General features: G+C 41.4%; 1 protein-coding gene across 2 annotated transcripts; it reads right to left on the reverse strand.

Moving 5' to 3' along the window:
* Window positions 1-21327: 21327 nt before the first annotated feature.
* Window positions 21328-50601, reverse strand: LOC128666750 (zinc finger protein OZF). Of its 2 annotated transcripts, none has more exons than XM_053721516.1 (5): window positions 50480-50601; window positions 49512-49642; window positions 43198-43320; window positions 40688-40786; window positions 21328-26259 (listed from the first exon to the last, which is right to left on the reverse strand). In XM_053721516.1, exons 2-5 carry the CDS (start codon window positions 49561-49563, stop codon window positions 25265-25267), a joined length of 1269 nt encoding a protein of 422 aa, XP_053577491.1. In that variant the 5' UTR covers window positions 49564-49642; window positions 50480-50601; the 3' UTR covers window positions 21328-25264. The 2 variants fall into 2 exon arrangements, with proteins under 2 accessions (XP_053577491.1, XP_053577489.1); XM_053721514.1 differs by lacking the exon at window positions 50480-50601 and adding an exon at window positions 50326-50383.
* Window positions 50602-72089: the final 21488 nt, after the last annotated feature.

Raw genomic sequence — 72089 nt, forward strand, 5'->3', positions numbered from 1 at the left:
ACGACGAGTCCACGGATTCATCCTTTACTTGTGGGATATATTCCTCCTGTTAACAGGAAGTGGCAAAGAGCACCACAGCAGAGCTGTCTATATAGCTCCTCCCTTAGCTCCACCCCCCAGTAATTCGACCGAAGGTACAGGAAGAAAAAGGAGAAACTAAAAGGTGCAGAGGTGACTAAAGTTTAAAATCAAAAAAATATAATCTGTCTTAAAATGACAGGGCAGGCCGTGGACTCGTCGTATCTTAGAAGAAATTAATTTATCAGGTAAACATAAATGTACTTTTCTTCTATAAGGTACGACGAGTCCACGGATTCATCCTTTACTTGTGGGTTACAATACCAAAGCTACAGGACACGGATGAACGGGAGGGACAAGACAGATGGTTAAACAGAAGGCACCACTGCTTGAAGAACTTTTCTCCCAAAAATAGCCTCCGAAGAAGCAAAAGTATCAAATTTGTAAAATTTGGAAAAGGTATGGAGTGAAGACCAAGTTGCAGCCTTACAAATCTGTTCAACAGAAGCATCATTTTTAAAAGCCCATGTGGAAGCCACCGCTCTAGTAGAGTGAGCTGTAATCCTTTCAGGAGGCTGCTGTCCAGCAGTCTCGTATGCCAAACTGATGATGCTTTTCAGCCAAAAAGAAAGAGGTAGCCGTAGCTTTTTGACCTCTACGTTTTCCAGAATAGACAACGAACAAAGAAGATGTTTGAAGTTTTACTTGCAAGCAACCAAAGATTTCCGTCAAAGCACGAACCACGTCCAAGTTGTGCAACAGACGTTCCTTCTTAGAGGAAGGATTAGGACACAGAGAAGGAACAACAATTTCCTGATTGATATCCCTATTAGTAACAACCTTAGGAAGGAATCCAGGTTTGGTACGCAAAACCACCTTATCAGCATGGAAAGCAAGATAAGGCGAGTCGCATTGCAATACAGATAGTTCAGAAACTCTTCGAGCCGAAGAGATAGCAACTAAAAACAGAACTTTCCAAGATAGAAGCTTAATATCTATGGAATGCATAGGTTCAAACGGAACCCCTTGAAGAACTTTAAGAACTAAATTCAAACTCCATGGCGGAGCAACAGGTTTAAACACAGGCTTGATTCTAACTAAAGCCTGACAGAGCGACTGAACATCTGGAACATCTGCCAGACGCTTGTGCAGTAGAATTGACAAAGCAGATATCTGTCCCTTTAAGGAACTAGCTGATAGGACAAAATCCTAGGAATCCTGATCTTACTCCATGAGTAGTCTTTGGATTCGCACCAATAAAGATATTTACGCCATATCTTATGATAAATTTTCCTAGTGACAGGCTTTCGAGCCTGAATCAATGTATCTATGACCGACTCAGAGAAACCCCGCTTGGATAAAATAAAGCGTTCAATCTCCAAGCAGTCAGCCGCAGAGAAACTAGATTTGGATGCTGGAATGGATCTTGAATCATAAGGTCCCGTCTCAGTGGCAGAGTCCATGGTGGAAGAGATGACATGTCCACCAGGTCTGCATACCAAGTCCTGCATGGCCACGCAGGTGCTATCAAAATCACTGAGGCTCTCTCCTGTTTGATTCTGGCAACCAAACGAGGAAGGAGAGGGAATGGTGGAAATACATAAGCCAGGTTGAACGATCAGGGTACTGCTAGAGATCCCTTGACCTGGACCCGTAACAAGGAAGTTTGGCGTTCTGATGAGACGCCATCAGATCCAATTCTGGTGTGCCCCATTGCTTAATCAATTGTGCAAACACCTCCGGATGGAGTTCCCACTCCCCCGGATGAAAAGTTAGACGATCCTGGGATATAAATTGCTGATAAATAGCAAGAGTGAGTCTCTGCCCATCAAATTATTTTGGTAACCTCTATCATCGCTAGAGAACTCTTTGTTCCCCCCTGATGATTGATATATGCTACAGTTGTGATATTGTCCGACTGGAATCTTATGAATCTGGCCGAAGCCAGCTGAGGCCACGCTTGAAGCGTGTTGAATATCGCTCTCAGTTCTAGAATATTTATCGGAAGGAGAGCCTCCTCCTGAGTCCACAAACCCTGTGCTTTCAGAGAATTCCAGACTGCACCCCAGCCCAATAGGCTGGCGTTCATCGTCACTATGACCCACGCTGGCCTGCGGAAACACATTCCCTGGGACAGATGATCCTGTGACAACCACCAAAGAAGAGAGTCTCTGGTCTCTTGATCCAGATTTATCTGAGGAGATAAATCTGCATAATCCCCATTCCACTGTTTGAGCATGCATAGTTGCAGTGGTCTGAGATGCAAGTGAGCAAACAGAACTTTGTCCATTGCCGCTACCATTAGTCCGATAACCTCCATACACTGAGCCACTGACGGCCGAGGAATGGAATGAAGAGATCGGCAGGTGGTTAAAATCTTTGATTTCCTGACCTCCGTCAGAAAAATTTTCATGTCCACCGAATCTATGAGAGTTCCCAGGAATGAAACTCTTGTGAGAGGGATAAGTGAACTCTTTTTTACGTTCACCTTCCACCCATGAGATCTTAGAAAAGCCAACACGATGTCCGTGTGAGACTTGGCTAGTTGGTAAGTCGACGCCTGAATTAAGATATCGTCCAGATAAGGCTCCACTGCTATGCCCTGCGGTCTTAGAACCGCCAGAAGGGACCCTAGCACCTTTGTGAAAATTCTGGGAGCTGTGGCCAACCCGAAGGGAAGAGCCACAAACTGGTAATGCTTGTCCAGAAAGGCGAACCTGAGGAACTGGTGATGATCTTTGTGGATAGGGATGTGTAGATATGCATCCTTTAAGTCCACGGTGGTCATATATTGACCCTCCTGGATCATTGGTAAAATAGTCCGAATGGTCTCCATCTTGAAAGATGGGACCCTTAGGAATTTGTTTAGGATCTTGAGATCTAAAATTGGTCTGAAGGTTCCCTCTTTTTTGGGAACCTCAAACAGATTGGAGTAAAACCCCTGCCCCTGTTCTGCTTTCGGAACTGGGCGGATCACTCCCATGGTATATAGGTCTTCTACACAGCGTAAGAAAGCCTCTCTTTTTGTCTGGTTTGCAGACAATTGAGAAAGATGGAATCTCTCCCTTGGAGGAGAATCTTTGAAAACTAGAAGACACCCCTGGGTTACGATTTCTAAAGCCCAGGAGTCCTGAACGTCTCTTGCCCAAACCTGAGCAAAGAGAGAAAGTCTGCCCCCTACTAGATCCGGTTCCGGATCGGGGGGCTACCCCTTCATGCTGTCTTGGTGGCAGCAGCGGGCTTCTTGGCCTGTTTACCTTTGTTCCAAGTCTAGTTAGGTCTCCAGACTGACTTGGATTGAGCAAAATTCCCCTCTTGTTTTGCAGCAGGGGAAGAGGTAGAGGGACCACCTTTGAAGTTTTGAAAGAAACGAAAATTATTTTGTTTGGTTATTATCGTATTTGTCTTATCCTGAGGAAGGGCATGGCCTTTCCCTCCAGTGATGTCTGAAATGATCTCTTTTAGTTCAGGCCCGAATAGGGTCTTAACTTTGAAAGGGATGGCTAAAAGCTTAGATTTTGATGACACATCAGCAGACCAGGACTTAAGCCATAACGCTCTATGCACTAAAATGGCAAAACCTGAATTCTTAGCCGCAAATTTAGCCAGTTGAAAAGCGGCATCTGTAATGAAAGAATTAGCTAGCTTGAGATTCTTAATTCTATCCAGAATATCATCTAATGGGGTCTCAACCTGAAGAGCCTCCTCCAGAGCTTTGAACCAAAAAGCAGCTGCAGTAGTTACAGGAACAATGCACGCTATAGGTTGGAGAAGAAAACCCTGATGAACAAATATTTTCTTTAGGAGACCCTCTAATTTTCTATCCATAGGATCTTTGAAAGCACAACTCTCCTCAATAGGTATAGTTGTACCCTTAGCCAGGGTAGAAATAGCTCCCTCCACCTTAGGGACCGTCTGCCACAAGTCCCGCATGGCGTCTGATATGGGAAACATTTTCTTAAAAGTAGGAGGGGGAGTGAACGGAATACCTGGTCTATCCCACTCCTTAGTAACAATGTCCAAAATCCTCTTAGAGACCGGAAAAAACAAAAGTGTAGGCAGGAACCTCTAGAAATCTGTCCATTTTACACAATTTCTCTGGAACTACAATAGGGTCACAATCATCCAGAGTCGCTAAAACCTCCCTAAGCAACAAGTGGAGGTGTTCTAGTTTAAATTTAAAAGCCGTCATATCTGTGCCTGTCTGAAGGAACATCTTTCCTGAATCAGAAATCTCTCCCTCAGACAGCAAATCCCTCACCCCTAACTCAGAACATTGTGAGGATACATCGGATATGGCAAATAAAGCGTCAGAGGGCTCAGCATTTGTTCTCACACCAGACCTACTGCACTTCCCCTGCAACCCAGGCAGCTTAGATAGAACCTCTGTGAGGGTAGTATTCATAACTGCGGCCATATCTTGCAGGGTGAAAGAATTAGACGCACTAGAAGTACTTGGCGTCGCTTGTGCGGGCGTAACTGGTTGTGACACTTGGGGAGAATTAGATGGCATAACCTGATTCTCTTCTGACTGAGAATCATCCTGCAACATACTTTTAGTAGCTAAAATATGTTCTTTGCAATTTATTGACCTTTCAGTGCATGAGGGACACATTCTAAGTGGGGGTTCCACAATGGCTTCTAAACATATTGAACATTTGCTTTCCTCAATGTCAGACATGTTGAACAGGCTAGTAATTACTACAAACAAGCTTGAAAACACTTTATTTAGTGAAAAAATAACAATCTTAAAAAACGGTACTGTGCCTTTAAGAGACAAAAAGCATACACGTTCTGCAAAACTGCTTTAAAATACACCAAACTTTCCAAATTTTTGATAGCAGACTCAATTTGTGTAGTTAAGTTTGCCCCACAAGAAAGAAAAACATTTAACCCTTTATTGTGCAATCCGGATTGATAAGGCGGCCTAAACCGGAAAAAAACACCCCCAGCCCTGCTGTGGCATCTACCTGCTCTCAGGGATTGTAAAAATGGGGTTGAAGCTTCGATTTGGCCCAAAACTTCCACAAGGGCCCTCGGGAGTTGGAGCTTGCTAAGTGAAAACAACTGCGCATCTGAGGCACGAAAATAGGCCCCGCCTATCTAACTCAATGTCTTTACAGCCTCAAAGAACCGCACCAGAGCAGTTTTAAACTAAGGTAAATTTCTAACATAATTATAATAGTGAGAGAAAATAAACATTTAAGATCTAAAATCATTTTTTGGATCTAATAAATTTATTATTATGTTAGTAATTCCTTCAAAAACTAGGAAATAAAAAACTTTGAGATAAGTTAGAAATTCTATGTAAATATTTGTAGAATATTTATAACTTTGTTGCCTATTATATATGTTTTTAAAGTATACATGTGTATCATACAATATTATCAATGCAGTTTGTAAAGGTCATTGAAATTTCTAACAGCATTGTTAAGGGTTAAATGAGAGAGGTTTAAATATTCACAGGGAGAGCAGCTGTGTATCCCTGATGAAGTGCTTGTTGTAAAGCAGGAAACGCGTCGGATGCAGCACCTGTGTGCTGAGGTTGTATGAATAACAATAGTGTGCCTTCCATAACTGGAATTTTAACTAAATTTTCAATAAATGCTTAATTTTATTACTACTAATATTGGTACAGCCTGCAATTTCTTTCCAAACCCCTTTACATGGACAGTTTTAAACTAGCCATGTGGGTTCTGAGACCGAAAAAAATAAGCCAAGTGTACCCTCAATAAAGTTGCCAAAAAACGTTATTGCCCAAAAAACTTTAACAGCACTCCCAGTTCACAAAACGTTTGCCCACAAACATTCAAAAACTCAGTGTCAACCATTTTTAAATTAGCCCCTTATGCAAGCTTAGTAATGCCCTTCTATAGCTCTTAGGATTACTGCTTACCCTTACCCTCATGGGGATACTGTCAGCCTTTCTGAAATACACAGTCTCTCCAGAAAAAATGACTGAACATACCTCACTGCTATATAGCATGAAAACGTTCCTCACATTGAAGTTTCCTGTACCCCTCAGCCTCTGTGGGAACTGCACTGGATCTTAGTTACAAATGCTAAGATCATCATCCTCCAGGCAGAAGTCTTCATCCATCTGCTGCCTGAGAGTAAATAGTACACACCTTTACTATTTAAAACAAAAATCTCTTGCTTGAAGAAATTACAAACTAATATTTTATCACCTCTTTCACTTTACCCTTCCTAGTACTTAGAGTAGGCAAAGAGAATGACTGGGGGGTGGAGCTAAGGGAGGAGCTATATAGATAGCTCTGCTGTGGTGCTCTTTGCCACTTCCTGTTAGCAGGAGGACAATATCCCACAAGTAAAGGACGAATCCATGGACTCGTCGTACCTTATAGAAGAAAGATATCACACTTGCAGAGCATTGGTTTTATTGCTGCTGATACAAATATAAAGACGCATATTATAAAATAATAGTCTATATTCTATCAAATGGCCTCCAAGAGAAACGCCAGAACTGACAGATTATCTAAACCTCCAATAAGCAAGAATTCTACAGTGGCTTCATACTTTAAACCGTCCGAAAGCACTGGTATCTTAACATCTCACAAATCTTCGCCAGCAATGACTTCCCCACAATCTCAGTCGGCACCTACAGTTTCGCAACCACCAAATGTGCTACAAATACCCTTGACTATATTGTACACTTTACCATCCAAACAGGATATTGCGGACATTGTGCGAGCCTGTGTTTTCAAAGAGTTAGCTGATCTAAAACAAGACATAAATGCAATAGGATTTAGATTAGAAGCCCTAGAGGACAACAATGATACTATCAGAGAAGATATTGATGGCTTACAAACCCAAGCAGAAACTTTTACTTCCACTATTGAGACCCTACACTCCAAAATTGAGGATTTAGAGAATCGGAGTAGAAGGAAAAATTTAAGGATCAGGGGGGTACCTGAATCAGTCTTGCCTAAAGACCTACCCACGTATCTACCTGCCCTGTTTAATCCCCTCAGAGGGAATGCTTCTAAGGAGGAGATCCCTTGGGATAGGGCACACAGAGCACTAAGAGCTAGACCCCCAGATTCTGCCCCTCCCAGGGATATCATCAATAAATTTAAAAATTACAGGGATAAAGAAGAACTCCTTAATCTTTCGCAAAAAAACAGCCAATCAGATTTAGAGGAACAGTGATACAATTTTATGCAGACCTCTCACAAAGAACTTTGCAAAAGCGCAAAGAATTTGCTCCACTGACACAACTACTGCGTAATAAATGCATACCATACAGATGGGGATTCCCCACTTATTTACTAGTTATTCACGAAGAGAGAAGAGTAATATGCGATGACATATCAGAAGCACCAATATTCTGCGAAATCCTGAACTTGGACCTACCGGATCTGAGCAACATAGCCCCCTCAGGGCCTCCAAGTAATCCACATCAGCGAAGTCGAAATACATGGTCCCTCACTCCAGCTAAACCAGAAAGACGCCCTTCGGCAGCACGTAATCTAGAAGCTGGCCTATAATCAACTGTGGAAATCAGCCTACCCTTCTTCTCACCTTACTCTCATATATACAGCAACCAAGGATGTTGCTTGACATCTGAGAAAATCCTACAATTTTCAGCAGGCGACAGACCACTTGCCTAATGTCACTAAAATCCACCATGTACTTCTCACACGTGAGTACGTTTATGGTAAAAGTGAACTAGTATATCAGAAAGTGATATTCGTACAGACATACTGTGAACTCTGTGGACAGACTAGCTCCAATTGCTGGATCACAAGAATACTATGCACACTCAAGAAATGTTAAATGTTCATTACACTTTCTATATTACCACTTGTTCTCTGACATAGATCTACATGCTATATATTAACAAAGCTAATAGGATATATAAGATAGGCTTACACCTATCTCCCCCTGTTATTATTTACGTTGTATTTACTTTGGTGTAAAGGTTTCTAATTTCACCTGCACTAATGGTTCAAATATTGTATTCTAATATGGATTCCTGGCTAAATAACTCAGGATTTGAAAGTTTTAGTTATTTTAACAGTTATTTTTGTTATGTTACTAAACACAGGTTCCTACAATTGTTTTTTGCTGAATTATGGTACTTTTGCTCATTATATGTTTATGTTACATACGTGAAATCCATGACAAATGTGTTCGTATCTGATACTCTTTGTGTAATAATGTAATGGCTACTAAAAAGCAAATATATCCTCTTACAATTTTAACTCAAAATGTTAAGGGATTTCTCTCTCCATGTAAAAGATCAAAAGCATTGTCAGATATATACAAGAAAAAAGCAGACATTCTTTTCCTACAGGAAACGCATTTCAAGAAAACATAAATCCCTAGTTATTTTGGTAAACACTATACCCAGCACTTCCACAACACAGCGCCAACTAAACATTGCAGAGTTAGTATCTTACTTCGTAAACACATCCCATTTACGGCTTTGCAAACTGTCAAGGATAGTGAGGGTTAATTCCTAGGCATAGCAGGTCTACTGTATGGTAAACCAATCACATTGATTAATATTTACGCCCCTAATATACATCTGCCCTTTTTTAAGACAATGTTCTGGAAGCTACTTGATATTTCTAAGGGCCCAATTTTTCTTGAGGGAGATTTTAATTTCCCTTTCCAACCATCCATAGACTCCTCCAATCCTCACCCTAGAACTTCAAAATGTACTTTGTCATATTTATGGAAAGCAATGAGAGATTATAATATGTATGACATATGGCGATTCATACACCCTTCCACAAAAGACTATACTTTTTATGCACATCTCTCGCAATCCTATAGCAGAATAGATTATATATTAACCAGACAGGACTTTCCTTAATAACTAATTCCACTATCACCCCTACATCCTGGTCCGATCACTCAGCAGTTACGGTGCAAATCGCATGGCCAAACACTCCTACTAACCCTTTCCACTGGAGACTTGATAACTCATTGTTAACACATCAACCCTTCTTAGACCACTTAACTAAAGTAATGGAAGAATACTTCCAGATTAATAATAACTTAGTAGATGATCCATTTGTGGTCTGGGAAGCTCACAAATGTACCCTTCGAGGAGAGTTTATAAAATATAAAGCTCATCTTCAAAAAACTTCAAGGCAGCACTACTCAAAGTTAACCTCTGATCTGGCAAATCTAGACTATCTACACAAAAAAGACCCCAAAAATGCTGTCATTCTAAACGAAATAGGTAGCATTAGAGATCAGTTAGAAATATTCCTTACCTTAGAACATCATAAAATATCCATGAAGCTAAAACAAAAATTTTATTGTGAAAGTAATAAAGCAGGGAAAATGCTGGCTAGAACTCTTAAAAGAGTAAGATTAAAATAGTTTATTCATAAACTCAAAACCCCTCAGAACACCTCGGTCTGCACAACCCCAGATATTCGACCAGTTTCATAAATATTACTCCAATCTATACAACTTACAAGACAAGGCCTTACCAACAGACCTATATTCTGCAGATGCAATTCAAGCTTATCTTGACTCATGTAATCTCCCTTCAATATCCCCTGAACAAAAAGAAGCACTAGAATCCCCAATGACCACAAATGAAATTTTGGCAGCTATAAAAGAAATGTCACCTGATAAAAGCCTGGGCCCAAACGGTTTTTCCGCCAAATACTATCAAATATTTGCTCCAGTCCTTATCCCTACCCTACATAACCTATACAATAGTATATCCTCTACTACACACCTCCCTTCTTCGATGTTAGCAGCACACATTATAATACTACCGAAGCCGGGTAAAACACCAGATACACCATCAAATTTTCGCCCTATCTAATTATTGAACACAGATACAAAAATTTACGCAAAGATAATAGCAGGTCGTTTAAATAAGTTACTCCCTCAGTTGGTACATTATAACCAGGTTGGCTTTACTCCATGCAGGAAGGTTAGAGATAATACCATCAAAATACAAACCCTGATAGATTACGCCGTGAAAGCAAAAATCCCCACAATCTTCACGTGCATGGACGCGGAGAAAGCTTTTGATCGCTTAAATTGGAACTTTCTTAAACAGATCCTAATTAAATTTGGTTTCCCAGATACATTTATATTAAAAATAATGTCTCTGTATAGCACCCCAAATGCAAAAATTAGGTTAAATGACTCATTATCCCTGGCTTTCACCATTCACAACGGCACAAGGCAAGGTTGCCCTTTATCCCCGCTATTATTTGCCTTAGCCATGGAAGCTTTAGCAGCTAGAATAAGAAACGATCAGAAAATAACAAGCTTATCAATACATGAGCGGATTATAAAGTTTCTCTATAAGCAGATGATGTCTTTTTGACCATAACCAATCCGCTCACCTCATTGCCCGAATTACATTCTGAATTCCAAACTTATGGCAAATGATCAAACTTTAAGATCAATGCCTCAAAATCGGAATTTATGGAAGTACAGATCCCTGACTCTACGATCACTCAAATACAATCCACATATTACTACAAATTCCAAAAATAATCTTTAAAATACTTGGGCATTCAAGTTACAAAAGACCCTCAACAAATGTACAATGCCAACTACGCTCCCCTACTGAAAAATATACAACAGGAACTACAATTTTGGAGCAATAAAACCTTATCTTGGTTGGGCAGATTGCATGCTATAAAAATGACTATCTTACCAAAAATGTTATATATATTTCAAACTATCCCAATAATTGCCTAAGCTCTTCTTTAATAAAATTCAAAACATATTAAACAACTATTTATGGAATAATAAACGCCCTAGACTTGCTAAAGCAATCATATATAGACCTAAATTAAAACGAGGGTTGGGAATGCCGAATCTTTACTACTACTTCATAGCAAGCACTCTTACACGGATCATAGATTGGTGCAAACATGGTACCCACAAAGAATGGGTAAGACTTGATCATGACCTGGCACAAAACTCACAACTGGGAGCAAGTTGCTGGATACCACACATTCATAGGACCCTACACTCATCCACCTCAGAAATAGCTAAACTAACATTTAATACTTGGGACAAACGTCTTAGTAGCTTTCCGGTGATTTCTGACATACCGTCCCCTTTAACACCCTAGAAACACAACCCAGAAACACGGATACCATTTTCTACTCATTATGTAAAGAATTTATCCTTACGAGAAGTCATACCATGTTGTATGGCCATAGATAATAAATCCCTTAAACCTAAAGCTGATCTGCAAGAAATATTTGGTAGCTACTTCACTCCTTGGTTTAAATATTTTCAAATAAATCATTATCTCACCACACATACCAAACGTACCCAATTTCATAGACCTTTAACTCCCTTTGAGTCTATATTCAAATCCGACTCGTACTCAAAAGGCTCACTATCCCTGATATATAAATTACTAGTGGAATACCATTCCAGAAATCTACCATCTTACACAACTAAATGGACTGACTAATTTCAAATCCACTTACCCCCTGACCACTGGGCAAGAATTTTTAACAACATGAACGCACACACTTCATCCATAGCACAGCTAGAATCGAACTTGAAGCTACTGTACAGATGGTACTATACCCCTGCCAAATTAGCGGCTATGTATAATCTCAGAGACAATAAGTGTTGGAGGGCGTGCGGGGGAGAGGGAGATTATCAACATATATGGTGGACTTGCCCTTACATTAGCCACTATTGGAGAGAAATACAATTGGCGGTTAACCAAGTAATTAACATTGAACTTCCTTTAGACCCTACCATATTCTTATTCAATAATTTACCCAAAATTAAATGTAAAATAAGAAGGCTACTGATTCTACTACTCAATTGTGCTAGGAGACTAATACCTAGGAAATGGAAATCAGCAGAGGTTTCATTAGTCACTGAATGGCGATCCTTAGTTAACTATACTTTGTCAATGGAAAGGTACCATTATGCTATTACAAAAAGATGATTTCTTAGATATAAACTTCATATGGGAAGAATATTGTAACTCCATAACACATAACAGGCAAATTATAACCTAGGTGTAAAGAGAAGTTGAGCACTCATATTCGATAAGATTTTATGTTCTTAGTTGTAGGATCTAATGTTACAATCTAAAGAGATACAATATAATGAATCATAAGTTAAATAGTCGTGGTTGTCATTACTGTACACTCACCATAATAATTGGGATGACTTTTTAAGGTTGTCATTACTTTTTTTGCTTTATTTGTACCATCATCCTGTGACACATTGAGCATACTGTAACTTGTGTTGTTTCTTTGTTTATTTCTGTATCATTCTTCTTAATAAAGAAAAATAAAAAAAAATATTTCAACAAAAAAATTACATTCCCTATCTGAATCATGAAAATTTAATTTTTAACTGTCCCTTTAATAGAAATCAGTGCAATATGTATTGCTTCCTGTCACAGCCCTACAAGGAGGCTGGGGACTCTCTACAGGAAGTTACAGCTTTTCCTTTGTAAGTGGTTGCTAGGAGAGACATTTGTTCTAGCTGCAGTCAGTTTATTGCCCATGCTCAGTAGAGAACTTTTAAAATCATGTGACAGTAGAACTTAAGTTCTGTAATGTTTGATTAGCTACAGGCAGTGGCTACACTGAAAATTTCTAAGTGCTCATTTAGCAAGAAAACAAGTACATTGTTTGCTTTTTTAGCACAATCTGTTGTTTGTATGTTTCCATTAAGTAACATGAAACAAATTGTAAACTACAGGATTATGAACCGTCATATATAAGAATCATTTTGCTTTATTTTGTCAGATGAGTATATTGTTTTAGGTTTATTCTTTTCACTGATTTCCTTGACCCCCAGATCAAAAGAACCCCTGCTAACCAATCACAAACTAATATTCAGATACATGCGCAGACTGGGGTATACTGTCCTCTTGTATTCCCTTAAGGTAGTTTAGCACTAATACAACTTAGTTACTGTTGCAAAGAATGGTTTTCTTATCATGATTGCTGATGCAAAACTGATAATCCACGTTTTAAAAGCATGTGACACCACAGAAGCTTAGGGAGGAATGGAAAATAAACAAAAGCTCACATAAATAGCCTAAAAGTATTAACCCAAACCTCCCTGGGAGAAAGTGAAACAATGTATATTACAATAACGTTTCACTTGCAATAATGATACATTTAGGCTAGATTACAAGTGGAGCACTAACAAGGGTTTCTCTCGGGGTTTTGCACTTTTCCAGGCTTACCGCTGGTATTATGAGTTGAAAATAAACATGATCGCTTGACCACAATCATGATTTAAGCTAAAATGATTACTGCATCCTCAGAGCTCGGGTTAACGGTTTTGCAAAACTAAAAAGTGTCACAAAACACATCAAAAATACATTAAACAATATAGTTACACTCATAATATAAATATATATATATATATATATATATATATATACACATACATACACACACAAAGAAGTAAAACAAACCCCACGTTGTATTTCTTTGTGGGTGACAGCTCTACTCGTGGGGTGGGCGGATCATTCTGACATCATATCTAGGCTCGGGTGGGAGTGGCCCTCTCTGTTTTGTTTTGGGTGAAATATTTTCTCTTTTTCTTGTGTTTGTAATTCAGGCCGGACCACTTTTTTCCCTCTGATTGTTCTAACAGAGGACTCCTATGTTAGCAATAATACGATTGCTTTGATTGTCTTCTTTGTATAGGTACAGGGTAATTCATGCTTTAGTACATTAGATGATTATCCTATGAGAGAGCTTGCATGAAGGGGTGTGTTTAATGGATGGCCTTGATTGGCTGCTTGTTTTGGGGAGGGTGTTTGGTAGCCGTTAAAAGGCTGCTTTTGTTCACTTTTTGTTTGTCAGAGGAAGGGACAGTGTTTGTCCCGAAACGTTACTACACTAAATAAAGTTTTTGTTTGACACAGATGTCTGAAGACCAGCGAGTGCGTATTGCTACAAATTCTACCATTTTCTTCAGAGCACCCTGGCAGTCGTTTATTGATAGTGGGAGTGCATACCTCTTGTTATATATATATATTGTTATATATATATATATATATATATATATCTCGTATGTGTGTGTGTGTATTACAATGTTCTATCTCTCTCGCTATATATATATATATATAAAATGTGTCAACATGTTTGTGAAAGCAGCACAGCAAATCACAATAATAAATCCTATAACATTAAAGGGGCAAATTCATGTATATCTCTGCAAAATGTGGTATACATGATACATTGCACTGCATGTGAAGTGGGATGCTATGTTGGTCACCATTTCACCCAACCTGACCACTCCATCCAAAACCTCAAAATCAAAATTCTCAGAGGCAACTTCAAAAACACCATGAAGAAAAAAAAACCTTTGAAATGAAAATGATAATGCACTTCAACCTGTTTAATTCTGGACTAAATGCGGACTCTGGATTCTTAACACATTATCAAAATTTTTTGTAATGTACTTTCATTTAGTCAATTACATTGTATATTCCACATTCTTTATACATAGGTACACAGGTAAGCCTATGTCCACACTTTTATCTTTTTTAACTTTTGTATTCCCCCTGTATATACAATTTCACATCTTTATCGATATTGATTCAATGTTGATATATAACTTTATGTCAGTATATGCTCTATGTATAGCTATATATTTCCCCTGTCTGTTCTCCTACACTGGACACTGTCTGCCTGTTACCTAAGCCCCCCTCATGATTTTACGACACCTCCTCCTCTCCCTGCACTTTCTGTCTTCTTAGCTATTCTGTGTTTTAAGATATAATCTGTAAATTCCATTGAATTGATCAGTATTGCTTCAGACTTGATAAAGGAAGGAACTCTTCTGAAAGCTTGTCAACTTATAAATGTATAGTTAGTTCAATAAAAAAAGTATCATTGCTCAATGCAATACTCTTGTTATTTTGATATCTAAATCTCTTGACTAACACGGCTACTCCGATCAACGTATATATATATATATATATATATATATAACAATGTTCTGTGTGTGTGTGTATGTATGTGTAAGATTAGAACTGGGATCTAGACCTCAGCTGCAGAATTGTTGTTTCACTTTCTTTAGGAGAGTAGCTATTGCTCAGGTGCGCTCAAGTAATAAAGTTAATTTAATTAGTAGGTGGTAAATACTCAGGTCTGATATTTGTCAGATGATATAGAGATCTGAGGTTGTGCTAAAAGTATTGGTGACTTCACCTTTGGTCTGAGCAGATTGGATGTCAGATAAATACAGAGGAGTAATTGGTAGAAGTGTAAATGCTAAGTTAATACCAGTCCAGCACACTAGGGGTTACTGGAGAAAGTGTAGATACACAGTGCAGCTCCTACCTCTGAATACCCAGTATGTATCTGCCTGTCAGCACTTGGTAGCGTGATGGCTGTGTGCGCAGCTCCTACCTCTGAATAGACTGTGTGAATCTGCCTGTCAGCACTCGCAAGCGTGAAGGCTGTTATGTTGCAGCACTGGATATGCTGACAGCGGAATTGTAGCAGAGTTCAGTTTATGCAAGGAAGAGGTGGAACAGCTGAATCCGTAGTTGGAAGCTGATCAGAGGGTAATTATGAAAGTTCTCTTTGCAAAGGGAAATATAGATGAGGATTCCTTCGAATCTGAGGCTCAGAGTAATTTGAGAAATAGGACGAACTATACTTAAGTTAGGAGAGACGGCAAACAAAGTTAAACAATATGCACAGCGTGCAGTTCAGGAACAAAACAAATTACCAAGCACTTGTCTGCAGGTGTGCTGGTACTGATATAGGTAAAAAGGGTGGAGCTACTAGGTGAGCAGAAGTTTAACCCTTACAGTATGTATATATAGTTATATTACAATGTTCTCTCTCTCTATATGTGTGTGTGTATATATATATTAGAATGTTCTTTCTTTTTCTCTCTCTCTCTATATAGATATAGATAGATCTATATATACACATACACACACTAAAATGAAAAACAAGTCTTTGATTTACTATATATAGTAACAAGCACATCATCATCCTGTTCTCACACATCTCTTTCCTATACGTAGAATATAAAGTGTCACAAAACAAAAATCAAATCTAACAACTTCCATAGCTTTATAAACACAAATATTTATGTGCAAGTAAAACGGGATGCATTTATATTTACCATATATTTATTTTATTATTAAGTTAATATAAAAGATATCAGAAATGTTCAAGCAGATGTGGTAGCCTAAAAATGCAATGAGAGACAGTAGAAAAAAATAACTGCACTTCAAATCAAATATATTTACAAAAATGCCATTTCATGTTAAATTAGCTATTACTTTATGTGCTATGTTACTGGGGGGAAAACCCCCATCAAAATCTACAAAAATAATAAAATATTAAAGTAGTAATGTATTTCAGAGTACATTATTTTATTTCCATGGGGCAGGGAGAGTCCACGACTCAATTCCTTACTGTTGGGAAATACAACACCCAGCCACCAGGAGGAGGCAAAGAAACCCCAGCCAAAGGCTTAAATATCCCTCCCACTTCCACTAACCCCCAATTATTCTTTGCCTTTTGTCACTAGAGGAGGATGGCAGAGAAGTGTCAGAAGATTTGGATAGTCCTGTAATGGGGTTGTTCCCTTCAAGAGAGTACTGGAGTTTTAAGTAATCATATGAACCTGTCAGTGAGAGTATTGATACAAGTTAGAGTCTGGTGATGCAGGCAGTTAGCTAACAACTCCTAAGCAATCAGTGTTGACAAGTTTCACTGCTTGTTTTTAATCACTCAGGTCCTTGTCAGAGCGTCACTACAAGGCTGTCACACTCAAGAGGCTGTATCTGTTCCACAGCATGGATCCTAGAGGGTAACTCCACTTTATTGTTATAGCAGGGACTCCTGTAAAGGGTCACAGTGTGACTCCTCTATACCTCAATAGGATCAAGGGTTAATATCTCCTTTAGGGAGATTATTGGGAACAGTTATGGGGATTTTTATGTTCTGCATCAGGTTTGGGCTCATAAGACTGTGTGCTTTTGGCTTGGGAACAGACAGCTTTCACTTATGTTTTTGAGTGTTGCGTAGCTTATATTAACTTAACACTCTTTTGCATAGCAGGGGAAGTCATGTCTTGCGCACCACGTGTCTGGGTGTGGCCTCTTTCCCTTCCTTGCGATCCTGCTGCAGACAGCACTCCTGAGGAGAGAGTTTCACTGATCATTTGTCTGGGTCTAGGAGGTGGTGAGTGCCCCAGCCATTGGGATTGTAAAGGTGCCTGTTTATATTAAAAACACTTGAATTTTTGTAATGTTTTTTTTATTCCATCTGTGGAATTACATACCAAAGCTATGGAGGACTCTGATAGTGAATAATAATACCTGTTTATATTGTGAGGAGGCTGTGGTTTGCCCGCTTGCTCAATTTTGTTCCAATTGCCTAAGCACTGTTTTAAAGTCTTAGAAGGGAGCCAAGTCTGCCAATACCCATAGCGCAATTAGTCCATCTAAGCCATCAACCTCTCAGGACTATGACCAGAGAGATTTCTGCCCTGTCTACTCAATTCGCTTCACATGCAGTTCCCCACGGCACAGCTAATTCTCCATCTGTAGGGGGACTTTTTCCTGTGGACTTTACTGCGCAGCTACAATCGGCAGTGTCTGCGGCCCTGAGTGCCTTACCTATCTCTGGAAAAACGTAAGAGAAAGGTTAAACATAGTTCTCTCAACTTGGAGTCTTCTAAATTCCTATCGGATCTAGCTTGTATGGCTCAGCTATCCGAGGATGAGTTAACCTCTGTAGCATCAGAGGGTGAACGTTCTGAGTCTGAGACATCTGTTACTAAGTTTCCCCCGGCAGAGAAACCCTCCTTTGGATTCAAAATTGAACATTTGCGTGTTTTACTAAAGGAGGTCCTGTATACGCTAGAGATTCCAGAGGCTAAGCTACCTGAGGAACATAAGATCCCTAAGTTAGACAGGGTCTACGAAGACAGGAAGGTCCCACAGACTTTTCCTGTACCAGTTCGTATGCAAACATTAGTAATGAATAGGAAGGAATTGGGAATTCCTTTCTCCCTCAGCAACTTTTAAGAAATTGTTCCCGGTCTCTGACTCTCAAATAAAATTGTGGGGTTCCATCCCTAAGGTGGATGGTGTCATTTTGACGCTAGCTAAGCGTACTACTATCCCCTGAATCGGAAGGAAGCAGCACTCCAAAACAGTAGGATAAAAATTCCAATCTTTATTCAAACATTTAAAAAATGAAAAACATGTCCAGTGCAAGACAACAGAGCACAGCACAAAAGCAAAAATTCACAGGAGGGGGGAGCGGAGTCCTAACATGTTTCGTGCTGTTCAGCACTTAATCATAGGATAACTCCCCACCTGTGTGATACACAATTTAACTATCTCTTGGCCAATCAGAGTTTTCAAGGCCAAGTCACACCTTCACAACCAAATACTTAGGTGTGAATAGTGCATCACAAACAGTGGAAGAATAATGTAATAATGTGCAATAACAAATAATAAAACAAATAAATAGACAATTGAATAAAAACATGAAAAAATGAAAGAATGATAAAAACATAATTGCAAATTCCCATTATTGAACTTATAATGTATACATAGAAACGCTATATAAGCGTGCATATTCCAAAAAAGATATTTTGCAAAGGCAATTATTGCATTAAAATATCAATAATGGAAAATTTAGATTACATAATTCTATACATAGCCTCAAACTGCATATAAGTTTTTTATTATTGATGTCCAGACCGACTCTTAATATTCTGGTCTGACATGACAATATAATAAACTTTAATAAATATGATGTATAAGGGATGTTATAAAGAAAATTACATTAAAAGAGTCTTACAGAAAGGCCATTTCAAACATTATCATTATCTAGAGAGAAAAAAAGCTTGGAAAACACATTTGATCATGTGCAATTTGCTATATACCAAAATTTCATTGGCAAAATATGTTAGTTAGAGCATAAATGATGATGCTAAAATTAATGTAGGTCAATGTAGAGTGACATCTGATTATTGAGGCAGGGCATATTGGTCACAGATAAGGGACACAAAAAACTAATATTATTATAACCCATACATAAATATTATGTTAATGTGAAAACATATACATAAATCATTAAAGGTATTAGATGTTGCACTTCCATAAAAATTACAATTATAACAGGTATTCCATTTCATGGCTACTATGAAATGTTATACATTTTTTAATAGTTAACCCAAGATCATCCAAACAATAGATATGTTTATTCCACAAAGTAACTGATGTCCCATTCCTTGTTAAGACCATGGGGTGTTCTGGTATTAAGTTTCCATATCCAATAAAGCTCTTTTTTGGATAGTATGGTGTAGATATTGCCACCTCGAATAGGCCTTTTGGCTACATCAATTACTTTTACTGTGAACTTAGGTTGATCCGTGAAATGTAAACCATTAAAGTGTCTTGCTACACTGGAATCCTTGTTATAATTTTTTATGTCTCTTCTGTGTTCTCCTATCCTAGACCTAAGGGCACGTGAGGTTTGACCCACGTACTGATCCAAACATAGAACACATTCTATGAGGTAGACCACAAAAGTAGTACCGCAATTGGCGTAATGATCAATCTTGAATTTATCTTTAGTTGAGTGACTAATGAAATCTACTCCCATAGAAATATGTTGACAAGAATGGCAGTTCCTTGATAAACATGTGAAAGTTCCTTTCTTACTAAGCCACTGCGTCCCTCTTTCTCCAATATTACTATTGATCATACTGGGGGCAAGTTTCTTGGCAAGTGTTGATGCCTTTTTTGATACACATTTGATTTTGTCAACAAGATTTACTAAAGTGTCATCACCCCTGAGTATTGCCATTCTTGTCAACATATTTCTATGGGAGTAGATTTCATTATTCACTCAACTAAAGATAAATTCAAGATTGATCATTACACCAATTGCGGTACTACTTTTGTGGTCTACCTCATAGAATGTGTTCTATGTTTGGATCAGTACGTGGGTCAAACCTCACGTGCCCTTAGGTCTAGGATAGGAGAAAACAGAAGAGACATAAAAAATTATAACAAGGATTCCAGTGTAGCAAGACACTTTAATGGTTTACATTTCACGGATCAACCTAAGATCACAGTAAAAGTAATTGATGTAGTCAAAAGGCCTATTCGAGGTGGCAATATCTACACCATACTATCCAAAAAAGAGCTTTATTGGATATGGAAACTTAATACCAGAGCACCCCATGGTCTTAACAAGGAATGGGACATCAGTTACTTTGTGGAATAAACATATCTATTGTTTGGATGATCTTAGGTTAACTATTAGAAAATGTATAACATTTCATAGTAGCCATGAAATGGAATACCTGTTATAATTGTAATTTTTATGGAAGTGCAACATCTAATACCTTTAATGATTTATGTATATGTTTTCACATTAACATAATATTTATGTATGGGTTATAATAATATTAGTTTTTTGTGTCCCTTATCTGTGACCAATATGCCCTGCCTCAATAATCAGATGTCACTCTACATTGACCTACATTAATTTTAGCATCATCATTTATGCTCTAACATATTTTGCCAATTAAATTTTGGTATATAGCAAATTGCACATGATCAAATGTTTTTTCCAAGCTTTTTTTTCTCTCTCTAGATAATGATAATGTTTGAAATGGCCTTTCTGTAAGACTCTTTAATGTAATTTTCTTTATAACATCCCTTATACATCATATTTATTAAAGTTTATTATATTGTCATGTCAGACCAGAATATTAAGAGTCGGTCTGGACATCAATAATAAAAAAACTTATATGCAGTTTGAGGCTATGTATAGAATTATGTAATCTAAATTTTCCATTATTGATATTTTAATGCAATAATTGCCTTTTCAAAATATCTTTTTTGGAATATGCACGCTTATATAGCGTTTCTATGTATACATTATAAGTTCAATAATGGGAATTTGCAATTATGTTTTTTTATTCTTTCATTTTTTCATGTTGTTTTTATTCAATTGTCTATTTATTTGTTTTATTATTTGTTATTGCACATTATTACATTATTCTTCCACTGTTTGTGATGCACTATTCACACCTAAGTATTTGATTGTGAAGGTGTGACTTGGCCTTGAAAACTCTGATTGGCCAAGAGATAGTTAAATTGTGTATCACACAGGTGGGGAGTTATCCTATGATTAAGTGCTGAACAGCACGAAACATGTTAGGACTCCACTCCCCCCTCCTGTGAATTTTTGCTTTTGTGCTGTGCTCTGTTGTCTTGCACTGGACATGTTTTTCATTTTTTAAATGTTTGAATAAAGATTGGAATTTTTATCCTACTGTTTTGGAGTGCTGCTTCCTTCCGATTCATGCTTTATGAAGTTTGCTCGACTTCCTCTCAAGCTGGCACCCCGCCAACAGTGTATTTGCATTGACCGACTCCAGAGGACTGTAATTGGCCAGCCCCTCACACACCTCCTGGGCTGTAGCGACGTCACCTTCTGTGTACTGGTACTACTATCCCCCTTGAGGATAGTTTGTCCTTTAGAGAGCCTATGGACACGATGTTGGAAACTTGCCTGAGGAGAAAATGTTCCAACACATAGGATTTGTATTCCAACTTGCGGCAGCAGTAGCCGTGGTGTCGGGAGCAGCTACCTACTGGTGCTAACTCCTTCATCTGTGATGTGAATATGCAAATTATACGCCTGAACGCAAAGGCGTCAGGTTTTGCGGTTCTAGCCTGCCGGGCTCTATGGTTCAAGTCTTGGTCTGCAGATATGACTTCCAAGTCCAGGTTACTTTCTCTCCCCTTCAAGGGGAAGATCTTATTCGGACCAGGTCTGGACTCCATAAGGAGCCTTCCTATAACAGGATAAGAAGAACAGAGCTAAGGGAGGACAGTTCTCGTTCCTTTCGTTCAGACAAGTCCCAACAATCTCAATCCTCATCCAAACCCGAGCAGCCCAAGAGTACTTGGAAGCCGGCTCAGTCCTGGAACAAGTCCAAACAGACAAAGAAGCTTGACAATAACAAATCGTCATGAAGGGATTGGATTGAGTAGGGGGCAGATTTTCAGACACTTGGTTTCAGGATGTTCAGGAGCCTTGGGTTCTGGAGGTAGTATCTCAGGGATACCGGATAGGATTCAAGTGCCATCTGCCCAGGGGCAGATTCCTTCTCTCCAGACTGTCTACAAGACCAGAGGAGAGGACTGCCTTTTTAGGTTGCATACGGGACCTAGTCTTTTTAGGAGTAATTTTCCCGGTACCTGCATCAGAAAGAGGTCTGGGGTTCTATTCAAACCTCTTCGTGGTTCCCAAGAAGGAGGGAATTTTGCGTCCAGTTCTGGATTTGCAATGCCCAAACAAATTTCAAGCGTCCCATCCTTCAAGATGGAGACAATAAGATCAATCTTTCCTCTGGTTCAGGAAGGACAGTTTATGACTCCCATAGACCTGAAGGATGCATACCTGAGGTTTGCATTTCTGGATCAACACTTCCAGTTCATAGCACTTCCGTTTGGCTTAGCTACTGCTCCAAGAATATTTATGAAGGTTCTGAGAGCTTTTCTAGCGGTTGCCAGAATACAAGGTATCGCAGTAGCACCTTACCTGGATGATATCTTGGTACAGGCACCATCTTTTCGTCCAGCAAGGGAGCACTTGGAAAATGGATGGAAGATAAACTTGGAAAAGAGTTTTCTTACTCCAAATACCAGGATGAATTTCCTGGATACAGTTAGACTCGGTATCCATGAACATCTTCCTAACGGATCAGAGACGTTGCAAGCGAACATCACCTTGCCTTGCCCTCCAGGCTTCCCTAAGTCCTTCCTTGGCCCAGTGTATGGAGGTGATTGGCTTCATGGTGTCTTGTATGGACAACGTTCCCTTTCCCAGATTCCATCTCAGACCCTTACAACTATGCATGCTGAGACAATGGTATGGCAACCATCCAGACCTGTCTCAACAGATAATACTGGACAGCCTTCGAGAGATTCGCTCTCTTGGTGGCTCTGTCAAGATCACCTGTCCCAAGGCACGTGCTTCTTGAGACCGTCCTGGGAGATTGTGACTATGGACGCAAGTCTATCCAGCTGGGGAACCGTTTGGGGTGCCAGGAAGGCACAGGGTCTGTGGACTCAGGAGGAGTCCACGTTGCCGATCAATATCTTGGAACTTCGGGCAATATTCAATGCCCTGAAGGCTAGGCCCCTTCTGGGTTCATCCCAGTTTATCAGATTCCAATTGAAGAATATAACTTCGGTAGCCTACATCAACCATCAGGGAGGAACGAGGAGTTCTTGAGTGATGAGAGAGGTTTCTCAGATCCTCGAATGGGCGGAGACCCACAACTGTATGCTGTCAGCAATCCACATTCCGGGTGTGAACAACTGGGAAGCCGACTTCCTCAGCAGGCAATCTTTTCACCAGGGGGAATGGTCTCTCCACCCCGAGGTATTTGCAGAGATATGCTCCAGATGGGGGATGCTGGAGATAGACCTCATGGCCTCCCGTCTAAATGCCAAACTACCCAGGTATGGATCAAGATTGAGGGATCCTCAAGCAGAACTAATAGATGCTCTAGCGGTTCCCTGAAGGTTCAGACTCATATCTATTTCCTCTTCTCCATAGTGTGGTAGCTCGGATCAAGCAAGCACCAGTGATTTTAATTGTTCCATCCTGGCCGTGAAGGACATGGTTTGCGGATCTGGTGGGGATGTCCCTTCCTACATCAAAATCTAGATTCTCTGAGGCCGACACATGGAAATTGAACGCTTAGTCTTAGCCAAGAGGTTTCTCTGATTGACACTTTGATTCAAGCTTGTAAGCCAGTTACTCGACGCATCTACCATAAGGTGTGGCGGACTTATCTGCACTGGTTTGAAGGGCGTGGTTTTTCATGGCATAAGGTTAAGGTTGCCGGAAATGTATCTTTTCTCCAGGATTAGAGAAGGGCCTGCTAGTTCCCTGAAGGGGCAGATATCAGCCCTGTTGGTGCACAAGAGATTAGCTGCACTTCCTGATGTGCAGTCCTTTGTTAAGGCCCTGACTAGGCTTAGGCCTGTGTTTAGAAGGGTGGCTCCACCTTGGAGCCTCAACCTTGTTCTCCATGTGTTGCAGAAGGCTCCGTTTGAGCCAATGCATACTGTTGACATTAAACTGTTATCCTGGAAGGTTCTGTTTCTGTTGGCTATTGCATCTGCTCACAGGGTCTCGGAGATTTCGGCCTTGCAGTGTGATCCCCCTTACCTTGTTTTTCACACCGATAAGGTGGTTTTACGTACTAAGTTAGGTTTCCTTTCTAAGGTGGTGTCAGATCAGAACATTAATCAAGAGATTGTTGTTCCTTCCTTGTGTCCCAATCCTTCTTCGGTGAAGGAACGTTTGCTTCACAATCTTGATGTGATTTGTGCCTTGAAATGTTACTTTCAGGCTACTAAGGAGTTCAGACAATCTTCATCTTTGTCTGTCATCTATGCAGGCAAACATAGGGGTCAGAAGGTAACTACGTTTTCCTTGTCTTTCTGGATGAGGAGTGTCATCTGCCTAGCTTATGAGACAGCGGGACAACAGCCTCCTGAGAGGATTACGGCTCATTCCACTAGAGCAGTAGCTTCTTCCTGGGCTTTTAAGAATGAGGCCTCTATGGAGCAGGATTGTTAGGCGGCTAACTGGTCCTGCTTACTTTTTCTAAATTTTACAAGTTTGATGTGTTTGCTTCGGCTGAAGCAGCTTTTGGGAGAAAGGTTTTGTAGGCTGTGGTGCCCTCAGATTAGGGTCTGCCTCCTTTTTGTTCCCTCCCGTTATTCCTTCAGTGGCCTCAGGAGCTTGGGTATGGTTTTCCCAACAGTAAGGAATGAAGTTGTGTACTCTCCATGCCTTATGGAAAGAAAACAACATTTATGCTTACTAGATGATTCCTTTCTTTCCTGGCAGGGAGAGTCCACGATCCCACCCGTAAGATATTTTTGTTTGGGTGTCTCCCTTTTTATAATTTCTTCTGGCACCTTTATACCCTGATGTTTCTCCCCTTGGCTGAATGACTGGGAAGATAGGGGAAGTGGGAGGGATATTTAAGTCTTTGCCTCCACCTGGTAACCAGGTGTTGTATTTCCCAACAGAAATGAATGAGTTGTGGACTCTCCCTGCCAGGAAAGAAAGACATTTATCTGGTAAGCATAAATTTTGTTTTTTTTATACAGAGTTATGTGCTGTATATGGATAAAATAATATTTAATCATTTTTTACATTATTATTATTATCTGTTGTCTGGCAAACCATTTTCTTCTTTAGGTACAGGAAACTTTAATCACCTCATTATGAATTTTCTGATGGGAAACAAGTGAATGTTGCCAGGTAAAATGCTTTCCGCAATCAGAACATGAATACGGTTTTTCATCGGCATGAATTTTCTGATGCCGATAAAGATGTGACTGATAGATGAAACATTTCCCACAATCCTTACAAGAAAACGGTTTCTCTCCCGCATGGTTTTTCTGATGTCTAATAAGAGAGTGTTGCCAAGTAAAAGACTTGCCACATTCAGAACATGAAAACGGTTTCTTTCCCGTATGAATGATCTGATGTCTAATAAGGGAGTGTTGCAGATTAAAACATTTTCCACATTCATTGCATGAAAATGGTTTGCCTCCCGTATGAATTTTCTTATGAATAGTAAGATATGATTGCTGAGTAAAACTTTTCCCACACACAGAGCACGGAAATATTCTCTCTACTGCTTCATGAATGTTCTTGTGCCTAAGAAGGTGAGATTCAGAAATAAAACATTTTCCACATTCTGAACACGCAAATGGTTTATCTCCTGTGTGTATTTTCTGATGCCTAAGAACGTCAGATTTATGAACAAAACGTTTCCCACATACAGAGCAGGAAAAAGGTTTGTCTCCTGTATGAACTTTCTGATGCGTAATAAAAGTGTGTTCCCAGGTAAAAAATTTACCGCAAAGGGTACACGAATACGGTTTTTCTCCAGTGTGTATCCTCATATGTTTATCTAGCGTACATTGTTGTGTAAAGCATTTTCCACACTCAGAACAAGAAAATGGTTTCTCTCCTTTATGGCTCATCTGATGGCGGACAAGATTATATTGTTGGGTAAAATATTTTCCACACACAGAACAGGAAAATGGTTTCTCTCCTTTATGACTCATTTGATGTCGGACTAGGTTATACTGCTGGGGAAAACATTTCCCACAATCAGAACATGGATATGTTTTTTTTCCTTTTTTTTGTTGCCCAGGAACACTCCAGTTTGTCAATATATCTGTTGAAAGAAAAAAACACAATATAAATATGTTACTCTATGGAAAATTAGAATGAAAAAAAAAAATACAATATAAAATAAAAATATATCAGAATAATCTCCAAAATAAATATAAATTCTACAATAACTTATCTGAAATATTTGCAAGACATGTCAGACTAGTACACAACATCTGTAAACAACCATCAACATCAGCGCACGTGTAGGTGAAATCAAAATATTCCAAATTATTAAAAAGCATATGGATTTTATATAGAAAATATCTGGCTCATGGATTTTAAACACATTTGTTCTAATGTAAAATAAAGCTGCTATAATATCATGATAGCACCAGATGCTGTTTGTAATGTCACAAAATTCTATAAGGCTCTAAAAATGTATTGTTTTTCTAGGTAAACTATTGCAAAAATGTCATTTAGTCTATGTGTTTAACTGCTACAAAGGCTTAAACACATAATTAAAGTCCTACTTAGAAGCTACAAGCATTGCAGCGTTCAAGCACAACACAGCTGGTGATTGGTGAGATTGTGAGGTGGCCACTACTGATGTGCCCGGGGTGGGCCTACTATGTGCCCGGGGTGGGCCTAGTATACGCCTACTATGTGTCCAGTGTGTGCCTAGTATGTACCCATTGTATCACCAGTGTGTGCCTAGTGTGAGCCCAGTGAATGCCCAGGGTGTGCTTGTATGTACCCAGTGTGCTACTAGTGTGTGCCCAGTGTGTGTGCGGCAGCTGATTAGCTCCCATCCCCTAAGCTATTTAGCTAGTGACTTTGTAAGTTTTAATTTCATAATGAGAACATGTACAAGGAAATTATTTTTACACGTCAAACATGTCACACATACCTTTAACCTGCTTCCCACAGGCACGTCACACACACTCGCTCGCCTGTAACCTGCGTCCCACACACTCGCTCGCCTGTAACCTGCGTCCCACAGACACGTCATACACACTCGCCTGTAACCTGCGTCCCACAGACACGTCACACACACTCGCCTGTAACCTACGTCCCACAGACACGTCACACACACTCGCTCGCCTGTAACCTGCGTCCCACAGACACGTCTCACACACTTGCTCGCCTGTAACCTTTGTCCCACAGACATGTCACACACACTTGCTCGCCTGTAACCTTTGTCCCACAAACATGTCACACACACTTGCTCGCCTGTAACCTTCGTCCCACAAACATGTCACACATGTTCAACAAAAGTACAATAATCACTTGGTAAATAAATATGTGAAAATAAAAAGTGATAAACTAAATAATACACAAATATAAAAGTAACAATGATATATAGAGTGTAAGGATATGGGTGATCTGTGGGAGTCCTACTCAATTCCAGTGATTGAAGTGATTCAAGTGGTTTCTTGCCTCAAAAACAAAGAAGAAAAATATAGTGCAATACAATTTGGTTAAAAAGAAATATTATCTTCACATTCGTAGTCCCACCAAGGGGTTACTCACACTTTGCTGAGCCTACCAGGCTCTAGGTACAGGCGCACACCCGGTTTTATACTGCCAGGTAACCAGTATATACCAACCGCAAACAGCTGCTTTAGGTAAAAACATTTTTTTTATTTAAAATACATAAAATCATTAAAAGCCACAAATATATACGTCAAAGTATACAGTCAATTGGGTATCGAACCACTAGCAGACTTTTAAGTGGGAGAGATAACTTGGTAGGGTGGAGAGAAATAGCGTGCCACACCGGCTTAGCTGGTTCCCCCGGGTAAGTAGTAATCTCTCAATACCTGTCCTGGAGACCTTACTTGTAAACAACGTATAGTGGTGTTCAGTTAATGTTCCTGATGTACGTTTCACCGTAAGCGTATGGCTTTTTCAAAGGAAAGTTGGATGGTGTGCATCTGAAATAGGGTGAAAAGTCCTCCCATTGGTCCTAAATGCTGATGTCATTCTTTTGTGATTGGTTATCACTTCACTGATCCAGAGTTGCATCCTCCATCTTTAAAAAGGGCAAAGTCGCAATCTGTGCAGTCCTCATGTATAGATAGATTATTTGTGTAAACAGACTTGTTATTGCTTTGTTTACATGCTGTAATATCTGCGCTTGTACATAGTTAGGAAAAACCTGAAAACACTTTACAATACTTATATATACATTTATAATAACTTGTACATAGAATCTATATGAAAACACTGTAAAATACATTTATAATAACTTGTACATAGAATCTATATGAAAACACTGTAAAATACTTATATAGATACATTTATAATAACTTATACATAGAATCTATATGAAAACCTTTGCAATGAATTATATTCAAAGAATGTTACTTTGTTTTGATTAAAACCGAGTACAGAAACAGTGTAGCGTATTTTCTACATATATACTATGTAATGTTGCAAGTTCTAATACAATCTACATATGTATGTATCTTTACCAGGTGAAGATAACAAGTTTATATTGTGTATTTGTTTTTGTGTATTTGTTTAATTAGTATCCAGCATTTTCATCATCACTTCAGATCAAGATACTTTCTGTTCTATTTATATAATGGTTACAATTGTTTAATTTAAGGTGGAATTATTTTTAAGATGGGATTTTTTTTTAATTCCCCAAGTTTACAATCCATATATGGTTTCTTGCCTCAAAAGTAGATTAACTTTATAGCATAACAGAGATTAAATGGATTTATATTTTGGATACTAGGGTACCGCAGGGTTTGAACAAAGACTTTGTGCTACACCACTTTCTATATTAATGTTATGCTATAAAGTTAATCTACTTTGTCACTTTATTTCCCTCCACCCTACCAAAGGATAAGTTATCTCTCCCACTTAAAGCTCTGCCAGTGGTCCGATACCCGAGTGACTGTATACATTGACGTATATATTTGTGGCTTTTAATGATTTAATGTATAATAAATAATCTTTTTACCTGAAGCAGCTGTTTACGGTTGGTATATACTGGTTACCTGGCAGTATAAAACCAGGTGTGCGCCTGTACCTAGAGCCTGAGTAACCCCTTGGTGGGACTACGAATGTGAAGATAATATTTCTTTTTCACCAAATAGTATTGCACTATATTTTTCTTATTTTGTTTTTGAGGCAAGAAACCACTTGAATCACTTCAATCACTGGAATTGAGTAGGACTCCCACAGATCACCCATATCCTTACACCCTATATATCATTGTTACTTTTATATTTGTGTATTATTTAGTTAAACATGTCACACATACCTTTAACCTGCTTCCCACAAACATGTCACACTCCCTCACCTGTAACCTGCGTCCCACAGACACGTCACACACACGCTCGCCTGTAACCTGCGTCCCAAAGACACGTCGCACACACGCTCACCTGTAACCTGATTCCCAGAAACACGTCACACACACACGCTCGCCTGTAACCTGCGTCCCACAAACACGCCACACACGCTCGCCTGTAACCTGCGTCCCCCACACACGCTGGCCTGTAACCTGCGTCCCACAAACGCTCGCCTGTAACCTGCGTCCCACAGACACGTCACACACACTCGCCTGTAACCTGCTTCCCACAAACACGTCACACACACGCTCGCCTGTAACCTGCTTTCCACAAACACGTCACACACAAGCTCGCCTGTAACCTGCTTCCCACAAACACGTCACACACAAGCTCGCCTGTAACCTGCTTCCCACAAACACGTCACACACAAGCTCGCCTGTAACCTGCTTCCCACAAACACGTCACACACAAGCTCGCCTGTAACCTGCTTCCCACAAACACGCCACACACGCTCGCATGTAACCTGCGTCTAACAAAATCGTCACACACACACACAATCGCCTGTAACCTGCGTCCCACAGACACGTCACACACACGCTCGCCTGTAACCCGATTCCCACAAAAACGTCACACACGCGGTAACCTGCGTCCCACGAACACGTCACACACACTCGCCTGTAACCTGATTCCCACAAACACGTCACACACACGCTCTCCTGTAACCTGCGTCCCACAGACACGTCACACACACTCGCCTGTAACCTGCGTCCCACAGACACGTCACACACACTCGCTCGCTCGCCTGTAACCTGCGTCCCACAGACACGTCACACACACGCTCGCCTGTAACCCGATTCCCACAAAAACGTCACACACGCGGTAACCTGCGTCCCACGAACACGTCACACACACTCGCCTGTAACCTGATTCCCACAAACACGTCACACACACGCTCTCCTGTAACCTGCGTCCCACAGACACGTCACACACGCTCGCCTGTAACCTGCGTCCCACAGACACGTCACACACACTCGCTCGCTCGCCTGTAACCTGCGTCCCACAGACGCTCGCCTGTAACCTGCGTCCCACAAACACGTCACACACACGCTCGCCTGTAACCTGATTCCCACAAAAACGTCACACACGCGGTAACCTGCGTCCCACGAACACGTCACACACACTCGCCTGTAACCTGATTCCCACAAACACGTCACACACACGCTCTCCTGTAACCTGCGTCCCACAGACACGTCACACACACACGCTCGCCTGTAACCTGCGTCCCACAGACACGTCACACACACGCTCGCCTGTTACCTGCTTCCCACAAACACGTCACACACACGCTCGCCTGTAACCTGCGTCCCACAAACACGTCACACACACGCTCGCCTGTAACCTGATTCCCACAAAAACGTCACACACGCGGTAACCTGCGTCCCACGAACACGTCACACACACTCGCCTGTAACCTGATTCCCACAAACACGTCACACACACGCTCTCCTGTAACCTGCGTCCCACAGACACGTCACACACACACGCTCGCCTGTAACCTGCGTCCCACAGACACGTCACACACACGCTCGCCTGTTACCTGCTTCCCACAAACACGTCACACACACGCTCGCCTGTAACCTGCGTCCCACAAACACGTCACACACACGCTCGCCTGTAACCTGCGTCCCACAAACACGTCACACACACACGCTCGCCTGTAACCTGCGTCCCACAGACACGTCACACACACTCACTCGCTCGCCTGTAACCTGCGTCCCACAGACACGTCACACACACGCTCGCCTGTAACCTGCGTCCCACAGACGCTCGCCTGTAACCTGCGTCCCACAAACACGTCACACACACGCTCGCCTGTAACCTGATTCCCACAAAAACGTCACACACGCGGTAACCTGCGTCCCACAGACGCTCGCCTGTAACCTGCGTCCCACAAACACGTCACACACACACTCGTCTGTAACCTGCTTCCCACAAACACGTCACACACGCTCGCCTGTAACCTGCTTCCCACAAACACGTCACACACACGCTCGCCAGTAACCTGCGTCCCACAGACACTTCACACACACGCTCGCCTGTAAACTGCTTCCCACAGACACGTCACACACACGCTCGCCTGTAACCTGCATCCCGCAGACAGGTCACACACACGCTCGCCTGTAACCTGCGTTCCACAGACACGTCACACACTCACCTGTAACCTGCGTCCCACAGAGATGTCACACACACGCTCGCCTGTAACCTGATTCCCACAAACACGTCACACACACGTTCGCCTGTAACCTGCGTCCCACAAACACGTCACACACACTCGCCTGTAACCTGATTCCCACAAACACATCACACACACGCTCTCCTGTAACCTGCGTCCCACAGACACGTCACACACACGCTCGCCTGTAACCTGCTTCCCACAAACACGTCACACACACGCTCGCCTGTAACCTGCGTCCCACAGACACGTCACACACACGCTCGCCTGTAACTCGATTCCCACAAACACGTCACACACACGCTCGCCTGTAACCTGCGTCCCACAAACACGCCACACACACGCTCGCCAGTAACCTGATTCCCACAAACACGTCACACACACGCTCGCCAGTAACCTGTGTCCCACAGACACGTCACACACACGCTCGCCTGTAACCTGCGTCCCACAAACACGTCACACACGCGCTCGCCTGTAACCTGCGTCCCACAAACACGTCACACACACGCTCGCCTGTAACCTGCGTCCCACAGACACGTAACACACATGCTCGCCTGTAACCTGCGTCCCACAAACACGTCACACACACACTCGCCTGTAACCTGATTCCCACAAACACGTCACACGCTCGCCTGTAACCTGCGTCCCACAGACACGTGACACGCTCGCCTGTAACCTGCGTCCCACAGAGACGTCACACACACGCTCACCTGTAACCTGCGTCCCACAGAAGCTCGCCTGTAACCTGCGTCCCACAAACAAGTCACACACTCGCCTGTAACCTGATTCCCACAAACACGTCACACACACGCTCGCCTGTAACCTGCGTCCCACAGACACGTCACACACATGCTCGCCTGTAACCTGCGTCCCACAAACACGTCACACACACACTCGCCTGTAACCTGATTCCCACAAACACGTCACACGCTCGCCTGTAACCTGCGTCCCACAGACACGTGACACGCTCGCCTGTAACCTGCGTCCCACAGAGACGTCACACACACGCTCACCTATAACCTGCGTCCCAGAAACACGTCACACACACGCTCGCCTGTAACCTGCGTCCCACAAACACGTCACACACACTCGCCTGTAACCTGATTCCCACAAACACGTCACACACACGCTCACCTGTAACCTGCGTCCCACAAACACATCACACACACGCTCGCCTGTAACCCGATTCCCACAAACACGTCACACACACGCTCGCCTGTAACCTGATTCCCACAAACACGTCACACACACGCTCACCTGTAACCTGCGTCCCACAAACACGTCACACACGCTCTCCTGTAACCTGATTCCCACAAACACGTCACACACGCGCTCACCTGTAACCTGCGTCCCACAAACACGTCACACACACGCTCGCCTGTAACCCGCGTCCCACAGACACGTCACACACGCGCTCACCTGTAACCTGCGTCCCACAAACACGTCACACACACGCTCGCCTGTAACCCGATTCCCACAAACACGTCACACACACGCTCGCCTGTAACCTGCGTCCCACAAACACGTCACACACACGCTCGCCTGTAACCTGATTCCCACAAACACGTCACACACATGCTCGCCTGTAACCTGCGTCCCACAGACACGTCACACAAACGCTCGCCTGTAACCTGCGTCCCACAAACACGTCACACAAACGCTCGCCTGTAACCTGCGTCCCACAGAAGCTCGCCTTTAACCTGCGTCCCACAAACACGTCACACACACGCTCGCCTGTAACCTGCGTCCCACAGAAGCTCGCCTGTAACCTGATTCCCACAAACACGTCACACACACACACTCGCCTGTAACCTGCGTCCCACAGACACGTCACACACACACTCGCCTGTAACCTGCGTCCCACAGACACGTCACACACACTCGCTCGCCTGTAACCTGCGTCCCACAGACACGTCACACACACGCTCGCCTGTAACCTGCGTCCCACAGACACGTCACACACATGCTCGCCTGTAACCTGCGTCCCACAAACACGTCACACATGCTCGCCTGTAACCTGATTCCCACAAACACGTCACACGCTCGCCTGTAACCTGCGTCCCACAGACACGTCACACGCTCGCCTGTAACCTGCGTCCCACAGAGACGTCACACACACGCTCGCCTGTAACCTGATTCCCACAAACACGTCATACACGCGCTCGCCTGTAACCTGCGTCCCACAAACACGTCACACACACTCGCCTGTAACCTGATTCCCACAAACACATCACACACGCTCTCCTGTAACCTGCGTCCCACAGACACGTCACACACGCGCTCGCCTGTAACCTGCATCCCACAAACACGTCACACACACGCCCGCCTGTAACCTGATTCCCACAAACACATCACACACGCTCTCCTGTAACCTGCGTCCCACAGACACATCACACACGCTCGCCTGTAACCTGATTCCCACAAACACGTCACACACATGCTCGCCTGTAACCTGCGTCCCACAGACACGTCACACACGCTCGCCTGTAACCTGCGTCCCACAGACACGTCACACACATGCTCGCCTGTAACCTGCGTCCCACAAACACGTCACACGCGCTCGCCTGTAACCTGCGTCCCACAAACACGTCACACAAACGCTCGCCTGTAACCTGCGTCCCACAGAAGCTCGCCTGTAACCTGCGTCCCACAAACACGTCACACACACGCTCGCCTGTAACCTGCGTCCCACAGAAGCTCGCCTGTAACCTGATTCCCACAAACACGTCACACACACGCTCGCCTGTAACCTGCGTCCCACAAACAAGTCACACACTCGGCTGTAACCTGCGCCCCACAGACACGTCACACACACGCTCGCCTGTAACCTGCGTCCCACAAACACGTCACACACACGCTCGCCGGTAACCTGATTCCCACAAACTCGTCCCACAAACACGTCACACACACACTCGCCTGTAACCTGATTCCCACAAACACATCACACACGCTCTCCTGTAACCTGCGTCCCACAGACACGTCACACACGCGCTCGCCTGTAACCTGCGTCCCACAAACACGTCACACACACTCTCGCCTGTAACCCGATTCCCACAAACACGTCACACACACGCTCGCCTGTAACCTGCGTCCCACAAACACGTCACACACACGCTCGCCTGTAACCTGATTCCCACAAACACGTCACACACATGCTCGCCTGTAACCTGCGTCCCACAGACACGCTCGCCTGTAACCTGCGTCCCACAGACACGTCACACACACGCTCGCCTGTAACCTGCGTCCCAAAAACACGTCACACAAACGCTCGCCTGTAACCTGCGTCCCACAGAAGCTCGCCTGTAAGCTGCGTCCCACAAACACGTCACACACACGCTCGCCTGTAACCTGCGTCCCACAGAAGCTCGCCTGTAACCTGATTCCCACAAACACGTCACACACGCGCTCGCCTGTAACCTGCGTCCCACAAACAAGTCACACACTCGCCTGTAACCTGCGTCCCACAAACAAGTCACACACTCGCCTGTAACCTGCGTCCCACAGACACGTCACACACACGCTCGCCTGTAACCTGCGTCCCACAAACAAGTCACACACACTCGCCTGTAACCTGCTTCCCACAAACACGTCACACACATGCTCGCCTGTAACCTGCGTCCCACTGACACGTCACACACACGCTCGCCTGTAACCTGATTCCCACAAACACGTCACACACACGCTCGCCTGTAACCTGATTCCCACAAACACGTCACACACACGCTCGCCTGTAACCTGATTCCCACAAACACGTCACACAGACGCTCTCCTGTAACCTGCGTCCCACAGACACGTCACACACGCTCGCCTGTAACCTGCGTCCCACAGACAAGTAACACACACATGCTCTCCTGTAACCTTCGTCCCACAGACACGTCACACACACGCTCGCCTGTAACCTGCGTCCCACAAACACGTCACACACGCTCGCCTGTAACCTGATTCCCACAAACACGTCACACAGATGCTCTCCTGTAACCTGCGTCTCACAGACACGTCACACACACGCTCGCCTGTAACCTGCGTCCCACAGACACGTCACACACACGCTCGCCTGTAACCTGCGTCCCACAGACACATCACACACACACTCGCCTGTAACCTGCGTCCCACAAACACGTCACACACATGCTCGCCTGTAACCTGCGTCCCACAGACACGTCACACACACGCTCGCCTGTAACCGGATTCCCACAAACACGTCACACAGACGCTCTCCTGTAACCGGCGTCCCACAGACACGTCACACACAAGCTCGCCTGTAACCTGATTCCCACAAACACATCACACACACACTCGCCTGTAACCTGCGTCCCACAAACACGTCACACACATGCTCTCCTGTAACCTGCGTCCCACAGACACGTCACACACAAGCTCGCCTGTAACCTGATTCCCACAAACACGTCACACACATGCTCTCCTGTAACCTTCGTCCCACAGACACGTCACACACACGCTCGCCTGTAACCTGCGTCCCACAAACACGTCACACACATGCTCGCCTGTAACCTGCGTCCCACACACACGCTCGCCTGTAACCTGCGTCCCACAGACACGTCACACACACGCTCGCCTGTAACCTGCATCCTACAGACGCTCGCCTGTAACCTGCGTCCCACAAACAAGTCACACACTCGCCTGTAACCTGCATCCCACAGACACGTCACACACACACGCTCTCCTGTAACCTGCATCCCACAGACACGTGACACACACGCTCACCTGTAACCTGTATCCCACAGACACGTCACACACACACTCGCTCGCCTGTAACCTGCGTCCCACAGACACGTCACACACACTCGCTCGCCTGTAACCTGCTTCCCACAAACTCGTCACACACACTCGCTCGCCTGTAACCTGCTTCCCACAAACTCGTCACACACACGCTCGCCTGTAACCTGCGTCCCACAGACACGTCACACAAACGCTCGCCTGTAACCTGCGTCCCACAAACTCGTCACACACACACGCTCGCCTGTAACCTGCGTCCCACAGACACATCACACATGCATATTTGCCTGTAACCTGCGCCACACACACACTCGCCTGTGACCTACGCCCCACAGACACATCACACATGCATATTTGCCTGTAACCTGCATCACACACACTCGCCTGTGACCTGTGCCCCAGACACATCACACATGCATATTTGTCTGTAACCTGCATCACACACACACTCGCCTGTGACCTGCGCCCCACAGACACATCACACATGCATATTTGTCTGTAACCTGCATCACACACACACTCGCCTGTGACCTGCGCCCCACAGACATCACACATGCATATTTGCCTGTAACCTGCACCCCACAGATATATCACACATGGATATTTACCTGTAACCTGCATCACACACACACTTGCCTGTGACCTGCGCCCCACAGACACATCACACATGCATATTTGCCTGTAACCTGCGCCCCACACACTCGCCTGTGACCTGCGCCCCACAGACACATCACACATGCATATTTGCCTGTAACCTGCATCACACTCGCTCGCCTGTAACCTGCGTCCCACAGACACGTCACACACACTCGCCTGTAACCTGCTTCCCACAGACACGTCACACACTCGCTCGCCTGTAACCTGCGTCCCACAGACACGTCACACACACTCGCCTGTAACCTGCTTCCCACAAACACGTCACACACACGCTCGCCTGTAACCTGCTTCCCACAAACACGTCACACACGCACTCGCCTGTAACCTGCTTCCCACAAACACGTCACACACGCACTCGCCTGTAACCTGCGTCCCACAAACACGTCACACACACGCTCGCCTGTAACCTGCTTCCCACAAACACGTCACACACGCACTCGCCTGTAACCTGCGTACCACAAACACGTCACACACACTCGCCTGTAACCTGCTTCCCACAGACACATCAAACACACTCGCCTCTAACCTGTGCCCCACAGACACATCACACACACACTCGCCTCTAACCTGCGTCCCACAGACACATCACACACACACGCTCGCCTGTAACCTGCGTCCCACTAACACGTCACACACACGCTCGCCTGTAACCTGCACCCCACAGACACATCACACATGCATATTTGCCTGTGACCTGCGCCCCAAAGATAAATCACACACACACTCGCCTGTAACCTGCACCCTACAGACACATCACACATGCATATTTGCCTGTGACCTGCGCCCCAAAGATAAATCACACACACACTCGCCTGTAACCTGCACCCTACAGACACATCACACATGCATATTTGCCTGTAACCTGCGCCCCACACACTCGCCTGTGACCTGCGCCACACAGACACATCACACATGCATATTTGCCTGTAACCTGCGCCACACACACTCGCCTGTGACCTACGCCCCACAGACACATCACACATGCATATTTGCCTGTAACCTGCGCCACACACACTCGCCTGTAACCTGCACCCTACAGACACATCACACATGCATATTTGCCTGTGACCTGCGCCCCAAAGATAAATCACACACACACTCGCCTGTAACCTGCACCCTACAGACACATCACACATGCATATTTGCCTGTAACCTGCGCCCCACACACTCGCCTGTGACCTGCGCCACACAGACACATCACACATGCATATTTGCCTGTAACCTGCGCCACATACACTCGCCTGTGACTTGCTCCCCACAGACACATCACACATGCATATTTGCCTGTAACCTGCATCACACACACTCGCCTGTGACCTGTGCCCCAGACACATCACACATGCATATTTGTCTGTAACCTGCATCCTGTGTCCCACAAACACGTCACACACACACACGCTCGCCTGTAACCTGCGTCCCACAGACACGTCACACACACGCTCGCCTGTAACCTGCGTCCCACAAACACGTCACACACACGCGCGCTCGCCTGTAACCTGCGTCCCACAGACACGTCACACACAAGCTCGCCTGTAACCTGCTTCCCACAAACTCGTCACACACACGCTCGCCTGTAACCTGCGTCCCACAGACACGTCACACACATGATCGCCTGTAACCTGCTTCCCACAGACACATAACACACACTCGCCTGTAACCTGCTTCCCACAGACACGTCACACACATGATCGCCTGTAACCTGCGCCCCACAGACACGTCACACACGCACTCGCCTGTAACCTGCTTCCCACAAACACGTCACACAAACACTCGCCTGTAACCTGCGTCCCACAGAAGCTCGCCTGTAACCTGCGTCCCACAAACAAGTCACACACTCGCCTGTAACCTGATTCCCACAATCACGTCACACACACGCTCGCCTGTAACCTGCATCCCACAGACACGTCACACACACGCTCGCCTGTAACCTGCGTCCCACAGACACGTCACACACACGCTCGCCTGTAACCTGCGTCCCACAGACACGTCACACACACTCGCCTGTAACCTGCGTCCCACAGACACATCACACATGCATATTTGCCTGTAACCTGCATCACACACACACGCGCGCTCACCTGTAACCTGCGCCCACAGACACATCACACATGCATATTTGCCTGTAACCTGCATCACACACAAACTCGCCTGTGACCTGTGCCCCACAGACACATCACACGTGCATATTTGCCTGTAACCTGCACCACACACACTCGCCTGTAACCTGAGCCCCACAGACACATCACACATGCATATTTGCCTGTAACCTGCATCACACACAAACTCGCCTGTGACCTGTGCCCCACAGACACATCACACGTGCATATTTGCCTGTAACCTGCACCACACACACTCGCCTGTAACCTGAGCCCCACAGACACATCACACATGCATATTTGCCTGTAACCTGCATCACACACAAACTCGCCTGTGACCTGTGCCCCACAGACACATCACACATGCATATTTGCCTGTAACCTGCACCACACACACTCGCCTGTAACCTGAGCCCCACAGACACATCACACATGCATATTTGCCTGTAACCTGCACCACACACACTCGTCTGTGACCTGTGCCCCACAGACACATCACACATGCATATTTGCCTGTAACCTGCATCACACACACACACGCGCTCACCTGTAACCTGCGCCCCACAGACACATCATACATGCATATTTGCCTGTAACCTGCATCACACACACACACTCGCCTGTGACCTATGCCCCACAGACACATCACACATGCATATTTGCCTGTAACCTGCATCACACACACACGCCTGTGATCTGCGCCTCACAGACACATCACACATGCATATTTGCCTGTAACCTGCATCACACACACACGCCTGTGATCTGCGCCTCACAGACACATCACACATGCATATTTGCCTGTAACCTGCGTCACACACACTCGTCTGTAACCTGCACCCCACAGACACATCACACATGCATATTTGCCTGTAACCTGCATCACACACACACACACTCGCCTGTGACCTGTGCCCCACAGACACATCACACATGCATATTTGCCTGTAACCTGCGCCCCACAGATATATCACACATGCATATTTGCCTGTAACCTGCACCCCACACACACATACTCACCTGTGACCTGTGCCCCACAGACACATCACACATGCATATTTGCCTGTAACCTGCATCACACACACACACTCGCCTGTGACCTGTGCCCCACAGACACATCACACGTGCATATTTGCCTGTAACCTGCACCACACACTCGCCTGTAACCTGCGCCCCACAGACACATCCCACATGCATATTTGCCTGCAACCTGTGCCTCACAGACAGATAACACATGCATATTTGCCTGTAACCTGTGCCTCACAGACAGATCACACATGCATATTTGCCTGTAACCTGCACCACACACACTCGCCTGTAACCTGCGCCCCATAGACACATCACACATGGATATTTGCCTGTAACCTGCACCACACACACACGCGCTCACCTGTAACCATCATCCCTCATATGTCACTAACGCATGCACTCACCTGTGACCTGCGCCCTCAGTCTCGCACTCACCTGTGCTGACATCATCACTAATCTCCTTATCTTCAAGCTGACTTTTTACGCACAGTTCTTCTGTTAATTCGAGCTTTACTATATCAGTGTCACCTTTATCTGCAAAAATAAAAGGAGATTCCTCGTTATATTTCCTGTGTCCCAGCTAATAAAATTTCAGCATAAAACAGGTATAAACATTTACTTTAAAAATAAAAAATAATAAGGTATTAGCAGCAGGTAAGGTCAGTAGGTGCTGAGTGTATAGGAAGAGGTATTAGCAGCAGGTAAGGTCAGTAGGTGCAGGGTGTATAGGAAGAGGTATTAGCAGCAGGTAAGGTCAATAGATGCTGGGTGTATAGGAAGAGGTATTAGCAGCAGGTAAGGTCAATAGGTGCTGGGTGTATAGGAAGAGGTATTAGCAGCAGGTAAGGTCAATAGGTGCTGGGTGTATAGGAAGAGGTATTAGCAGCAGGTAAGGTCAATAGGTGCTGGGTGTATAGGAAGAGGTATTAGCAGCAGGTAAGGTCAATAGGTGCTGGGTGTATAGGAAGAGGTATTAGTAGCAGGTAAGATCAGTAGGTGCAGGGAGTATAGGAAGAGGTATTAGCAGCAGGTAAGGTCAGTAGGTGCAGGGTGTAGAGGAAGAGGTATTAGCACCAGGTAAGGTCAATAGGTGTTGGGTGTATAGGAAGAGGTATTAGCAGCAGGTAAGGTCAATAGGCGCTGGGTGTATAGGAAGAGGTATTAGCAGCAGGTAAGGTCAGTAGGTGCAGGGTGTATAGGAAGAGGTATTAGCAGCAGGTAAGGTCAGTAGGTGCAGGGTGTATAGGAAGAGGTATTAGCAGCAGGTAAGGTCAGTAGGTGCAGGGTGTATAGGAAGAGGTATTAGCAGCAGGTAAGGTCAGTAGGTGCAGGGTGTATAGGAAGAGGTATTAGCAGCAGGTAAGGTCAGTAGGTGCTGGGTGTATAGGAAGAGGTATTAGTAGCAGGTAAGGTCAGTAGGTGCTGGGTGTATAGGAAGAGGTATTAGTAGCAGGTAAGGTCAGTAGGTGCTGAGTGATTAGGAAGAGGTATTAGCAGCAGGTAAGGTCAGTAGAAGCTGAGTGATTAGGAAGAGGTATTAGCAGCAGGTAGGGTCAGTAGGTGCTGGGTGTATAGGAAGAGGTACTAGCTGCAGGTAAGGTCAGTAGGTGCTGAGTGTATAGGAAGAGGTATTAGCAGCAGGTAAGGTCAGTAGGTGCTGTGTGTATAGGAAGAGGTATTAGCAGCAGGTAAGGTCAGTAGGTGCTGGGTGTATAGGAAGAGGTATTAGTAGCAGGTAAGGTCAGTAGGTGCTGGGTGTATAGGAAGAGGTATTAGTAGCAGGTAAGGTCAGTAGGTGCAGGGTGTATAGGAAGAGGTATTAGTAGCAGGTAAGGTCAGTAGGTGCTGAGTGATTAGGAAGAGGTATTAGCAGCAGGTAAGGTCAGTAGGTGCTGGGTGTATAGGAAGAGGTATTAGTAGCAGGTAAGGTCAGTAGGTGCTGAGTGATTAGGAAGAGGTATTAGTAGCAGGTAAGGTCAGTAGGTGCTGAGTGATTAGGAAGAGGTATTAGCAGCAGGTAAGGTCAGTAGGTGCTGGGTGTATAGGAAGAGGTATTAGCAGCAGGTAAGGTCAGTAGGTGCTGGGTGTATAGGAAGAGGTATTAGCAGCAGGTAAGGTCAGTAGGTGCTGGGTGTATAGGAAGAGGTATTAGTAGAAGGTAAGGTCAGTAGGAGCTGAGTGATTAGGAAGAGGTATTAGCAGCAGGTAGGGTCAGTAGGTGCTGGGTGTATAGGAAGAGGTACTAGCAGCAGGTAAGGTCAGTAGGTGCTGTGTGTATAGGAAGAGGTATTAGCAGCAGGTAAGGTCAGTAGGTGCTGTGTGTATAGGAAGAGGTATTAGCAGTAGGTAAGGTCAGTAGGTGCTGGGTGTATAGGAAGAGGTATTAGCAGGTAAGTTGAGTAGGGCTTAGCAGTAGTGAGGTTCCTATGTGACTATATAGATGACTAGTTAAACCTCATCTTGTGTATTGTGCACAGTTCAGATAACGTTATCTCCTGAAGTATAGAAATAAACCAGAGGCTGTAAACAGGAGGACACTAAGCTGGTAGAAAACAATAAAAATATCACAACATTATGTCTGGTTATTTATATTTACAGCTTACACAGAAGAGAGACACCGTCATTTACATTAAGGGATTTAATACAACTGAGATGACGGTGTCACTAAACACCAGACCATAATGTCATGTTAGAAGGAAGTAGGTTCAGCATTAATTTGAAGAAGTACAGAGAGTAGGGTTAGTGCATGGAACAAACTTATAGTAGAGGTGGTAAATACTGTAAGGGAACACTAGAGCTTACTGCTAGCCTGTGAATTAATTACACTTCAGAAGAAAATAGGAACCAGAAGTGGCAGGGGGTCTAGTTCTACCAACTAGCGTACTAAACAAAACCGTACAGCTGTAATTGTGCGCAAGAGCTGACTCCCCCTTATCAGTACTCACCAACAGAGAGGCCTGAATGCATTTCACCCAGATGACTACGCATTTCACCTGAATGACCGTACATTTTATCTGTCATTTCATCTTCCACTTTCACAACTAGTAGCCCAGTCTCTGGGTTGAGCGCTATAATGACAAGAGATTATCTGGAGTTATTTGGGTTTCTTATTCACGATAATGCTGTATTTTAGTCTTTAATCAGAAAGTAAAGCTGAAAAATGCATTGTGTTAAAGTCAGTCAAATACCTGAAATAAAATTATGTTTTAAATGGTAGAACAAGAAAAATAAATTCATACTACCAGTACTACTTCTATGCCCTTCCCTCCTCCTACCAGTACTACTTCTATGCCCTTCCCTCCTCCTACCAGTACTACTTCTATGCCCCTCCCTCCTCCTACTTCTATGCCCCTCCCTCCTCCTACCAGTACTACTTCTATGCCCTTCCCTCCTCCTACCAGTACTACTTCTATGCCCCTCCCTCCTCCTACCAGTACTACTTCTATGCCCCTCCTACCAGTACTACTTCTATGCCCCTCCTACCAGTACTACTTCTATGCCCCTCCTACCAGTACTACTTCTATGCCCCTCCTACCAGTACTACTTCTACGCCCCTCCTGCCACCTATTGGTAATACATTTTCGCCCCTCCCTCCTCTTTCCAGTACTGCTTCTATATCCTTCCCTACTCCTACTGGTACTGCTTCTACGCCCCTCCCTCCTCCTACCGGTACTACTTCTACGCCCCTCCCTCCTACGCCCCTCCCTCCAACCAGTACTACTTCTATGCCCCTCCCTCCTCCTACTAGTACTACCTCTACGCACCTCCCTCCTCCTACCGGTACTATATTTAGGCCCCTCACTCCTACCGGTACTACTTCTATACCCCTCCCATGTAAGTGCCACATTACAAAAGGTCAGTACACACAATAAATATTTATATAGGCACAGTATATATCAGTAATTAAGCGCTGCATTACATGAGGTCTGTCAGCACACACAATAAATGTTTATATAGGCATAGTATATATCAGTAATTAAGTGCCACATTACAAAATGTCTGTACACACAAATGTTTATATATGCGCAGTATATCAGTAATTAAGTGCTGTATTACATAAGGTCTGCGCACACAATAAATGTTTATATATGCACAGTATATATTAGTAATTAACCCCTTAACGACACGAGTCGTACAGGGTACGTCGCACACAACCTGGTCTTTAAAGACCAGCGACGTACCCTGTACGACTTTGGGGATTAAAGCGGCTGGAAGCGATCCTGATCGCTTCCAGCCGCTTTACAGTTATTGCAGTGATGCCTCGATATCGAGGCATCCTGCAATAACATTTTTCCCCCATCCGATGCAGAGAGAGCCACTCTGTGGCCCTCTCTGCACCGGCATCGATGGCCGCAATCGTTGGTGGGTGGGAGCTGACCATGGGAGGTGGGTGGGCGGCCATCGATGAAAAACTGAAGAGAGAGGGGGGCGGGATCGGGGGCGGGAAAGTCGGGAGCGCGCACGGTAGCGCGCGCGTGCACGGGGAGGGAGCGGGTGGGAACCGCTACACTACAGCAAATACATGCTATATGAGTGGCAGTAAGGGGGGATAAAATCCCCAACAAAAGTAAATCTAAGGGATCTGGGAGCGGGTGGGGGATTGGTCTGTGGGGGGGGGAAGCTACACTACAGAAAAAAAAAAACAAATAAATAAAAAAAAAAAACACATTTGTATTTGCAAACAGGGTACTGGCAGACAGCTGCCAGTACCCAAGATGGCTCCCAGTAAGGTAGAGGTGAAGGGTTAGAGAGCTGTTTGGGGGGGGGGGATCCTACACAGCTGCATATGTAAATATGCCATACATTTTTTTTTTAAATTTTAAATATACCTTTTATTTTAGTACTGGCAGACTTTCTGCCAGTACTTAAGATGGCGGGGACAATTGTGGGGTGGGGGAGGGAAGGGAGCTGTTTGGGAGGGATCAGGGGGTCTGATGTGTCAGGTGGGAGGCTGATCTCTATACTAAAGCTAAAATTAACCCTGCAAGCTCCCTAATTAACCCCTTAACTGCTAGCCATAATACACGTGTGATGCGCAGCAGCATTTAGCGGCCTTATAATTACCAAAAAGCAACGCCGAAGCCATATATGTCTGATATTTCTGAACAAAGGGGATCCCAGAGAAGCATTTACAATCATTTATGCCATACTTTGAAAAGTTGTTTGTAAATAATTTCAGTGAGAAACCTAAAATTGTGAAAAATTTTACGTTTTTTTTTATTTGATCGAATTTAGCGGTGAAATGGTAGCATGAAATATACCAAGATGGGCATAGATCAATATTTGGGGTTGTCTACTACACTACACTAAAGCTAAAATTAACCCTAGACGCTCCCTACATGCTCCCTAATTAACCCCATTCACTGCTGGGCATAATACACGTGTGATGCGCAGTGGCATTTAGCGGCCTTCTAATTACCAAAAAGCAATGCCAAAGTCATATATGTCTGCTATTTCTGAACAAAGGGGATCCCAGAGAAGCATTTACAACCATTTATGCCATAATTGCACAAGTTGTTTGTAAATAATTTCAGTGAGAAACCTAAAGTTTGTGAAAATATTTGGGAAAAAGTGAACAATTTTTTTTATTTGATTGCATTTGGTGGTGAAATGGTGGCATGGAATATACCAAAATGGGCCTAGATCAATACTTTGGGATGTCTTCTAAAAAAAAATATATACATGTCAAGGGTTAATCAGGGATTCCTGAAAGATATCAGTGTTCCAATGTAACTAGCGCTAATTTTGAAAAAAAGTGGTTTGGAAATAGCAAAGTGCTACTTGTATTTATGGCCCTATAACTTGCAAAAAAAGCAAAGAACATGTAAACATTGGGTATTTCTAAACTCAGGACAAAATTTAGAAACTATTTAGCATGGGTGTTTTTTGGTGATTGTAGATGTGTAACAGATTGTGGGGGTCAAAGTTAGAAAAAGTGTGTTTTTTTCCTAATATTTTATCATTTTTTTAAAGTAAATGATAAGATATGATGAAAATAATGGTATCTTTAGAAAGTCCATTTAATGGCGAGAAAAACGCTATATAATATGTATGGGTACAGTAAATGAGTAAGAGGAAAATTACAGCTAAACACAAACACCGCAGAAATTTAAAAATAGCCCTGGTCCTTCAGGGAAAGAAATTGAAAAATGGCCTTGGTCCTTAAGGGGTTAAGTGCTGCATTACCTAAGGTCTGTGCACACAATAAATGTTTATATATGCACAGTATATATCAGTAATTAAATTTCACATTACAAAAGGTCTGCACACACAATAAATGTTTATATATGCACAGTATATATCAGTAATTAATTGCAGCATTACAAAAGGTCTGTACACACAATACATGTTTATATATGAACAGTATATATCAGTAATTAAGTGCTGCATTACATAAGGTCTGCATACACAATAAATGTTTATATATGCACAGTATATGTCAGTAATTAATTGCAACATTACAAAAGGTCTGTACACACACAATACATGTTTATATATGCACAGTATATATCAGTAATTAAGTGCTGCATTACATAAGGCCTATACACACAATAAATGTTTATATACAGTGGATACAAAAAGTCTACACACCCCTGTTAAAATGTCAGGTTTCTGTTATGTAAACAAAATTAGACAAAGATAAATAATTTCAGAACTTTTTCCACCTCTAATGTGACCTATAAACTGTACAACTCAATTGAAAAACAAACTGAAATCTTTAAGGTGTGCACACCCTCTTATAACTGGGGATGTAGCTGTGTTCAGAATTAAGCAAACACATTAAAAACCATGTTAAAAGAGTCACACACCTGCCATAATTTAAAGTGTCTCTGATTAACCCTGAATAACGTTCAACTGCTCTAGTTGGTCTTTCTTGAAATTTTCTTTGTCGTGTCCTACAGCAAAAGCCATGGTCCGCAGAGAGCTTCTAAAGCATCAGAGGGATCTCATTGTTAAAAGGTATCAGTCAGGAGAAGGGTACAAAAGAATTTCCAAGGCATTAGATATACCATGGAACACAGTGAAGACAGTCATCAAGTGGAGAACATATGGCACAACAGTGACATTACCAAGAACTGGATGTCCCTCCAAAATTGATGAAAAGACGAGAAGAAAACTGGTCTGGGAGGCACCAAGGAGGCCTACAGCAACATTAAAAGAGCTGCAGGAATATTTGGCAAGTACTGGCTGTGTAGTACATGTGACAACAATCTCCCGTATTCTTCATATGTTTGGGCTTTGGGGTAGAGTGGCAAGACGGAAGCCTTTTCTTACGGAGAAAAACTTCCAAACCCAGCTAAATTAAGCAAAAACACATCTGAAGTCTCCCAAAAGCATGTGGGAAAAGGTGTTATGGTCTGATGAAACCAAGGTTGAACTTTTTGGCCATAATTCCAAAAGATATGTTTGGCACAAAAACAACACTGCACATCACCAAAAGAACACCATACCCACAGTGAAGCATTTTGGTGGCAGCATCATGCTTTGGGGCTGTTTTTTTTCAGCTGGAACTGGGGCCTTAGTCAAGGTAGAGGGAATTATGAACAGTTCCAAATACCAGACAATATTGGCACAAAACCTTCAGGCTTCTGCTAGAAAGCTGAACATGAATAGGAACTTCATCTTTCAGCATAACGATCCAAAGCATACATCCAAATCAACAAAGGAATGACTTCACCAGAAGAAGATTAAAATTTTGGAATGCCCAGCCAGAGCCCAGACCTGAATCCAATCGAAAATCTGTAGGGTGATCTGAAGAGGGCTGTGCACAGGAGATGCCCTCGCAATCTGACAGATTTGGAGTGTTTTTGCAAATTAGAGTGGGCAAATATTCCCAAGTCAAAATGTGCCATGCTGATAGACTCATACCCAAAAAGACTGAGTGCTTTAATAAAATCAAAAGTTGCTTCAACAAAGTATTAGTTTGCAACCATATTTTATTTATTTTTTCTTCCCTTCACCTAAAAGATTTCAGTTTGTTTTTCAATTGAGGCAAAGGCAAACTCTAGCGCCAACTAAACCTTAAATGCCCAGGGTGGTGATACCTAGCTATCACCTAGAATAAAGCAAAATGAAAAATATGCCCAGACGCCAGATTTATCTTACCATGACCTTATGCCCAGGCGCCAGACGAACGATGGCTATTTTTCATTTTGTTTTTCAATTGAGTTGTACAGTTTATAGGTTACATTAAAGGTGGAAAAAGTTCTGAAATGATTTATCTTTGTCTCATTTTTTTACATCACAGAAACCTGACATTTTAACAGGGGTGTGTAGACTTTTTATATCCATTGTATGTACAGTATATATCAGTAATTTAGTGCTGTATTACATAAGGTCTGCACACACAATAAATGTTTATATATGCACAGTATATATCAGTAATTAAGTGCAGCATTACATAAGGTATGTACTCACAATAAATGTTTATATATGCACAGTATATATCAGTAATCAAGTGCTGCATTACATAAGGTATGTGCACACAATAAATGTTTATATATACACAGTATATATCAGTAATTAAGTGCCAGTGATTAAACACTACAGAAGGACACAAACACACAGGGACAATAAAGGAGATAAATCACTGCCGCACACACCCATAACAATAACGTAAATCCTTGATTGCTCGCAGGATAAATACTGCAGCGAATCAGCAGCTTGTCACAGACACACGGTGCAACATTACACAGCAGCAGCGCTTTGATCCCTTGATTGCCAGAACACAAGCAGCAGCAAATTAATCTCTCTACTTCCACAGACAGAGCAACAACCCAGGGGATAAATCAGTGCCGCATGGCAAACCCACATCAGTGATAAACCCCTTGTTTGCCACACATGGAGCAGATGATCTAGGATGTTTATTTGTGTGTGACATCTGCTGGCAGCACAAACAGAACTTATATACAAGAGACGTTTAGTTTGCGGGAATCACCTGTAGTGCCGTCTATAGGAACTTCCTCCTCCTCAGCCTTCAGGGAGAGAGAGTCAGTTGAAGTCGCCACATCCCTACGCCCTGTACAGTGAACACTGACAGTACTGACTTAGCACACGATTCTAATTTATAGATGTAATAAATAAGGATATAACTAAAGATAACTATATGACTGGCAAGCGATGCCGACGTCTGACTACACCCATTAACCCGCACAAGCTATCTGTGCTCACTCTGGGTCAATAAACTTTATTAAGCACAGTAAATATTCACTACACTAAGGTGATCTGGTCACACTCAGACCACTGCTGTGCTACTTACCTGCCTGTTTATCAGAAAGACCTGAGGTCTGTGTTAGGCTCTTCTCAGACATAGTTTTGTTCACTTGATGTGAATTCAGGTCCTGAGAGCAAATAAATAGTCTTCAGTGTGAGGTGAAACAGTAACGGATCCTGAAAACGGAGAAATGTTTAATAAAGACTTGTGTCATGTGGTACAAAGTAATTTGTTCAAGCAGGAACCGGTGTAAACAATTCTACACAAGTGTGGTAAAAACTAGACACACACCCAGACACACAGATACATACACCTAGACACAAACACACTCCTACAGACAGACACACACCCACACCTAGACTAACACACACACCCACACACACCTAGACCCAGACCAACACACACACCCCCCCAGACCAACACACACACCCCCCCAGACCAACACACACACTCCCCCAGACCAACACACACACTCCCCCAGACCAACACACACACTCCCCCAGACCAACACACACACTCCCCCAGACCAACACACACCCCCCCCCCCACCAACACACACGCACCCAGACCAACACACACGCACCCAGACCAACACACACACACACACCTAGACTAACACACACACACAAACCCAGACTAACACACACCTAGACTAACACCCCCCCCCGACTAACACACACCCACACACACCTAGACTAACACACACACAGACTAAAACCCAGACTAACACACACCCACACCTAGACTAACACCCCCCCAGACTAACACACACCCACACCTAGACTAACACACACCTAGACTAACACACATACACCTAGACTGATTTACACACCTAGACTGACTAACACACACAATATACCTGTCAATGCTTAAGCCTATGCACAGTTATCAGAAATCTAAAGTCGCAAGAAGATGACATCATTACGACACGTTGTACAGACAAGTAGGTCAAAATAAACGTAAACGTAATGCTCTCACCACCGCCATCTTTAATATTGGCAAAGTTCGCGTACCATAGCCAGGAGCTAATTGTCACTGTCAACGAGTCCCTAACTGAGCGTATTATCCGGAACCGGAGGCAAACGTGACAGGAAGTGACATTGTTCGCTCTTTTCAAAAGTTCGGCATCTTAACAGAACACTTTGCTTTATATAAGGCGGAAATTACGGTGACGTCATTAGATAGCGCAGTGAACCCTGACATCCGCCGTATGCTGCGTGATGCTAAATTTATTATGGATTATGGGATATGTAGTTCTTAGCAATTTACAAGGAGCGCTACCCAGCTCTTCTATATGACGTCACTTCCGTGAATAATACAGATTCAGAACAGAGAGCTGCGTTGATTGGTAGATACGTTTTATGTTCAGAGATGTCTGTGATGTAAATATGTATTTCTATATATGGTGTGATATATATATATATATATATATATATATATATATATATATATATATATATATATATATATATATATATATATATATATATATATATATAATGTGTGTGATATATATATGTACTTATATATAATGTGTGTGATATATATGTACTTATATATAATGTGTGTGATATATATATGTACTTATATATAATGTGTGTGATATATATATATATATATATATATATGTACTTATATATAGTGTGTGTGATATATATATGTACTTATATATAATGTGTGTGATATATATATATATATATATATATATATATATATATATGTGTACTTATATACAGTATATTGTGTGTGATATATATATATATGTACTTATATATAATGTGTGATATATGTATATATATGTACTTATAATGTGTGTGATATATATATGTACTTATATATAATGTGTGTGATATATATATGTACTTATATATAATGTGTGTGATATATATATGTACTTATATATAATGTGTGTGATATATATACTTATATATAATGTGTGTGATATATATATATATATAGTGTGTGTAATGTATATATAAATATGTACTTATATATAGTGTGTGATATATATATGTACTTATATATAGTGTGTGTAATGTATATATAAATATGTACTTATATATAGTGTGTGTGATATATATATATATATGTACTTATATATAGTGTGTGTAATGTATATATAAATATGTACTTATATATAATGTGTGTGATATATATATGTACTTCTATATAGTGTGGGTGATATATATATGTGTGTACTTATAATATATAGTGTGTGTGATAGATATATATATATATATATATATATATATATATATGTACTTATATATAGTGTGGGTGATATATATATATATATATATATATATATGTACTTATATATAGTGTATGATATATATATATATATATATGTACTTATATATATATATATGTATTTATATATATATGTACTTATATATAGTGTGTGTGATATATATATATAGTGTGTGTGAGATATATATATATATATATATATATATATATATATATATATATATATATGCAAACACAAAAGAAGAGAGAGCGCAGCCACGACTCACGGTAAAAGTTTTTAATACATCCTTAATGCACAACTAAACATATTGCACTTACAAACTTTAAAATAAAAACAGGCGTCTCTTGGTTCACATTAGTTGTAGGTTACTGCGGTGAAGCTGTTCAATCCTGTCCCGCTGTGTAAGTTCAATCCTTGAACCACCCCAAGTCACGCTCCTCTCGATTTCTTACTCTTTGTAGCGGTGCTTTAACCGACTGTCCTTTTTGTGCCGTCTACGCGTTTCTTCCGTTTTCTGCGGACTTTATCAAGACTCCTTGGCAATGTGTCATATATATATATATATAAATATGTAAAAGAACAATGTTGGTAACCACCAATATTCAATATCCCTGCTTCTGCTTTAAGCTGTTCCTGGGAAAAAGCTGTCAAATGCACATAACTAATGCACTGTTATGACCGGTACAGATTAAACACCCCCTCTCTTAGTCCATCACTTCTAGTTACTCGATGTCCCAAGTTTTCCCAAGAGTCTCATTTTCACACAGTATCAAGTTTACAAGAGAACACATATGATGCCGTGTCAGTTTTTAAACACCTGGGTGGAAGTAAGCATCTATCAATCAGACGCAGTAACGAAAATTCTTCAGCTTGTAGCTGCAAAAACTCACCACCTCTTCTCGTGTTGTCTCTCTTGTGGATAATTCCTCTGTGCGGGATACTAACTTGCTCGGTAGGCGGGGGGGGGCACAGCTCTGGTCCCTCTCTCTTTACCCCTTCACTCCGTCAGCCGCCGTGCGGCGTGGATACCTCCGCTGAAGGATCCGGGTCGGGGGGGGGGTGTCAATCGGCCGGCCAATCACCTGTCTTCCTCCTATGACAGTTTGTGCAGGCTTACTTCCATGAACAGCCGGGGAGCCCAATCAGCTTAGCGAGTCCTGGTAATTGTAGAAATCCAAAAAACGAAACTTTCTCGCTGGCTGATGCATAAAAACAATGACTTTATTGATTCCAATGGTAAAAATGAAAATGACCAGGAAGGTCTACAGCAGTGGGATAAAAACACACTTAGCAGTGAGCATTGAATGCTGACATGTTTCGGCCCAGGGGCCGTAGTCGTAGCTGGAATGAGATACTAACAGAATGTTCCCTTAGACTTATGCAATTACTTATTTTCTATAAAAATGGTCTATTGAAAAAACTAAGAAATGATATACAGGTCATACAATGTGAATTAAACACAGGACAAAATGAGGTAGATTACCCCAGGTTTGATGATATGCTGAAAACATCACTCACTGAATCTAAAAATATCATTTTGAACATTTAAACACACAAAGTACATAAGAGATCAGGGAGATTATGACAACAAACTAGTATATATCTGGAACTACACACAAAGTAACACTAACAGATGGAATCCTAACCCTAGAGGCAGATCACGTAGTCGAAATAGGAGGAGAGGAGGCAATAGGAGATCACAAAGTAACAACTCTAGGTCAGGTGACACTAATACATCAAATTCCACCGAAATTTCCACCACATCGACAGGCATACTGAAACCAGCCAAACAGGTAACACTAAATATTACCTCAGATACTCAGGAAGTCAGATCTATAGAAAATCACCAGCCACATTCAGTTATACATAAAACTAAACAAGGCTCCAAGTACATTGAGAGTAGCTCCATTCAACCACCTAAGAGTACCAATACTACTAATACAACAGATACAGTGGAAGATATGAATGCCTTTGAGAAGGTTTTTTACAGGGCTCCAGCAAAAACAGGCATTGGAATAGAGAAACAAGACAGATACCCCCTAAGGGGACAGAAAACTTCCTCCAAATATCAATAGATGATAATGTAATAAATCTATCCTGCCTGGAGTTAACAACCATACAATACAGAGTATTAAACTTGGGGTTGAACTTTGCACCGACCTGTAGATTCAATTTATTCAACACTATGTTAGATATTAACAAACTAATTAGGAATATAACCCTACAGAAACATTTCTATACAACTATTGAACAACAGAGAATTACTACAGAGTTCCATAAGAGGTTCTAGTGCACAAATTACTGAAATGGATTTTAGTGAATCATGTGACATACAAACACTTGACTCCCTGACTAATGTATCCACACAAAATGACCAACATAAAGTGATCAACAGTTTTAATGGCTTCAAACGGGCCTCAGAATTTTACCCCATACAGAGTAGGGGACAGATCCTTGAGACATTTTACAATAAAGTAGAGACTGACTTAACGGAACTAGCTAGCACACATGAGAGTAAACATAAACACAATCTCACAATTAAATAAAAACAGGCAATACAAGAACTAAAAGAGAACAGGAACATTATCATCCGGAAAGCGGATAAGGGAGGCTCCACGGTGGTCCTAGATAAGGACACTTATATTCAAGAAGCCCTGAGACAATTGACTAATACAGACAATTATACTCTTCTCACTACTGATCCCACCAGACAATTCCAGAGAGAGATTAGATCCCTCCTGGACGATGGTCTGGAGTATGGATTTTTTGATCATGCAACCTATGATTACTTAATGATTGATTTCCCTGTGGTACCCATCTTTCACCTCTTCCCTAAGGTACACAAAACCCTGGAAAATGTACAGGGCCGCCCAATCGTCAGCGGCATAGGTTCCCTGTTTGAACACCTGTCCCAATGGGTCGATGCAATACTGAACCCATTTGTTGTATCTCTAATGAGCTATTTAAGAGATACAAAACATGTGATCAAACTCATGGAAGACGTATCTTGGGAAAGGGGGAAAAATGTGTGGGTGACAGTTGACGTTGTTGCTCTCTACTCCTCAATTCCCCATGAAGAAGGCTTAAAAGCAATCAAATTCTTTCTCACTAAATACTCGAACTACAGCAATGAGTTTAGAGACTATGTACTAAGAACAGTGAGGTTCATGTTAACCCACAATTATTTTAAATTTGAGGGGCGGTTCTATCTTCAGAGATGTGGGACAGCAATGGGGGCAAAGTTTGCCCCCTCCTATGCCAACCTCTTTATGGGTTGGGGGGAGCTGTCCCACATCTATGGAGAAGAGAACCCCTCTAGAGATAGTATACTCCTCTATAAGAGGTTCATTGATGACTTGGTCATCATATGGCAAGGCACCAATCAAGAACTTCAAGGATTTCTACAGAGTTTAAACAACAACTCTATAGGCCTGAGTTTCACATGGGAAATTGACTCTGAGCAAATTAATTTCCTAGATTTGACTCTTGGTGTTGGAGAATCAGGTAATATTGTCTGTGACATTTACCGAAAACCCATTACCAAAAACTCACTACTGCATGCCACAAGCTGCCACCCCAAACATGTACCCTTCGCAGGAGCGAAGGGACAAATGATAAGGGTAAAGAGAAACTGTACATCAGATACAGCTTGTGAAGTACAGAGTAAGGCATTGAGTACACGCTTACAACAGAGAGGATACCCTACACATATTATAAAAAGAGCACAGAAAGAAGTAGCATTGATTCCTAGAAACAAACTCCTCACAGACAAGACAAAAAACTTTGACAAAGAAGGAGAGTCCTCGAAAGTCACTTTTGTGACAGATTACAGTACGGACTATACAGCCATCTGTAAAATTGTCAAAAAACACTTTAAATTACTGGCAGCTGATCCTAAATTAGACAAATGTGTCGAAAGGGGGCTGCGTTGCGCCTATAGGAGATGCAAAACCTTGGGGAATGAACTGTCACCATCGGAGCTCCCCAAAGACACTCTACCAAGCAAAAGTTCTTGGCTAGAACACAAAGGAATGTACAGATGTGGGAAAACTAAATGTAGACCTTGTGAGTATGGTATTTTTTCAGATACTTTCACTTCATCTGTAACAGGTGACAATTTTAAAATTGACAAATGTGTCAATTGTACTTCTTCAAATATTATATATGTAATTACTTTTATCCAATGTAACCTACAGTATGTAGGATTAACTACAAATGATGCCAATACAAGGATGAGGAATCACTTATCCACCATCACTAAAGGGGAAGCAAGCACACCTTTAGTTAGACATTTTCAAAAGAAACACCAAAAAAGGTTAGAGACCAAATTATCCAACAAATTAACACGCCACCTAGAGGAGGAGATAAAGATAAAATTTTGAACAAAAGAGATCTTTAAACTCAAAACTAGAGTTCCAACTGGATTAAATTCAGAATATGATCTCATCAATCATTGGAAATAAAAGATACAGAACACTTTTCCCTGAACTATACCTTTAAGGTCCACCCTGAGATAACATTTCACTCACATCCTTGTATAACAATTTATATTTAGATGGAGATGTAAATCAACACTATGTGACACTCAAGTATGCATATGACATGATGCTGATACGTATCTACACACACATATATATATATATATATATATATATATATATATATATATATACAAGGACAAAATGGTAAATCCACACCCTGACTTATACATTTACTATAAAGAATTTTACTCCTATATATATATGACGAATTTCGTTTACCACTCTTAGAATGAACAAGAGGATCAATCGTGTAGATAGATTTGACCTGTAACAAAATATATAATATAATAATATATAACAACTTTTTGTATTAAGATATACCTATATTATGTTACTGGCCATTCAGCTTTGCTACCAAAGTGACATCTAATATAATGTTCCTTTGACAGTTTATTTACCATAGTGTAGCCATACTTTGAAGCCTATCATCTCTGGAGACACTGCTCTTTCACTATGACAGCAAATCTCTATACCCATATAGAACTCCAGTGACACAATCTAAGCCATCATTAATATAGATAGAATATTTCTATCCAGAAGGTGTTGTGAGGCTAAGAACCCTCAAAGTTAATAGACTACTATTAACCCCAGTATAGAGGATTATTTCCTTAGGGACATTAAACATGTAATAATGCATTATATGCCATATAAATACTACAGAGATTTACATCGCTTCAGACACAGGCAAAAGTGAATAACATTAGATACTTTCTAATTGGATAAGTTTAGTAACACACCCACACAGGGTGTCTAATGGGTTAAACCAGACTAAGCTACATTTAAACACACCCTTGCTATAAGCTTACAGATTGGTTCATTTGGGTCCAATAACAAGAGAGCACTGTTCTTAAATATTTTCACAGCAGGAGCATTGATCAGCTACGACTACGGCCCCTGGGCCGAAACATGTCAGCATTCAATGCTCACTGCTAAGTGTGTTTTTATCCCACTGCTGTAGACCTTCCTGGTCATTTTCATTTTTACCATTGGAATCAATAAAGTCATTGTTTTTATGCAACAGCCAGCGAGAAAGTTTCGTTTTTTGGATTTCTACAATTACCAGGACTCGCTAAGCTGATTGGGCTCCCTGGCTGTTCATGGAAGTAAGCCTGCACAAACTGTCATAGGAGGAAGACAGGTAATTGGCCGGCCGATTGACCCCCCCCCCCCGACCCGGATCCTTCAGCGGAGGTATCCACGCTGCACGGCGGCTGACGGAGTAAAGGGGTAAAGAGAGAGGGACCAGAGCTGTGCCCCCCCCCCGCCTACCGAGCAAGTTAGGATCCCGCACAGAGGAATTTTCCACAAGAGAGACAACACGAGAAGAGGTGGTGAGTTTTTGCAGCTACAAGCTGAAGTATTTTCGTTACTGCGTCTGATTGATAGATGCTTACTCCCACCCAGGTGTTTAAAAACTGACACGGCATCATATGTGTTCTCTTGTAAACTTGATACTGTGTGAATATGAGACTCTTGGGAAAACTTGGGACATCGAGTAACTAGAAGTGATGGACTAAGAGAGGGGGTGTTTAATCTGTACCGGTCATAACAGTGCATTAGTTATGTGCATTTGACAGCTTTTTTTCCAGGAACAGCTTAAAGCAGAAGCAGGGATATTGAATATTGGTGGTTACCAACATTGTTCTTTTATATATATATATATATATATATATATATATATATATATATATATATATTATATATGTACTTATATATAGTGTGTGATATATATATATATATATATATAAATATGTACTTATATATAGTGTGTGTAATATATATGTACTTATATATAGTATGTGTGATATATATATATATATATATATAAATATGTACTTATATATAGTGTGTGATATATATATATATATATATATATATATGTGTGTGTGTGTGCTTATATATAGTGTGATATATATATATATAAAAATATGTACTTATATATAGCGTGTGTAATATATATGTACTTATATATAGTGTGTGATATGTATGTACTTATATATAGTATGTGTGATATATATATATATATGTGTGTGTTTACTTATATATAGTGTGATATATATATGTATATATAAAATATGTACTTATATATAGTGTGTGTGATATATATATATATATATATATACATATAAATATGTACATATATATATATACATATGTACTGATATATATATATATATATATATATATATAAATATTTTTACTTATAGTGTGTGTGTGATATATATATATATATATATATATATATATATATGTACTTATATATAGTGTGTGTGATATATATATATATATATAAATGTGTACTTATATATAGTGTGTGTGATATTTATATAAATATATGTACTTATGTATAGTGTGTGTGATATATATATATATATAAATATATGTAATTATATATAGTCTGCGTGATATATATAAATATATGTACTTATATATAGTGTATGTGATATATATATATATATATATATATATATATATATATATATATATATATATATATATATATATATATATATATATAGTTGAACTGTATAAAACAGGAAAGGGATATAAAAAGATATCCAAGGAATTGAGAATGCAAATCAGCAGTGTTCAAACTCTAGTAAAGAAGTGTACTTGATTGTCGGTACACATATGTCTGTGAGCCCACATGTATTTAATTACACACGTCTACTTGCCTACCTGTTTGTCAGTAAACGTGTGAGTGCACATGTATGTCATTACACATATGTCTGAGCGCACATATATGTCATTACACCTATGTCTATGAGCGCACATGTATGTCTGTGAGCGCACATGTATGTCATTACACGTATGTCTGAGCGCACATGTATGTCATTACACCTATGTCTGTGAGCGCACATGTATGTCATTACACATATGCCTGAGCGCACATGTATTTTATTACAGGTATATCTGTGAGCGCACATGTACATCATTACACGTATGTCTGCGGGTGTACTTGATTGTCAGTAAACCTATGTCTGTGAGTACACATGTATGTCTGTGAGCGCACATGTATGTCATTACACCTATGTCTGTGAGTGCACATGTATGTCATTACACCTATGTTTGTAAGCACACATATGTCATTACACCAATGTCTGTGAACGCACTTATGTCATTACACCTATGTTTGACCACACATATATGTCATTACACCTATGTCTGTGAGCGCACATGTATGTCATTACACCTATGTCTGTGAACGCACATGTATGTCATTACACCTATGTCTGTGAGCTTGCATGTATGTCATTACGCCTAAGTCTGTGAGTTTGCATGCATATCATTACACGTTTGTCTGTAAACGCACATGTATGTCATAACACGTATGTCTGTCAGTGCAGATGTATGTCATTACACGTATGTCTGTGAGCGCACATGTATGTCATTACATGTATGTCTGTGAGCACACAAGTATGTCATTACACGTATATATGTGAGCGCAGATGTATGTCTGTGAGAGCACGTGTTTCATTTACACGTATGTCTGTGAGCGCACATGTATGTCATTACACATGTCTGTGAGCGCACATGTGTCATTACACGTATGTCTGTGAGCGCACATGTATGTCTGTGAGCGCACATGTATGTCATTACACGTCTGTGAGCGCAGATGTATGTCATTACATGTATGTCTGTGAGCGCACATGTATGTCATTACACATATGTCTGTGAGCGCACATGTATGTCATTACACGTATGTCTGTGAGGGCACATGTATGTATGTGAACGCACATGTATGTCATAACACATGTCTGTGAGCGCAGATGTATGTCATTACATGTATGTCTGTGAGCGCACATGTATGTCATTACACGTATGTCTGTGAGTGCACATGTATGTCTGTGAGCGCACATGTATGTCATAACACGTATGTCTGTCAGTGCAGATATATGTCATTACACGTATGTCTCTGAGCGCACATATATGTAATTACACGTATGTCTGTGAGCGCACATGTATGCCATTACACGTATGTCTGTGAGCGCACATGTATGTCATTACACATATGTCTGTGAGCGCACATGTATGTCATAACACGTATGTCTGTGAGCGCAGATGAATGTCATTACACGTATATCTGTGAGCGCACATGTATGTCATTACACGTATGTCTGTGAGCGCACATGTATGTCATTACACGTATATATGTGAGCGCACATGTATGTCTGTGAGTGCACATGTATGTCATTACACATATGTCTGTGAGCGCACATGTATCTCATTACACGTATGTCTATGAGCGCACATGTATGTCTGTGAGCGCACATGTATGTCATTACACGTATGTCTGTGAGCGCACATGTATGTCATTACACGTATATATGCGAGCGCACATATGTCATTACACGTATATATGCGAGCGCACATATATGTCATTACACATATGTCTGTGAGCACATATGTATGTCTGTGAGCGCACATGTATGTCATTACACATGTCTGTGAGCGCACATGTATGTCATTACACGTATGTCTATGAGCGCACATGTATGTCTGTGAGCGCACATGTATGTCATTACACGTATGTCTGTGAGCGCACATGTATGTCATTACATGTATGTCTGTGAGCGCACATGTATGTCATTACATGTATATATGTGAGCGCACATGTATGTCATTACACGTATATATGTGAGCGCACATGTATGTCTGAGCGCACATGTTTGTCTTTACACGTATATATGTGAGCGCACATGTATGTCTGTGAGGGCACATGTATGTCATTACACGTATATATGTGAGCGCACATGTATGTCATTACACGTATGTCTGTGAGCGCACATGTATGTCTGTGAGCGCACATGTATGTCATTACATGTATATATGTGAGCGCACGTGTATGTCATTACACATATGTCTGTGAGCGCACATGTATGTCATTACACGTATGTATGTGAGCGCACATGTATGTCATTACACGTATATATGTGAGCACACATGTATGTCTGAGCGCACATGTATGTCATTACATGTATATATGTGAGCGCACATGTATGTCTGTGAGGGCACATGTATGGCATTACACGTATATATGTGAGCGCACATGTATGTCATTACACGTATTTCTGTGAGCCCACATGTATTTCAATACATGAGAAGGGCCACAAAGCTAATAAGGGGATTGGAGAAATTAACATATGAGGAGAGGCTAGCCAAACTGGGTCTGTTTTCTTTAGAAAAAAGGCGCTTAAGAGGTGACATGATTACTTAATATAAATATATTCAAGGCCCATATACAGAGATGGCAGAAGCTCTGTTTATTCCTAGAAAATTGTTTCTGACACTGTAAGAGCAATAAAATTGTGGAACTCATTACCAAAGGAGGTAGTAAATGCCAATACCCTAGATACATTTAAAAATAGTCTGGATACATCTCTGTATATAAATAAAATTCATGGATATGATTGCTAGTATTAAATGGGTCACCTTTTAGTGGGGTTATTTAAGCTTAACTGGAACTTTATTTTTTGTAAGTATTTTAGATTTGTATAGGTTTAAATCGATGGACTTCTGTCTTTTTTCAACCTTAACTATTATGTCATTACACGTTATGTCTGTGAGCGCACATGTATGTCATTACACGTTATGTCTGTGAGCGCACATGTATGTCATTACACATATGTCTGTGAGCACACATGTATGTCATTACACATATGTCTGTGAGCGCACATGTATGTCATTACACGTTATGTCTGTGAGCGCACATGTATGTCATTACACATATGTCTGTGAGCTCACATGTATGTCATTACACCTATGTCTGTGAGCTCACATGTATGTCATTACACGTATATCTGTGAGCGCACATGTATGTCATTACACGTATATCTGTGAGCGCACATTTATGTCATTACACATATGTCTGTGAGCGCACATGTATGTCATTACACATATGTCTGTGAGCGCACATGTATGTCATTACACGTATATCTGTGAACGCACATGTATGTCATTACACGTATGTCTGTGAGCGCACATGTATGTCATTACACATATGTCTGTGAGCACACATGTATGTCATTACACGCATGTCTGTGAGCGCACATGTATGTCATTACACATATGTCTGTGAGCGCACATGTATGTCATTACACCTATGTCTGTGAGTGCATATGTATGTCATTACACGTATATCTGTGAGTGCACATGTATGTCATTACACGTATGTCTGTGAGCGCACATGTATGTCATTACACGTATATCTGTGAGCGCACATGTATGTCATTACACGTATATCTGTGAGTGCATATGTATGTCATTACACGTTATGTCTGTGAGCACACATGTATGTCATTACACGTTATGTCTGTGAGCACACATGTATGTCATTACACGTTATGTCTGTGAGCTCACATGTATGTCCATACACATATGTCTGTGAGCGCACATGTATGTCATTACACACATGCCTGCAGGGATTCCATCCTTTGCACATTATCAGTTTCTTCTGTCGCCCTCTCACAGCTCTCACTGACCATGAACAAGATGAAAAAGAAACTCCCTGAGCAAATCCTCAGTCACATCCTAGAGATTCTGTATCTGCTGACGGGAGAGGTGAGAGAATGTCACAGTGACACAAACGTTGCCTCGTGCTGTGTTTATTTGTTCGTTGCTTAGTAACCAGTGGTTATAGATGTGGAGGGGCCAAGAGTCTAAGCAAACCATCACCTAGATTACGAGTTTTGCGTTAGAGGCTGTGCGGTGCTAACAAGCAGTTTATGCTCACCGCTCACTTACAGACAGCGCTAGTATTATGGGTTTTTACAAACCAGACAAGAAGTGAGCGTTGAGCAAAATTTTGCTCATTACCGCACTCCAATACCAGCACTGCTTAAGTCAGCGGTGAGCTGGTGTAACGTGCTCGTGCACGATTTCCCCATAGGAATCAACAGGGAGAGCCGGCTGAAAAAAAGTCTAACAAAACAAAAACTCACTAACGCAGCCCCATTGATTCCTATGGGGAAATAAAATTTATGTTTACACCTAACACCCTAACATGAACCCCGAGTCTAAACACCCCTAATCTTACACTTATTAACCCCTAATCTGCTGCCCCCGACATCGCAACACCTACATTATAATTATTAACCCCTAATCTGCCGCTCGGGACACCGCCCCCACCTACATTATACTTATGAACCCCTAATCTGCTGCCCCCAACATTGCCGACACCTACATTATATTTATTAACCCCTAATCTGCCGCCCCCAATGTCGCCGCAACCTATCTACACTTATTAACCCCTAATCTGCTGCCCCCAACGTCGCCGCCACTATAATAAACATATTAACCCCTAAACCGCCGCACTCCCGCATCGCAAACATTAGTTAAATATTATTAACCCCTAATCTGCCGTCCCTAACATCGCCGCCACCTACCTACATTTATTAACCCCTAATCTGTTGCCCCCAACGTCCACTATTCTAAATGTATTAACCCCTAAACCTAAGTCTAACCCTAACCCCCACTAACTTAAATATAATTTAAATAAATCTAAATAAAATTACTATAATTAACTAAATTATTCCTATTTAAAACTAAATTCTTACCTATAAAATAAACCCTAAGCTAGCTACAATATAACTAATAGTTACATTGTATCTAGCTTAGGTTTTATTTTTATTTTACAGGCAAGTTTGTTTTTATTTTAACTAGGTACAATAGTTATTAAATAGTTATTAACTATTTAATAAACTACCTAGCTAAAATAAAGACAAATTTACCTGTAAAATAAAAATAATCTAAATTACACTAACACCTAACACTACACTATAATTAAATTAATTCCCTAAATTAAATACAATTAAATAAAATTAGCTAAAGTACAAGAAAACCCCCACTAAATTAAAGAAAATAATAAACAAATTACAAGAATTTTAAACTAATTACACCTAATCTAATCCCCCTAACAAAATAACCCCCCCCCTAAAATAAAAAAAGCCCTACCCTACACTAAATTACAAATAGCCCTTAAAAGGGCCTTTTGCGGGGCATTGCCCCAAAGTAATCAGCTCTTTTACCTGTAAAAAAAAATTACAAATCACCCCCCCAACATTAAAACCAACCACCCACACAACCAACCCTACTCTAAAACCCACCCAATACCCCCTTAAAAAAACCTAACACTAACCCCTTGAAGATCACCTTACCGGAAGTCTTCATCCAACCGGGCTGAAGTCTTCATCCAAGCCGGACGAAGTGGTCCTCCAGACGGGCAGAAGTCTTCATCCAGACGGCATCTTCTATCTTCATCCATCTGGTGCGGAGCAGGTCCATCTTCAAGACATCCGGCGCGGAGCATCCTCTTCCAACGAAGTCTTCTTACTAAAAGACGGTTCCTTTAAGTGACGTCATCCAAGATGGCGTCCCTTCAATTCCGATTGGCTGATAGAATTCTAACAGCCAATCGGAATTAAGGTAGAAAAAATCCTATTGGCTGATGCAATCAGCAAATAGGATTGAGCTGGCATTCTATTGGCTGATTGGAACAGCCAATAGAATGCCAGCTCAATTTTATTGGCTGATTGGATCAGCCAATAGGATTTTTTCTACCTTAATTCCGATTGGCTGATTGATAGAATTCTATCAGCCAATCGGAATTGAAGGGACGCCATCTTGGATGACGTCACTTAAAGGAACCGTCATTTAGTAAGAAGACTTCGTTGGAAGAGGATGCTCCGCGCCGGATGTCTTGAAGATGGACCTGCTCCGCGCCGGATGGATGAAGATAGAAGATGCCGTCTGGATGAAGACTTCTGCCCGTCTGGAGGACCACTTCGCCCGGCTTGGATGAAGACTTCTCCCGGCTTCGTTCAGGACTTCAGCCCGGTTGGATGAAGACTTCTCCCGGAAAGGTGATCTTCAAGGGGTTAGTGTTAGGTTTTTTTAAAGGGGTATTGGGTGGGTTTTAGAGTAGGGTTGGTTGTGTGGGTGGTGGGTTTTAATGTTGGGGGGGATTTGTAATTTGTTTTACAGGTCAAAGAGCTGATTACTTTGGGGCAATGCCCCGCAAAAGGCCCTTTTAAGGGCTATTTGTAATTTAGTGTAGGGTAGGGCTTTTTTATTTTGTTAGGGGGATTAGATTAGGTGTAATTAGTTTAAAAATCTTGTAATTTCTTTATTATTTTCTGTAATTTAGTGGGGGGGTTTTGTACTTTAGCTAATTTTATTTAATTGTATTTAATTTAGGGAATTCATTTAATTATAGTGTAGTTAGGTGTTAGTGTAATTTAGGTTAGGTTTTATTTTACAGGTAAATTTGTCTTTATTTTAGCTAGGTAGTTTATTAAATAGTTAATAACTATTTAATAACTATTCTACCTAGTTAAAATAAATAAAAACTTGCCTGTAAAATAAAAATAAACCCTAAGATAGCTACAATGTAACTATTAGTTATATTGTAGCTAGCTTAGGGTTTATTTTATAGGTAAGAATTTAGTTAATGATAGTTATTTTTATTTAGAATTATTTTAATTATATTTAAGTTAGGGGGTGTTAGGGTTAGACTTAGATTTAGGGGTTAATAAGTTAATATAGTGGCGGCGACGTTGGGGGCGGCAGATTAGGGGTTAATAAATGTTGGTAAATGTCGGCAATGTTAGGGATGGCAGATTAGGGGTTAATAATATTTAACTAGTGTTTGCGGGAGTGCGGCGGTTTAAGGGTTAATATATTTATTATAGTGGCTGCGATGTCCGGTTCGGCAGATTAGGAGTTAAAAATTTTAGTTTTATCGATGTGGGGAGGGCCTCGGTTTAGGGGTTAATAGGTAGTTTATGGGTGTTAGTGTACTTTTTAGCACTTTAGTTAAGAGTTTTATGCTACGGCGTTGTAGTGTAAAACTCTTAACTACTGACTTTAAAATGCGGTACCAGTCTTGACAGGAGAGGGTGTACCACTCACTTTTTGGCAGACTCGTAATACCGGCGCTATGCAAGTCCCATTGAAAAAAGAGGATACACAATTTACGTAAGTGGATTTGCGGTATTTACAAGTCTGGCCAAAAAAGTGAGCGGTACACCTGTACCTGCAAGACTCGTAATACCAGCGGGCGTTAAAAAGCAGCGTTAAGACCTCTTAATGCTGCTTTTTAAACCTAACGCACAACTCGTAATCTAGCCGCATGTGCACAGAGTTATTGTAAGAATGTTTGTAAAGCAGTACCTATATATAAATAAAAAAAGAGAGAACCTGGGAACGAACAATAGCATAATAGCTTGTTCTATGGCTAGTTACCAACCAAGAAGCAGTCCCTTTTTGCTCAACATGTGCCTTTCACAGAGAAGAACTTTCCTGTAGCATATCAGTCTGATCCTGACTTCACAGTACAGTCCAGCCCCGAAATACCAGGCAATACCTCTCTGAACGAGAGAAACATCAAAACCCCAGACGTACGTTTTGGCCTAGTGTGGGCCTCGTCAGTGAGGTGCGGGAATCCAGACGTGGACCCGTTGCTCAGTGTGCCTAGAGAGATATGGCTGCACCTCACTGACGTGGCCCACACTAGGCCGAAACGTACGTCTGGGGTTTTGCTGTTTCTCTCGTTCAGAGAGGGATTGCCTGGTATTTCGGGGCAGGACTGTACTGTGAAATCAGGATGAGACTGATATGCTACAGGAAAGTTTTTTTCTGTGAAAGGCACATGTTGAGCAAAAAGGGGCTGCTTCTTGGGTGGTAACTATATAAAATAATGTAATATAATAGGAAATTATATATGTCTTTTTACAATAACAAACATATCAAATCAACTATAGTGCATATTTATAATGGTACACGTAATGGTTGTCTACCTAAGAAAGAGATACCGTAGGATATCCTCATAAACAAAGATAGGAAGACTTAATAATTAAATCATTTACATAAAAAGAAGGGGGGGGAGAAATGAAACCTCATTTTATAATTTTTTTAAACCTCCCGAAGTATCAATAGGCCGCTCTTGGACCTATACGTAATGTTTATTGCACTGGAGGTGAACTAGAGAGACAGAAAGCCACTCTTGGGCATGAGGCATTAGTATAACAAACTAACCTGTAAATATAAACATAATGATATCTTATAAGAAATGAAATAGTTCCTCTCATGTAGCAACGAGTCACTCTTGTACTCGTGAAAACTTGATTTACTCACAGAGGTAAGCTAACTGATAGCAGTAAGCTTAATGGAAACATAAAAAAACTCATAAAAGTAAAAATGTGGATCTCATAGCATATAAAGTTTCTATGGTTGGGATGTGGGAGCATTAGTATAGTGGACTAAGAGCTATATGGTGATGGGGTAGCTAATGAACTATTAACCCTTCAGCAATTTAGCAGGTCCTTGATCACATTGAATGTTCTTTTGAACTAATGAGTTCTTATATGAGATAAGATAGGAGCAGAATAACTAAGGGTATAGGGCTACATTTGGATCCCATGCTAGTATGTGTATGGCTATAAATGTGGCTATGAGCTACTATATTTAACCATTGGTTGTGGCTAGAATAGCAATGAAAAACTTTATTACGGTAACATATTTTGAAGAGCAACGTCCGATCATAGATGTATTTATGTGCCTATAAACCCCAGTACACCCGTTACCCAAACTGTGGGATGCTGATTTCAACTCATGGATCAAATTGAATGCCAATTATGACAATATCTGGTTTAAAAGCGTCCGCATTAGTAATGTTATTGAAGGCTCTACGTGGAGTTAGTTTAGTCGGGAATGGAAACTCACTGAATGTTCCTGGAAGTGTGAAGATGCTGTAGCGGACATATTGCATCCTGGGTTTCAAGCATGTGTTAGTATATTAGTAGGTAGCTATGGTAAATAAGTGCTAATAGGATACTGAACAATATGAGCCATTAATAAATGGTAAGGTTATATTATGCTGTCTCGGCCGCAGACTGCAAAATGTTAATTGTGTTTGTCGGTATATACTAGGTTTACAATATCATTTATTAATATGTTAGCGGTTGCCAACCATTAAAATGTTTATACGTAACAATAACATAATTTATGTAAGAACTTACCTGATAAATTCATTTTTTTCTTATTAGCAAGAGTCCATGAGCTAGTGACGTATGGGATATACATTCCTACCAGGAGGGGCAAAGTTTCCCAAACCTTAAAATGCCTATAAATACACCCCTCACCACACCCACAATTCAGTTTAACGAATAGCCAAGAAGTGGGGTGATAAGAAAGGAGCGAAAGCATCAAAATAAAGGAATTGGAATAATTGTGCTTTATACAAAAAAATCATAACCACCACAAAAAGGGTGGGCCTCATGAACTCTTGCTAATATGAAAGAAATGAATTTATCAGGTAAGTTCTTACATAAATTATGTTTTCTTTCATGTAATTAGCAAGAGTCCATGAGCTAGTGACGTATGGGATAGCAGATACCCAAGATGTGGAACTTCCACGCAAGAGTCACTAGAGAGGGAGGGATAATATAAAGGCAGCCAATTCCACTGAAAAGTTAATCCACAACCCAAATCAAAAGTTTCAATTTTTATAATGAAAAAAACTGAAATTATAAGCAGAAGAATCAAACTGAAACAGCTGCCTGAAGTACTATTCTACCAAAAACTGCTTCTGAAGAAGAGAAAACATCAAAATGGTAGAATTTAGTAAAAGTATGCAAAGAAGGCCAAGTCGTTGCTTTGCAAATCTGATCAACAGAAGCTTCATTCTTAAAAGCCCAGGAAGTAGAAACTGACCTAGTAGAATGAGCCGTAAACCTCTGAGGCGGGGAATAACCCGACTCCAAATAAGCATGATGAATCAAAAAAGCTTTAACCAAAATGCCAAAGAAATGACAGAAGCCTTCTGACCTTTCCTAAAACCAGAAAAGATAACAAATAGACTAGAAGTCTTTCTGAAATCTGAGTAGCTTCAACATAAAATTTCAAAACTCTTACCACATCCAAAGAATGTAAGAATCTTTCCAAAGAATTCTTAGGATTAGGACACAAGGAAGGGACAATAATTCCTCTACTAATGTTGTTAGAATTCACAACTTTAGGTAAAAATTGAAATGAAGACAGCAAAACCACCTTATTCTGATGAAAAGTCAGAAAAAGGAGACTCACAAGAAAGAGCAGATAATTCAAAAACTGTTCTAGCTGAAGAGATGTCTAAAAGGAACAAATAAATGGGAAAATTTATAGGAGCGCCTAAGAGGCTAAGGTAAACTCCAGGTTCCTTCTACAATGTCACCTACATTCTAAGGTGTATGAATAGCTGAGCAATAATCAAATACATACAATACCATTAAAAAAAGTATAAAGACTTCTCTTTATTACCAAACATCAAAATTTTGCAAAGATACACTTTAAAATCAACAAACTTAAAATCAATCTAAATCAGAGGTTTACTGGAATCTAGCAATATTCCACAATATTCCAGATCTATATCTAAGTCTCACTAAAATAAACCAGATATTACCAATAATGGAGATTAATCCAAAATTATAAAATTATAAAATTCTGTAACTGAAATGTTGTAGGGTGTGTCCAAAATAAAAAACAAGGAGATTGGTGTAAGCTCCAATGGTGATATGTGTGCTTATGTAAATATTAAACTGACCAAGTTATTGGTCTCATTGAAAATACACATATGTGATTTAAAAAATATATATATATGTTAGAAACCACAGTGGATATAAAACACAAAATGGTGAAAAAAATCACAATCGCAAACCATATGAAAAAAAACACACAAAAAAATATATCAGAAAATGCTCGAAAATATATGCTGACAGTGTTCAGTGTCAATATAGTAGATCCAAAAACATATATATGTGCACAATAAAAATGTGTGATATAATTAAGGAAAAAATTATACAAGGTGGAATAACATATTACCATAAAAATGCATTATCACCATGATCAAATACCGGTATGATCTGTGAAAAAAGTAAACCAATTGGTTGTGGAAAAAATTATATCAAAAAAGTGATTAGATAAATAACCCAAGCTAATGTAATTTCTTTGGCTATAATATCTATGGATTAGGTTTAATAACCATAGGATTTTACTCCTATACAGGGAGTGCAGAATTATTAGGCAAATTAGTATTTTGACCACATCATCCTCTTTATGCATGTTGTCTTACTCCAAGCTGTATAGGCTCGAAAGCCTACTACCAATTAAGCATATTAGGTGATGTGCATCTCTGTAATGAGAAGGGGTGTGGTCTAATGACATCAACACCCTATATCAGGTGTGCATAATTATTAGGCAACTTCCTTTCCTTTGGCAAAATGGGTCAAAAGAAGGACTTGACAGGCTCAGAAAAGTCAAAAATAGTGAGATATCTTGCAGAGGGATGCAGCACTCTTAAAATTGCAAAGCTTCTGAAGCGTGATCATCGAACAATCAAGCGTTTCATTCAAAATAGTCAACAGGGTCGCAAGAAGCGTGTGGAAAAACCAAGGCACAAAATAACTGCCCATGAACTGAGAAAAGTCAAGCGTGCAGCTGCCAAGATGCCACTTGCCACCAGTTTGGCCATATTTCAGAGCTGCAACATCACTGGAGTGCCCAAAAGCACAAGGTGTGCAATACACAGAGACATGGCCAAGGTAAGAAAGGCTGAAAGACGACCACCACTGAACAAGACACACAAGCTGAAACGTCAAGACTGGGCCAAGAAATATCTCAAGACTGATTTTTCTAAGGTTTTATGGACTGATGAAATGAGAGTGAGTCTTGATGGGCCAGATGGATGGGCCCGTGGCTGGATTGGTAAAGGGCAGAGATGGAGTACTGGTTTGGGCTGGTATCATCAAAGATGAGCTTGTGGGGCCTTTTCGGGTTGAGGATGGAGTCAAGCTCAACTCCCAGTCCTACTGCCAGTTTCTGGAAGACACCTTCTTCAAGCAGTGGTACAGGAAGAAGTCTGCATCCTTCAAGAAAAACATGATTTTCATGCAGGACAATGCTCCATCACACGCGTCCAAGTACTCCACTGCGTGGCTGGCAAGAAAAAGTATAAAAGAAGAAAATCTAATGACATGGCCTCCTTGTTCACCTGATCTGAACCCCATTGAGAACCTGTGGTCCATCATCAAATGTGAGATTTACAAGGAGGGAAAACAGTACACCTCTCTGAACAGTGTCTGGGAGGCTGTGGTTGCTGCTGCACGCAATGTTGATGGTGAACAGATCAAAACACTGACAGAATCCATGGATGGCAGGCTTTTGAGTGTCCTTGCAAAGAAAGGTGGCTATATTGGTCACTGATTTGTTTTTGTTTTGTTTTTGAATGTCAGAAATGTATATTTGTGAATGTTGAGATGTTATATTGGTTTCACTGGTAAAAATAAATAATTGAAATGGGTATATATTTGTTTTTTGTTAAGTTGCCTAATAATTATGCACAGTAATAGTCACCTGCACACACAGATATCCCCCTAAAATAGCTAAAACTAAAAACAAACTAAAAACTACTTCCAAAAATATTCAGCTTTGATATTAATGAGTTTTTTGGGTTCATTGAGAACATGGTTGTTGTTCAATAATAAAATTAATCCTCAAAAATACAACTTGCCTAATAATTCTGCACTCCCTGTATAAGCCAGTAGTATGTGTACTACAACATATTCAATAGTGATACACAAAACTTGTTATAACAAATACGATAAATTCCAAACAAAACAAATAAAAATGAGAAATGAATATAAAACAATGTCCAAAGTCCAGTTTGAAAATAAATCCGGGTGTTGGCCAAATAGTGGTAGATTAAACCAAGTCTTTAATCCAATGATCTCCAAAACCTGTGAAAAAGATGCAAAAGTGCACTAAACAATGGGCTTAAGGGAAATAAATCTATTGGTA

Source organism: Bombina bombina, chromosome 7 (assembly GCF_027579735.1).
Source record: "Bombina bombina isolate aBomBom1 chromosome 7, aBomBom1.pri, whole genome shotgun sequence".
Taxonomy (NCBI): Eukaryota; Metazoa; Chordata; class Amphibia; order Anura; family Bombinatoridae; genus Bombina; species Bombina bombina.

What these genes read in the sequence shown, in the direction of transcription:
- LOC128666750 (XM_053721516.1), bottom strand. Translation starts at nt 49,563, where the DNA reads ATGTCTGAGAAGAGCCTAACACAGACCTCAGGTCTTTCTGATAAACAG. An exon ending in TCTTTCTGATAAACAGGCAG is followed by an intron (nt 43,321 to 49,511) that starts GTAAGTAGCACA and finishes TTGTCATTATAG; the next exon opens with CGCTCAACCCAGAGACTGGG. An exon ending in GCATTCAGGCCTCTCTGTTG is followed by an intron (nt 40,787 to 43,197) that starts GTGAGTACTGAT and finishes TTATTTTTGCAG; the next exon opens with ATAAAGGTGACACTGATATA.